Source organism: Sus scrofa, chromosome 5 (genome assembly GCF_000003025.6).
Source record: "Sus scrofa isolate TJ Tabasco breed Duroc chromosome 5, Sscrofa11.1, whole genome shotgun sequence".
In the NCBI taxonomy this organism is placed as follows: Eukaryota; Metazoa; Chordata; class Mammalia; order Artiodactyla; family Suidae; genus Sus; species Sus scrofa.
This window is the reverse complement of record NC_010447.5, coordinates 104,180,164-104,252,252: the sequence shown is the minus strand read 5'-3', so window position 1 is coordinate 104,252,252 and position 72,089 is coordinate 104,180,164. Positions and strand designations below refer to the sequence as shown.

Below are 72,089 nucleotides of genomic sequence, written 5' to 3'. Positions count from 1 at the left end.
CGCTTGACAGTTTGAGGCCAGTTTCTTCCAGCAGTTTGAGGATCCAGTCTCTCCATACATTGTGTTCAGTGTGTGAGAAGCAAACAGGTTTCATCGTTGCTGTTAAATGATCTGTATCATTTCCCTTCTTGCACATAATTCTCGTCTGTCCAGTAAGACCGCATTCATGGAACGAGTGTAGAACAATACGAACTCATTTGAAATCATGGTGGTGCTTTGGAATGTCTGGAAAGAGAGAAATGTTAGCTGGAATTATGGCTCTGGCTTGGAGGAAAAACTAAAATCACTTCATATTAAAAAAAATGTGCCCTTTATTGAGAATCAGCTATTGCGTCACATACATGATCTCATTTAGTCTTAAGGGCAACCTTTAAGGGGGGAACTGCTGTCTTCATTTTCCACACGGAGGCTCAGTTCAGGAATTGACCTGTCAGGGTTCCCGTGGGTAGGACCGTGAAAGCCCCGTTGATGGGTCAGATAACATTGTCCTTGGGGGTAAAAAGATCTTTTGGAGGAATTGCTGGCCAACCCTTTCCCTCCAGCTACGGGAACGTGCAGATGATTCTCCTTACTTTTAAGAACCAAGGGCTTTAAGAGGCAATGGCACTACTATTTAATTACAGCCAAAGCAGTGTCTACAGCAGTGCTTCTAAAATTTCATCACATTTCAGAAGCACCTGGGGAACTTAAAAAAAAATCCTAACATCCAGGTCACACTGCACACCAATTAAATCCTAAGCTCCTGGAATGGGTTTAGACACCAGTGTTTGTTTGTTTTGAAGCTTCTAAGGTTTAGGAACTTGGGATCAGTAACCAGGGACTTCATTTGTGAAATGAGATAAGGTTCTCTAAACACAGATTGATTTGAATGGATTTTGGATTCCTGAGTCTGTTGGTGAATTTCTTAACTTGCTTTTTTCGTGTGTTTGTTATTCTTCTAATGCCTGCATTCTTTGTACTGTCTCTATTCGTATCACTGAAACATGTCTAAATAAAAGTCTGTCTTTCTAGTCTTTGACTATGAAGGTGGTCATTTTATATTGACATCAAGACAAAAACTCAGAAGCAGGAAAACCTTTTAAAATGTAGTGTAAATAAAGGAAATCCAAACAAAGACACTAGCAGCCTTGTGTTCAGGGTAGAAAACTCAGAGCCTCAACAGGGCCCGGCAGGAAATCCAAATAAATAAAAGAGACAAGGGTTTTTAAAGAGTGAACGGCGGTGGGGGTGGGGGGGAAGGAGAGAGTATGAATGGGGGGGTGCTGGCTGCTGGCGGTGGGGGAGGGAGGGGAGCAGAGGACGACAGAGCACAGGGAGTTCCTAGTTGCCAGATCTCCCAAGTTTTTGAAAAGCTAGAAATTAAGCTTTTGGGGGGGAGGGTGGATCTTCGCAGCACATGCAAGTTCCCAGGCTAGGGGTCGAATCGGAGCTGTAGCCACCGGCCTCCACCACAGCTCGGCGCAGTGCCCGGTCCTTAACCTAAAGAGGGAGGTCAGGGATTGAACCCACAACCCCATGGTTCCAAGCTGGATTCGTTTCCACTGCGCCACGACTGGCACTCTGAAACTAGGCGTTTTTAAGTCTCAGTCTCTCCGTCTCTCTCGCTCTCTCTCTGCTACAGATAGAGGTATAGATACAGATATTATAACATTATCAGTGATTGCTCAAAGAAATTAAAAACACTGTGTGAGGGACAGGGTATCAGCAAGCAGTGGATGAGAACCCAGGAAAACCGAGTTTGTTTATATTTGAGGGGAAACTGGCGACAGTATTTACTTAGACGAGGCAGGATGAGAATGAAGGAATTGCAGAATTCTAGGTTTCTGCTTTTGTCTCTTGAGTCTAGTCATTATCTATGAAACTCAGAGGGGGCATTCCTTGTTCTTTGTGGCTTATTTGCAAAGCAAGTGTGGAGCCAACTCACTTTCTCTGACCTTCTCCTCCCCTCCCAGTTTTCCTTTCCTTCTGTGCGTTGCTTTTAATTACCTGTAATAACACAGACGGGTTGCAGCTGACGACTTCTGAAGTCTTGAGATGAGTCAATCCCATGAGATCAACAGTGGCTAGAAGCATCAGGAATTTCTCTTTTTTTAAATTCTCTTAGCCACGGAATTGGGAAAGTGCAGTTTCTCAGTAAACGTAACTGCTGTTTTCTGTTCAGCTCCACCTCTGCTCAGTTTCCTGACGTTTGTTAATGGCAAACTCTTGTTTCCCTGTAATTAAAGTTATAATCAAAAAGGACAGTTGACCTTAGCTCCTTGTGTCGTAAGCACAGCGGGGGCTGCCCGAGGGTGCAAAGGAAGAAGCGATGAGAACTCATTTTTAACATCCTAGGATTTGATAGCTGGTGGGGATAAAAATACGGCTGGATGTGCCCCCCTTTGTACGACGTGGTAAATCTAAAACGGTTTTGAACTGGGGAAGAGAGGAGTTGTCTATTTTGAAAAACATAAGTGTGGCTATTTTGAGGGAGACGTTTTATTTGAATAAAATATTTAAATATTATAAATCTGTTTCATGTATGGAATATAGCACTTTTTTGGAGTAGCTGTCTTCATTTTTTAATGTATAGTGTTTTTCATGGGTGTGTAGTTGACTGACAGTGTTGTGTTGGTTTCAGGTGTCCAGCCAAGTTTCTCAGTTACATATGCTTCAGATTCTGCTTGTTAGAGGTTATCTCGGGATGGCGAATGTAGTTTCCTGAACTGTGCAGCAGGCCCTTTCTGTTTATCCGTTTTACATACAGAAGTGTAGATCTGTTAATCCCCAACTCCTGATGTATTCCTCCCCCCCGCCCCTCAGCAATATAACACTTGTTGTAGATGGGGAGATTCCTGGAAACCGGAAGCTGGTTGCGTCAAGATTACCTGTTCGTTCCTTGTGGTTCCTTTCTGCTTCATTTCTAACGAAGTCCATGAAAGTGGCTTCTGTCCTCCTCCTCTTACGGATGGTGTTCCTCAGTGAAGGATCTTGAGATTCACCTCTGCTCACCGTCTTGGGCTTTTTCCAGATGCAATTCTAGAGCCTCGGACCAGAATGAAAACTGGAAGATAAATCTGTCTCCCTGTAAACATCCTTGTTGTTTTCAAGACATTTTCACATTTGGTCCTTTAAAAGCACCATGCAGGAGTTCCCGTTGTGGCTCAGCAGAAACGAATCTGTCGAGCATCCATGAGGACGCAGGTTCAATCCCTTGCCTTGCTCATTGGGTTAAGGATTCGGCATTGCCATGAGCTGTGGTGTAGGTCTCAGAAGCGGCACGGAACCCGAGTGCTATGGCTGTGGTGTAGACCAGCAGCTACAGGTTTGATTCGACCCCTAGCCTGGGAACCTCCATATGCCTCGGGGGTGGCCCTAAAAAAGCAAAAATAAATAAAAAGTAAAAGCACTGTGCAAGGGCAGGAGAGAAACTCTTATCCTGTTTAACAAACGATTAAGTAGAATCTTTGAAGACAGAAATACAAGGCTACATAACTTCGACCCGGAAACATAATGATTCCACAGCTCCATTGAGATTCTACAGATTCTCTAGCAGACTCTTAGCTAAAGGTTGAAGAGAGAGGAATTCCTGTCGTGGCTCAGTGGTTAATGAACCCAACTAGTATCCATGAGGTTGCGGTTCGATCCCTGGCCTTGCTTAGTGGGTTAAGGATCCGGTGTTGCTGTGGCTGTGGCACAGGCCGGCAGCTACAGCTCCAGTTAGACCCTTAGCCTGGGAACCTCCATATGCCTTGGGTGCTGCCCTAAAAAGACAAAAAATAAAAGATTGAAGAGAGAACTTGGCAAAGTTCCTGTCTGATTTTAAAATTCAGGATATTTTTATCATGTGTATCACAATTTACTCAAATAACTTGAACAGTTTTCTGTTTGTATTTTAGTGTTTACGAAATCATGCAGCTATTTTTAAACGATTTGGTATTTATTTTGGACTCCAGAGTTGATCACCACTGCACTTTTCCACTGGCCAGCTCTTTCTGTGTTCGCTGCTTATCGTGACTGAGACCAGGTGAGGGGAGACTTGAGGAAGATAACTCGGTAATTACTGGTGTTATTCAGCATTTGATAGACGCTTTTTCGGGAATACTTAAGGAGAGTGCTTAGGGCTGATGCACATGCCACTGAAATTACAGTCTTTCTTAACTCACAGGAAAACCATTCTTTTTTTTTTTTTTGATATAAAACAACTCTGAGCTGGAATGTATAATTGAAGACTCTGACTACGCCTTTTTCTTCTTCCAAAGCACTTTCACATATGTTATCACTACAGTCCTTGAGTGGGAGGATCATCTTATCTACAGTTCCTCCAGTTCTGAGACTAGGAAAAGGAGAGGCTGCAATTGCCCCGTGTCATGTAGATAATTAGTGGCAGACCAAGAACCCTAACTGCATTCCACTTTGCCTGCCAAGCTTGCTTGCTGCCTGCTGGCATGACCAGAGAGTGACGACGGTGGCCAGCCAGCTAGCATTTTAATATTTGAGCAAAATAAGCATCTGTATTCCTTACTTAGGTGTCGGCTCCCAGCTCCTTTCCATCTGTGTCCCTACAAAAATTCCTTGACTCTTAGATCTGAGAAGCTCCCTTTTTCTTTTATTTCCATATGAAAGTTCCCAGGCTATGGGTTGAATCGGAGCTACAGCTGCTGCCTGCACCACAGCCATAGCAACGTGGGATCCGAGCTCCGTCTGCATCCTACACCACAGCCCATGGGAATGCCCGATTCCCGACCCACTGATTGAGGTCGGGGATTGAATCTGCATCCTCATAGACTTGTTTACGCTGCACACAATGGGAACTCCTTAGGAGTTTCTTTTTGGTTGAAAACACTGTCTACTCTCACATCAGAGTCCTCATTATCTATAATACCTCTTGGTTTATATTTAAGTTAGCTCTCCAGTATGCCATTTCATCTGACTTTGTGTATTTAACTCTACTTTTGCCGATAGAACAAAATGTTTATAGTAGGCACTGTCGTATTTTCCTGTGTGCATTCTTGCATTCAACAGCATGTTTTATTTTGCGGCTATTGACCAAAGGCGCATCTTCACCCCGTGGCTTTCATCTCTTCCACTGCTACCACTTAGGCGGCTGCTGTGGCTCTTGCATTGTCTGTCCAGGCCCAGGTCTCAGCCCAGCCGCCGCTTCAGGCCCTGTGTCTCCCCAGGAAGGCCCCAAGATGGCTCTGCCTGCCTCTGCCAGCGGTGCCCAGGGCTCTGAGCCCTTGTGGGTGGGGGCTGCCACTGCTTGCAAGTAACTCCTCTTCTCATGCCTCTGTCCATTGTCCCGCCAGACTTTGTTACAGAGCACAAGTTTAAAAATAGTAAGAATTTGGAGTTCCTGTCACGGCTCATTGTTAACAAACCTGACCAGTACCCGTGAAGATGCAGCATTGCCATAAGCTGCAGCGTCGGTTGCAGACACAGTTCATATCCTGCATTGCTGTGGCTCTGTGTAGGCTGGCAGCTGAAGCTCTGATTCAACCCTTAGCCTGGGAACTTCCACATGCAGCAGGTATGGCCCTAAAAAGACCAAAACAAAGAAAAAAAAAATTGAAGACAGCAGAGCAGAGCGTGAAAGCAAGTGCAGAGCCCTGTGCAAATGCGCGGACGACTCGCCCTTGGGGCCACAGCCCTGACCATCAGGTCTTTCGGGGCAATTGCTCCACCCCTAAAATCAGATGGTAAGAACCCCTCGGTCTCCACTGCCTTCCTGGCTTTGTGACCCTGTCCAGCCTCAGTCGCACCCGCTCTTTTCTCCAGTCTGGTTATTGGCCTCGGTCTTGGATGTCACCTTTTCTAGCCTCCTGCTTATACTGCAGCTTTGAGGCTATTGGCCCGCCCCCCCCAGCAATTAGTCCTGTGTATTGACTTTCTTCTGTTGCCATTCCATGAACTCTTACTATTTCACTCTTCTTTGTCCCTCATGCCTGCTGCCTGGCATCATTTGGCAGGTAAAATACCTGCATACCTGACTTTGTTTCAGGCTCTGCTTTCAAGAGAAGCCAGATTCTAATAGTACAGTGCTTGGAGGTAAGATTTTTTGATGGGGCTGATTTTACTCAGACGATGGTTAACCAGAACTCTAACTGTGCTGGCAGCCCCGTTTTCAGGCACCGACATTCAATCATTCATTCATTCAACACTTTCACCGACTACTTACTCTGTGCCAGGCACGGAAAAGTAGGAAACAAAACACAAAAATGCCAGGCACGGAAAAGTAGGAAACAAAACACAAAAATGCCTTGGAGATACCCCTGTGGCTCAGTGGGTTAGGAATCCGATTGCAGTGGATTGGGGGGCTGCAGGGGTGCCAGTTCGATCTCTGGCCCCAGGCAGTGGGTTAAAAGATCTGGTGTTGCCACAGCTGTGGCTCAGACTCAGTCCCTGGCCTGGGAACTTCCATAAGTCTTGGGTACAGCCATTTCAAAACAAAACAAAACAAAAAACCTGCCGTTGTGGTGCTCTCATGAACAGTGTTACGGAAAGCAAGCAAGCAAGCAGAGGAGGACGTCGCGAAAGTGGGAGGAGATTTGTAATTTTAAGGAAGACATCAGGATCGGCCGCCCTGGAACAGGCTTCAAGGACTGGGGGAGCCTTGTTGAGACTTGAGAGAAGAGGATTCTAATTGAAGGCGAGGACCAATGCAAAAGCCCTGGAGTGGTAGACACCTGACTGGGGTTTGGAAGCAGCTGGAAGCCAGCACAGCTGGAGGACCGTGGTCTGGGACAGAATTACCTGAGACGAGGTAGAGAAGCAAGGCCAAATCTAGTAGGAACGTAGAAGGCATTGTTAGAACTTTGGTGTTTCCAAGGGAAACATGGACAGATTTTCTGCAAAAGAGGGACTTGATCAGCTCCATTTCCGGATGCGGCAGAGCCGGGCAGGTGGAAAGCTGTCCGACTGGGTACCACACACTGAACCAGTTTTCCTGATTTTTTTCTCCTGACTTTCAAATAATTGTAAGCAGACTTTCTAAATGTTTTTCATTTGGTGAGCTATTCAAACTTGACTCCTAACATGGGCCTGCCGCTCTTTGATTTCTTGATGAGAAATGCCTTTTGGAACATTTTCATTCAGCAGTAAATGTAAATTATATATGCCATTGTCTTTATTCAAAAGAGATTCTGTTGTTTACGGGTGGCAGTAGTTTACATCAGTCACAGCCCTCATTGTTTGAAGACTCGCTTACTTGTAGCATATACATAATTATTCTCGTTGTTTGGAAATGCATTGCTTCCACCCATTTGAATCTGCATTTTGATTTTTCTTTCTGTTTTGCAATCAGATAATGTTTTCTTGCTAGCCAAGTATGTAGGCAAAATCTAAACTGAACTGTTTCAGCTGAGAGGTGGGACATGAATATAACATGAGATTTTCTATGGAATGAGTTATTCTTTGCCCTAATGGAGTTAAGATGGCATAAAATTAGTTTCCTGGGTCTTGAGTCAATAGTGGTTTTGTTCGAAGTTGTGAAGATCATTTGAAATAAAGTCACTGAATCATTCAGAGAAGGCATCTTTCCCAGAACTCTGAATAAGTGCTGACAACAAGCAATGGACTAGTATTTACTTGCGACCAGAAGGTACAAACGACCTATATCAACCATTCACCCCCCACCCCGCTGCTCTTGCCCTTCTCTTCCTCTTTTTATGCTTCAGATCCTTTCTTCTTGCGTTAGACTTTGCTCTCTTCCTACAAACCACCCATGCTTACACGTCCCCCAGATTGGAGTCGGGCAGGGAATGGGGTCGCGGTTACAGGCTGGACACATTGTTCCAATGTGCCTTGTCCTTTCACCTTAAGCCCCGTCGCAATGCTAGTGACACATTCCCCAGTGCCCAGAGAACGTTTCCACGAGAGCCAAATGCTTTCCTTGCTAGGCTAGATTAATGACCTGTGAAATCTGCTGTGCAAAATCCTCTAAAAAGGGTATAAAATTAACTCATGCTCTTGAACAATTTTACATCAAGGTAGCAGTTGAAAATTTTTCCTGCTGTTAGGCTGACTACTGTCAGCTCCCTGAGGACAGGGATTGGTGATCTTTGGTGTTTGTGCTTATTTCCTTAGCAGCAAACAAAATACCTAGCCAGCACTTGGTATTTCTTAAATAATGAACAAAGAACAAACTTTAAACAGAGCAGTGGGGTGTTTTGTTGTTTTTTTTTTTCTTTTTACAACTGCACCTGCAGCATATGGAAGTTCCCAGGCTGGGGGTTGCTGGATCCTTAACCCACTAAGCAAGGCCAGGGATCAAACCTGCCTCCTCACGGACACCGTATTGGGTTCTTAACCCACTGAGCCACAACAGAAAATCCTGGGGGTGTTTTGTGTTTTTTGTTTTTTTTTCTTAGGGTGGCGTGAACCTGCAGCATATGGAAGTTCCCAGGCTGGGGCCATATCAAGAGCTGCAGCTGCCAACCTACACTGCAGCCACAGCAAGACCAGATTTAAGCCTCATCTGCAAACTACACCATAGCTTGAGGTATCACTGGATCTTAACCTACTGAGTGAGGCCGGGGATCAAACCTGGATTCTCAAGGATACTAGTCAGGTTTGTAACCCCCTGAGCCACAGCAGAAACTCCTCCTGGGGTATTTTTAACTCAAGATATTTGGTGTATTAAAGACCTCCCTGAAAGGAGCTCAGTGATTTAGGACTTCACGTTGAGAAGTTGTTGAATCGGTTGGCTAATACCTGTCAAAAAGGACAGGTCTATGGAGTTCTCGTCGTGGCTCAGTGGAAACGAATCGGACTAGCATCCATGAGGACGCAGGTTTGACCCTGGCTTCGGCTCAGTGGGTTAAGGATCCGGCGTTGCCATGAGTTGTGGTGTAGGTCACAGATGTGGCTTGGATCTGGCGTTGCTGGGGCTGTGGTGCAGGCCAGCGGCCACAGCTCCTATTTGACCCTCATCCTGGGAACCATTCATATGCCATGGATGCGACCCTAAAAAAAAAGACAAAAAAAAAAAAAAGAAAATATGGTAACACCATATTTACGCAAAACTGAACAGTCACCTCTGGCTGTAGCTTTGAGGTGCACTGGATAGTACAGAATCATTCCATGCAACAGATGAACTTTTGTTTGTTCTATGGAAGGATATTTGGCAGTTAACTCATCTTGGTGGGCTCGTAGGGTTGAAGTCGCATTTAAAATACAACCTGAAATCCTGGTGTATTTCTTTCTTTCTTTCTTTTTTTTTTTTTTTTTTTTGCCCCAGAGCAGCCATTCACCGATCTCCTCTGACTGTGCCTTGATGTTGGTGAATGTGCTACCCTTCATGCTGCCACTCCAGCAGAGATGCAGTGATTCCAGCTCAGCCAACCAGAGCATCGTGTTCCCTGGGCTGCAGGTACTGGGTTAGGGATGGGCTCCGGAGCCAGTCAGAACCAATGAAATGCAATCACGCTTCGACTGACACGCTGGGAATGGGATCCTTCCACCTGGGCTCCAGAATGTTGTTACAAGGGTCCTGGCTCTCGTGGTGCTGCCGTGAAGGGAGAGTCTGATAATAAGGAATCTAACATGGAGGAGAATGGAATTGAAAGTGAGAAATAGGGTTAAATTTGGGTCATGAAAGTGTAATTTAAACTCTGGGTGAATCTCTACCTAAAGCCATACCTAGCTGTGGATTTTATAATATGAGCCACTAAATTCAATATTTATTTAAGTCATTTTATGATGGGTTTTTGATCTTTTATAACTAAAAGGGTTAAAACTAATACATGTAATTATAAAAAAGTCTATCGAATCCCTTTTTTAAATTCCTAATATAACTGTGCTTTTTTTTTTTTTTTTTGGTCCCCTAATCAAACTTGTGAGGCATTTTTTGTTTTGTTAGCTTTTCAAAAATGACTGGTTTTTGGTTTGTATGTGTGTATGTGTGATTCTCTAGTAATCCTCTCTTTAAGTTTTATTGAAATACTTTAGTATTTCTTTGTTTCTTATTTTAACAAATTATTATTATTTCCTTTTGTGTACTTTTTTTGGCTTTCCTTTTGGCCAAAACTTCTTTTTTGTGCCTTTTTTTCCCCCATTTCCTATGTTAAAAGCATTTATTTTCAGTCATTTGTCTTTTCTAATCTGTGCCTTGACCAGTGTGGGCAACTTGCTAAGTACCACTTTAGCTGCATGTTATAGGTTTTCATATATAATATTTTCATGTTATTCCATCTTAAAATGTTTTCCAATTTCCATTTGACTTCTCGATTCACAGACATCTTACAATTACATTTTAAAATTGGTGGGTATTTTGGGAAGTTACCGTGTCGTTACTATATTCAGTTTTGAATGGCTTGTGAGTAGGCCATGTGGTATTACGCTGATTTAGGGGTTCGTATTGAGATTTTCTTTATGACTTAGTATAAGGTCAGATTTTCTAAGTATTTCATGTGTTTCTAAAACTGTGTTCAGGATTCATATACATATGAATATATATTTATATAATACATATACGACTATATATTTCCATTAGACCATGCTTCTTCCTTATTTTGAGAAATCCTTAATATTCTTACTACTTTGTGTTTGCTTTATCTATAAATTGCTGAGAGAGGGATGTGAAAATCATCCATTCTGATTATGAATTTATAATTTCTTATTATATTTTTGTCAATTTTTCAACATCTCTTCTAGCCCAGTTGTTAACTAACTGCAGGTTCAGGCTCGTTGTTTCTTTAGGTGAATTGTTTCTTTGTCATGACGTAATGCTTTTGTCTTAAGATCATATTTATATGATATTAATACTGCTACACTAGCTTTCTTCTGGTTAGTATATATTATATCCTTTCCTACCCATTTTCATTGAATTTTATGTCCTTTCTGTTTAAATATTTTCTTTGTTCAATACCATAGATTTTAATACAATTATAAATTGTATCTAATAGTAGGATAATCACTAAAGGAAAGATCAAAGAATACCTAACTAAAAAGCTAATACAGCAAAAAGTGGAGTAATAAAAACAATTCAAAGGAATAAAAGAAATGAATAAAGGAACGAGAAAACACATAGCATAAATGAAAATCAAAGACTGTGATAAGCCATATGAACCCAACAATATCAATAATTTCAATAAATTATAATTGACGTTCCAATTGAAAGATTAAGAGAGTGGATTTTAAAAAATCCAACTGTATTTTCTGGATTCTTTTTATCAAATGAGATCACCAGGGAGCTTCATTTGAACTGACTTACCCTAGTCTATAAAATGCTTTCTGCAGAGCTATAATACTATGCTGTCGGCTTGCAGTGTTCCTTCATATAAGAAATGGCCATATATGGAAGTTTTCTGTATTATCTGTCGACTCCCGATTAAAGACCTGACGTACTGTGCGGCTCAGTGGCTCATAGAAGGTTTCAGGCAATAAATCCCTCCTCGAGGTAGTGCTAGGAAAATGTTTGGTTTCCTGACAAACCAAAAACTTTCTCTTATTGGAATTACGTGAAACATGTTCCTTTGCTGTCCTGTGTGCAGTGAGCCCAGGGGTAAGTCTTGTGATTATTTTTGGTGATTATCCTTAGTGTCAGTTTTTGATAGAACTATTTGTTCCTCCCAGTTAACAAGCACATGTTGATTGAGCACTGAGCCTATTTGGAGAGTAAGGAATCAACTGATGCAAAGATTAAAAAACGGTAAAGACAGACTTACAAACAATCACATTCTACTGAGGTCAGGGCTGTGACCGAAGTTAAGAGAAAGGTGGAAATCATTTTTTTCTAGAGTGGGGTAGCTGGGAAGGCTTCACAGGGGGGGTGACATCTGAGGTAGGATTTTTTTTTTTTTGTCTTTTTAGGGCCGTACCTGCAGCATATGGCGGTTCCCAGGCAAGGGGTCACTTGAATCAGAGCTAGAGCTGCCTGCCTACACCACAGCCGCAGCCACGCAGGATCCGAGCCGTGTCTGTGACCTACACCACAGCTCATGGCAACGCTGCATCCTTAACCCACTGAGTGAGGCCAGGAGTCAAATCTGTGTCCTCATGATGCGAGTCGGATTTGTTAACCACTGAGGTAGGATTTTAAGCACAATTAAGTTTTATCAGAAGGGGAGAAACGGATTAATGCAGTGCTGTCTAATAGAAAACAGTTGGAGCCATGTGTGAAAACATAGCTGTTCGGGAAGCCACATTAAAAAAAGGTGAAAGGAAACAGATACAATTAATTTTAATACATTGTATCTAACCCTTGCTAGCCACTACATCGTTCTTACTACACTTTCCACAATTTTATCAACATGTAATTTTAATACAACATTGTTGAGATATTTGCCATTAACTTTGGGATGAAATCTTTGAACTTGAGTGAACCTCCTTTGACACTGACCGTTCACCTCCAGTGGAGGAGGCATATTGCAGGTGCTCTCGAGCCCCATGCGGCCAGTGGCCACCATGCTGGACGGTGCGGAGCAGAGCATTTTCAAAGACACACAGGAGGCAGGGTGTCCAGGAGACCGCAAGTAAACCCGTATGGTTAGAGCACAGAGTGTGTGTGTACGTATGTTTTGGAAGAAGGGGTGAACCAGAAAGATAAATTGGGACAGGATGAAATGTGGCTGATTTTATTATATTGGAAACACTGAAACTGTCCATCAGAAGGATTGCCTTCGTCACATCTATGTTTTAAAACTCTAGTTCTGGAGGCAGCATGAGAAATAGGTTTTAGGAGGGTTGGAGATTGGAGGCAGAGGCCAATTAAGGGACATAAACGACAGTTTATTCAAGAGATGGTAACTTGGCTTAGCAGTTTAGAGATGGATGAAGAAAGGATATGAGAGATACTTTCCAGATAGGTATTAGCAGGACTTGGCGACCCTTTGGTTGTGGGAAGTGAAAAAGAGTGAGTGCAAATGACATTGGGTTTAAGCATGTGCAGCAGTGCAAATATCACCAAGTGAGGGAGCATAAAAATCAAAACAGGTCTTGGAAAGGGAGGTGATGAGTGTGGCCTGAGGTGTGCAACTGGCGTTTGCAAATCCAAAGAACCGTGTTCAGCGGTAGGAAAATCTTCATCCTAAGTCTGATGCTCTCTACCCAGCTGACGTCCAAACGGAGCAGAGTTTTAATCATCAGTTCAGTGTGTTTTGAACTGGCCAGTTGAGGTATTTCATGTGGCAGAATGAACATGTTAAAGTTTCCGAGAAAATACTGAAAGATAGAACAGGGTTGAAGGGTAACGGTAGAAGTATATCTGAGCCAGATGGCAAATTAGGTACATGTTAACATACATTCAAACTGCTGGAATCAAACTGTATAAAACAGGCCCAAGAAAAGGTAGTGCCAAATAGAGAACCAACGAGGACCATACCTGTATATATTATATAATTCCTTTTTAAAAACAAGTTTTCCCCCAGAGTTCCCATTGTGGCTCAGTGGTTAACGAACCTGACTAGCATCCATGAGGATGCAGGTTTGATCCCTGCCCTTGCTCAGTGGATTAAGGATCTGGCGTTGTTGTGAGCTGTGGCGCAGGTGGCAGACATAGCTCGGATCTGGTGTGGCTGTGGCTGTGGTGTAGGCCAGCAGATAGAGCTCTGATTCGACCCTTAGCCTGGGAACCTCCATGTGCCGAGAGTGCAGCCTTAAAAAGCAAAAGATAAATAAATAAACAAATAAAATATGTCCCCCCCCCTTGCTTAGGGAGGCCTCCCTCAACCAGAAGTTCAAAACTTCCTAATAGTTAATAACATTTAGATCTTTAATCCATCTAGAATTTTCTTATTTTCTTTTTTTGGCCACCAGTGGCATAGGGAGCTCCCAGGGCAGGGATCACATCCAACTGCAGTTGTGACCTATGCCGCAGTTGTGGCAATGCTGGATCCTTTAACCCACTGCCCTGGGCCTTTCCCTGGTGATTAGAAACATCGGGAATCTTTTTACATGCCTACTGGCCTTCTGCATTTTCTCCTTGGAAAAATGTCTATTCAGGAGTTCCTGTCATGGCTCAGTGGTTAATGAATCTGACTAGGAACCATGAGGTTGCGGGTTGAATCCCTGGCCTTGCCCAGTGGGTTGAGGATCCAGCTTGGCCGTGAGCTGTGGTGTAGGTTGCAGACACGGCTCAGATCTAGTGTTGCTATCGCTGTGGTGTAGGCTGGCAGGTGTAACTCCAATTAGACCCCTAGCCTGGGAACCTCCATATGCTGCAGGTGCAGACCTAAAAGACAACAACAACAAAAATCTATTCAGACAGGGCTCAGATCTGGCATCGCTGTGGCTGTGGTGTAGGCCGACAGCTGCAGCTCTGGTTAGACCCCTAGCTTGGGAACCTCCATGTGCCGTGGGTGCCGCCCTATAAAGACAAAAGACAAAAAAAAAAAAAAAAAAAAAAAAGGCATACACATATTAAGCACCCAATAAATATTTACTGAATGAGTGAATCCCTCGCATCTTCCATTCTCCAGTGGAACATTAACTTTCCTCCGTGGGACTACTCCTCTCATTCCACTAGTGCTGAGTTTACCTGCTCAGCTTCAGCCCTAGAATGTTCCTGGAAGGCACCTCCTTCCATCGCCCACGCAGGTCACACAATTGGTTTGGGGTGGGCCCGTGACACAAGCCTATCTAATGACTCTCCAACCAAGACTATCTGGAAACCACTGCGAAAGATAAGCTCTCTTTTTAATGAGGTTTCTAGCCTTGTAGAACATTTTCTGTGAAAAATGTCCTTGGTGATTGGATAGGGATTGCATTGAATCTGTAGACTGCCTTGGGTAGTATAGTCATTTTGATAATATGACTCTTCCAATCCAAGAGCATGATATGTCTTTCCATCTGTTTGTGTCCTCTTTGATCTCTTTCATCGGCGTCATAGTCTAGTCCATTGATCCATGTGTCTGTTTTGGTGCCGTGACCATACTGTTTTGATTGTTGTAGCTTTGTAGCATTGTCTGAAGTCAGGGGACATGATTCCTCCAGCTGTGTTCTTTTACAAGGTTGTTTGGGTTATTTGGGGTCTTTTGTGTTTCCATACAAATTTTAAAATTATTCTAGTTCTGTGAAATATGCTATTGGCACTTTGATGGGGTGGGTTGAATCTGTGGATTGCCATGTGTTTGCCTCCATTTTCCAGAATTTCCCCTCATTTTTCATTTTCTGCTGGTAGCCCCTTTTCAATACGGTTTTTCCGCAGGCTTTTAGGGCACTAAGGCCCTGAGAGTTGCAGCCCAGGGGGAGGCTTCACTTGTGAAGAGATGTCCGTGTGCATTCCTGTCTCTTCTGGCAAGTGCTTTGCACTTGGGACAGCCATGGAGGGCCCTGCAGCTGCGGATGGGCTTGTGGCTTTAAGGAAAACAGCAAGGTTCCTATGATTTTGCTGGGAAGAGGAAAAAAGCTGTACCTGGGCTTTTGAGAGGTGATGGTAGGAAGTAGTGAGAATGGATAGAGCCATGCAGAAGAGAAATAAAGGGTGGTCCTAAGGCATTTTAGAAAAGTGTCATGTAATGCTGTCTTAATTATAATAATGTCTTAGTAATGTCGAACAAATTATTAAAGACTCTGAAAGCCACATGAATAAATAATTTGCATTTTAGACCGACTTTTTTCTCAGTGAAAGTTTTTGTTTTTTGGTCTTTTTGCCTTTTCTAGGGCCGCTCCCACGGCATATGGAGGTTCTCCAGCCAGGGGCCCAATTGGAGCTGTAGCCACTGGCCTACGCCAGGGCCACAGCAACGCGGGATCCTTCACCCACTGAGCAATGCCAGGGATCGAACCCACAACCTCACGGTTCCTAGTTGGATTTGTGAACCACTGAGCCGCCGAGGGAGCGCCGTTTTTCCGTAGTGAAAGCTTTATAGGAACATTACTCCATTCGGAGGAGAGAGGGCGAGAATGATTGCCTTTTCCTTGTAGGAAAAAAAGCCAGACTCTTCTTGACTTGGCCTTTCAGACTCTTCGCAATATCCTAACTTTGCTGAAGGCCAGTAGTTATCAAGCATGGGTGGTATTAAAAGTGAAAATTTATGCTCTTTCCTCAAAAACCCGTTATCAGAATTGAAGCAAAATGATTATGATATCCAAGATTTGCATAACAGTGGGAGCCGTAGAAACAGCCCCAGAGAGGGTGGGCTTAGGACAGACTCCTTGAGGTGGTGATGTGTGAGCGGGGTTTTAAAAGACGATGAGGGAGTTCCCATTGTGGCCCAGCGAAAAGAGTCCACCTAGTGTCCTATGAGGTTGGAGTTCGATCCCTGGCCTCACCCATTGGTTCAGGGATCCTGTGGTGCCTTGAGCTGTGGTGTAGGTCGCAGACACAGTTCAGATCCCGCGTTGCTGTGGCTGTGGTGTTAGGCCCCTAGCCTGGGAACTTCCGTGTGCTGCGGGTGCAGTCCTAAAAAGCAAAAAAAAAAAAAAAAAGAAAGTAAAATTAAAAAAGAATAAATAAAAAATGAGGATGAGGAGGCAGACAAGGGGCGAGGCCGGGAGAGCATTCTGGGCATAGGCGCGGGTGAGCAAGTGCAAGCCAGCAAGGCAGCAACTCAGCAGTGCTTCGGAGGGTAGAGTGGAAGGGAGGACGGGAAGGGGACGAGGTTGCTGCCTGTGTCCACAGGACTCTTCTCTCCCCTGCGAGTCCACGGACTGTCCCACGGGTCAAATGTTACCCCCTGTTTCTTTGTTTTCACTGCTGTGTACTGTATGTACCTTTGATGATTAGTAATTGCACATCATTCTAAAGATTTGGGTACCACTCTGGTGTTTTGCCGTTCACGCCTTGGAGGTCAACACGCCTGATAACCCTGGGCGGTGGGTAGATCTTCCAGAAACAGGTTTGTATGAGGGACCCAGAACCACTCTGGGAGAAAACGGAACTCGAGGGAAGAAAAGCCAAGAACACGTCCTCACACAGCCTCAGCTGTTAAAAGCAGGGCACTGGGACCCGATGCCTTCGTGCTGATTCTCAGCTCTCACCCTCGCCTCCGAATCTGTGTCCTCTACGCTTAGCAATGCTGGGTTGGGCTCCTGCCCTCTCTGCACTCACGGGAGATGGGGATGCAGGAGCGGGGAAGGGAGTCCTCCTCCCCCGTTTGCTCTGTTGTGTGTCTAACAGCACTTCCCGGGTACCACGTCTGATGACCGATCCCAAGGTGCCAGGGGCAGCCGGGGGGCAACCCCCACCTCACAGGTCAAGTCCCAGCTTTGAGGCTCTTCTCCTCCAAGCTCCTAGGCTGTGAGAATCCTGGCATTGCTCCTGCGTGCCCCAGGCTGGGGACGACGGCTGCTTTCCACAGTCACTGTGTTCCTTTGATGTCCCCTCTTGCTTTTTGGTCCTCGTACCCGTTGAACCAATTCCCTATTATCAGTTCTCTGTGGAATCACTAATGTGGCTGCTATATTTCAACCAGACCCTGAGCGATACACGCTTGCACTCGGTCTCTGTGGACAGATGGGTGCATGAACCAGGGGTGGGCTGAGGGGGATGGAAGGAAAAACTTGGAAGAGAGCTTTCAGCAGAAGCAGTGGTGGTGTGCAGCCCTGCCGAAAGCCTGGCTCACAAGCGAACACGTTCTCTCCACTCGACCACAGCATCTTCCCTGGCGGCTCCTGGCGACGCATCCTCCTGGGAAAATTCTGCGGATCATGGGCGTGATTAGAGCTGAGTATCGTGGTGACCAGTCGAGAAGGTCAGGGCTGGAGGAGAGGAAAAGTGGGCTGATGGCCAGGCAGGTAAAGTAAATGGATGACGTAGGTTAAGTAGGTGACATGAGAGAAGGGGGTCCCTGGTAAACCGGAGAGCAAATACCTTGTCAGGAAGGGCGAGGACTCCTGAGCTCCAGCCGGGCCCTGCCGCGTGCGAATGCAGTGCCAAGATCTTGCCCGTTTTCAAGGAAGCCCCCGTCCGTGATGCTGGAGAAATTAGCACCTGATTCAAGTGTTTCAAAAAGGTGACCCTGCAGGTCAGTACCGCGCATGTCCGACAGTATCCTTACGTCCCTATGGACTGTTGGTCGCTAGTTCTCAAATCCGCACAAGCCGACATTTAGTAATGAGACTTGTGGGGGCGTTAGGAGCACTTGGAGATTTGGGGAGATGGCTTCGCAAGGCACTTGGTTCTTAAAATCGTGCGTGTGGGTAAGAACCAGTGGCGCCCAGTTTCTACTTGTTCACGCGTTTCCTTGCGGATGAGACACCTTCCCGGGGGGCGAGGATCATGTGTAATTCATCCTTCTGCCTCAAACCTGTGGCATAATTCCTGGAGTATAGTAGGTGTTCAGTGAGTGTGTGTTTTTCGTCTTTTTGGGTCTCTTCAGGCCGCCCCCGCGGCCTATGGAGGTTCCCAGGCGCGGGGTCCAATCAGAGCTGTAGCCGCCGGCCTGCACCACAGCCACAGCAGCAGGGGATCTGAGTCCCGTCTGCTACCTGCACCACAGCTCAGGGCAACGCTGGGTCCTTAACCCGCTGAGCAAGGCCAGGGATCGAACCCACATCCTCATGGATCCTAGTCAGGTTCATTAACCACTAAGCCACAACAGGAACTCCTCAAGAAGTTTTAATGAGTAGATGAGAGGATGCTTGAGTTAGTTACTGAGACAGATGATGTCGGGGCGAAACACGGCTTGGAAATGAGACTTGAGTTCTCTGCCTGGGTTTGCCATTGGCTGCGTGACTCGGGGAAGCCTCTTATCTGAAATTAATTCTCATCATTAGGGTGGAGATACCAATACCTACCTTTCATGGTTTTCTTTTTCTTCTTTTTTTAAAAACCTCTCTTCCAAGGTTTTTTATTTTATTACGTATTCTCAATTTATTAAGATGAGAAATGTGGAAGTGCCTTGTGGAGAATTAGCTTTGTCCTTCTGTCGCTTGCTCTGTGTCTTTAGCACAACTAGGACGAAAAGCTTGAGACAGAGTGTCCTCGTCCGGGGCTATTTCACTCGTCTGTGCTGACAGTCAATGATGTGTTGAAAGAAAACCCTTTTACTAACATGGAATTGCGTTTCCCCCAGCATGACTCTCCTCTGTTAAGCTTCACCCACCGTTTAATGAGGAAAACCTCCCCTCTTTGCACTTGTGTGCAGCTCACATCTTTTCAAGTATTTTTAAAAGGGTGTATCTTTGATGAGTTTTCCTTTTCTGGAATAGCTGAGGTCACGATTTGAGAAAACAGCTTTCTCATGAAACGTCCTTTTTGCTTTCTTCCCAGAAGCCACTTACTTTTCCTGTCCTCATATTATTTGAAGTAATGAACCTGGGGCTTTCACGGAGCGCCAGGGTTTAATGAGCTTGAGGTGTTTATGTGATGAATTGGGCTCTGGGTGCCACCAGCGGGAAAGCTCCCTCATCCTCATTTCTTCACTGTGAGCTTTCTGTCGCCCCATCCCAGGTCTCCAGAGCACCTCCATTCAATGCCGGAGTCCTGAGGTCCCTCTGCCTTTTTTTTTTTTTTTTTCCTTCTCCCTTGTGCCAAAACTTGGCTGTGACTTTCAGCCGAATGTGAGTTTGGTCAGGTGGCAAAGGAGCCAAGGGCTAGTTTACATCGGTGTGGACAGATCCCAGGAGAACAAACTTCAGAGAGTTAGACTGATGGTAAATATGTAAGTGCGTCATCCAGTTAATTCGCTTTGACCTGACCTGATGTAACCATTAGGCTTTTAAAAGATAGTTTCTGTTTTACTTTCTACACTACAGATGTTGGCTTCTTCAAGTCCCCACATTTGTAGGAATCAATTCCATATAATAAATATATCTCTGTATATTATGTCGATATAGATGGAGATTATAGGTGTATAGATATATCTCCACAAACTGATATGTAGATATGTAGAGACAGGTACAAAATCAATAGGATCTCTGTGTATATAGATGGACACAGGATTATCAGGCCATGTCCTGTTGGTTCTATATATCTGTGGTTCTACACACGCATACACGTGCAGTGCACACACACACACACACACCCTATTGGTTCTGTTAGAATCCTTGCTAATATAAAACCATAAAAGGAAAATGTTCACATTCGATTTCCTCAACATTTAAACTTTCGCTCTTTGAAGGCTACCGTGAAGAAAATGACAGTCATGCTGCAGACTGGCAAAAAATTATTTTGCATACATGTACAGATGTATGTGTACATAGTAAAAGGACTTGTACTCAGAATATATGGAGAATCTTACAACTCCGTAATGGGAAGGCCATAGTAAATGGCCAAGATCTGAACAGGCACTCACAAAAGAAGGTATGTGAATGGCCAATAAGCACATCAAAAGATACGCAGTATCAAAGATACTTAGTATCAGAGAGAACCTATGCCAGACCCTCCTTCAAGTGGTAGGGACAGATTTTATCAGTGCTACTGTTGCAGCAAGGAAGAGTCCTGTGTGAACTGAGGTCAGTATTGATTTGTGCAGAGGTGTTCAGGGTCTTAAAAGGAGAGGGGGGAGGGAGTGGGGGCTTGAGCAAGTCATGGAGGTAGGAGTTGACAGAAGCAGGAAGGAGGGGGTTAGTTAACATGACCAGGCCACCGGGGTTGGTTAATTGGCACGTCTCTGGAGGAGACACCGACTTGTATCCCTACGACAGGAGATGGTCATGACGCCCAGGGAAGTGGCTCCAATCCTCCCACAGGGACTGGCAGCAAGAGGACAGACCTCTGAATGTTCGCCTTTCAAAGAACCGGCTCTTGGGTCCTTGAGAAGACAGGTCGAGGGGATGGATTTCTATCTCAAAGGGTGGAGGAAGGATTTGTGATGGCAAAGCTTCTAAACTGTCTAAGAGGAGATCCAGGCCCTATCTGCCCATCAGCATGTTAAGTCATCCTAGGACTGAGACGTCAGAAACCAGGCTAGTGTTGGTTCAAGTCTCTTAGCACAGAGGGTGGACGAAATCCTGTGTGCGGGGACTCTGCAGTTTTTACAGGCTGAGGGAGAGGCTTAGTCAAGAAAGGCTCAAGAAGCCTGACTAGAGTTGGGTGGAGGAGAGAGTCTTTGTCATTAGTCGCTAGGAAAAACGCAGATTAACCCATCAGTGAGATAACTTGATAATCTATTACTGCTTTAAAAAGTAACAATAGCAAGTGTAAAGGCTGTGGGACAGGGATGCTATGGGGAATATACGGTGGTACAAATACTTTGGAAAACAGTTGGACAGTCTCTTATAAAGTTAAGCATATAGTTACCATATTGCTGAGAAATTTTGCTTCTGTGTATTTACCCAAGAAAAATGCCCATCAAAAAAATTAAATGGGAATCCTACTCAGTAGTAAAGTGGAACAATTTACAAATCCCACCAGAGGCAGATGCATCTCAAAATGATGTTGCATGGAAGAAGCCAGTTGAAAAAGGTTGTGTGCCATGATTTTATTTATATAAAATTCTATGATCATAGAAAGATCTGTTGTCTGGGGAAAGGAATGGAGGGAGGGATGAGTTCTCAAGAAGCGTGAAGAAAATTTTGAAAGTATTGGAAATGTTTGATAGCTTGATTAGAATGATAGTTTCATCAGAAAACTCATAAAGCATATACTCTTTTTATTTTTTTAACTGAAGTATAATTGATTTATAATGTGTTAGTTTCTGCTGTATAGCAAAGTGATTCAGATATATATATATATGCATAACTGATATAGATTCATACACATGTAATCTGATATAGATTCATATATATATATTTTTTTTCATTCTTTCCCACTATGGTTTATCTCAGGATGTTGAATATAGTTCCCTGAGCTATACAGTAGGACCTTGCTGTTTATCCATTCTGTATGTGATAGTTCACATGTGCTCACCTCAAACTCGTAATCCTTCCCTCCACCCACCCTCCCCAACTGGCAACCACAAGTCTACTCTCCATGTCTGCGAGTCTATTTCATAGGTAGGTTCATTTGTGTCATGTTTTAGATTCCACTCATAAAGGTTACCATATGGTATTTGTCTTTCTCTTTCTGACTTAATTCATTTAGTATGAGAGTCTCTAGTTTCATCCACGTTGCTCCAAATAGCATTATTTTGTCCTTTTTTATGGTTAAGTATTTCATTGTATATATGTAACCACATCTTCTTTATCCATTCATCTGTCAATGGACATTTAAGTTGTGTTCATGTCTTGGCCATTGTGAATAGTGCTGCAATGAACATAGGGCTGCACGCATCTTTTTGAATTAGTTTTGTCTGCATATATACCCAGGAGTGGAATTTCTGGATTATCAGATAATTCTAATTTTAATTTTTTTTTGTATTTTTTGCCATTTCTTGGGCTGCTCCCGTGGCATATGGAGGTTCCCAGGCTAGGGGTCTAATCGGAGCTGTAGCTGCCGGCCTATACCACAGCCACAGCAACATGGGATCCGAGCCATGTCTGTGACCTACACCCCAGCTCATAGCAACACCAGATCCTTAACCTACGGAGCAAGGCCAGGGATCAAACCTCCAACCTCACGGTTCTTAGTCGGATTTGTTAACCACTGAGCTATGACGGGAACTCCTAATTTTAATTTTTTGAGGAACCTCCATACCATTCTTCATAATGGCTGTACCAATTTACATTCCCACCAAGAGTGTAGAAGGGTTCTCTTTTCTCCGCACCCTCTCCAGTATTTGTTACACGTAGACTTTTTAATAAGGGCCATTCTGATTAGTATGAGGTGGTACCTCATTGTAGTTTTGACTTGCGTTTCTCTAATAATGAGCAATGTTGAGCGTGTTTTCATGTGCCTGTTGGTCATCCGTATGTCTTCTTGGGAGAAATGTCTGTTTAGGTTTCCTGCCCATTTGTCAATTGGATTTTTTGTTGTTGTTGAGTTGTATGAGCTGTTTGTATATTTTGGAAAGGAAGCCCTGGTCAGTTACATCATCTGAAAATATTTTCTCCCAGTCTAGAGGTTGTCTTTTTGTTTTGTTTATGGTGTCCTTTGCTGTGCAAAAGCTTCTAAGTTTGATTAGGTTTCGTTTGTTTATTTTTGTTTTTCATACATCATATCCTTTAAATATGTGAAGTTTATTGTACATAAAGTATATGTCAATATGAAAAATTAAAATTTTGAATATCCATCAACGGAAATACATATTTAGTACCTTTGTTAAATTGAGAGATGAGAAACAACTTGTTATTGCGGTATCTAGATCACAAACAGCAAACTTTTTCTGCGAAGAACCAGGTGGTGTATGTTTTAGGCAGATCACACTCAGCTTCTCTAGCATATTTTTTCTTGCCATTTTTCCTTCCTTTCTACCTTTAAAAAATGTGAAAACCCTTTGGAGCTTTCAGGCCCTACAAAATAGGATGTGGGTAAGGTTTGTTTCGATCCAAAAGGGTCAACACAATTATCATTTATTCGTGATCCATAATTTAATTTTAACACTGATTTGTCAAAGTGGACTCATCTTGGCGGTTTCTTTTGATGAGCGACAATCCATCCGTCAGGCTCGTAGAGCTGATGGTTCTCTTCGTAGCCCTGGGTGAAGTTCGCTCCTGGGGAGCTTAAGTGGATTGCCACACAGTCGATCAACTGGCGCATTCCACTTGAGGAAAGACACAATAATTTGGGAAGGAAGTTGAGCAATATTGATACAGCACCTTCTTGTGAAAAGTGATGGTCATATTTACTGTGTTTCTAGTCCTCTGAAGGATCCTGAAATTTTGTTAGGAAGTGAATTACCAACATTTATGGAGACTTTATAATTTGACAAAAGCACGTGGACTGACTTTCTCATCATAGTGAACCTTGGAATATGCTCAAAATCTGCTTGTTATCCCAGAGTGTTACTGTTCATCCTTTAAATAACCTCAGGTTGCCGTCTCCTCTGTGAAACGCATTGTTGATCACTAAATGAATATAGAGCAAAGCAGACTTGATAGGTATTTCATATTAAATCCTGATGGTACCTGAACTCTAGGAAGCATGTCTGTAGCCCTCCTCACATTGTCTCCATCACCAGAAAACCAGTTTCAGTGTGAGACTCTGTGGTACATGAGTGGCGTGTGCAATGTACTTCATTAACGTGGTATGTAATGCGTGGTGCTTATCTTTTTTTGATAAAAGACATAAACCATCATGCAAAAAAAAATGCAAAAAATCTTTAAATTTCCCTATGAAAATTTAGATGCCATCTTTAAGATGTTTTAAAACAGTTTTTAAAAATGAGTAGGCAATGGAATCAGACTTGATCTTCTTTAATTAGAAAATTAGAGAAAACAAAAATATTTGAATAACGGGCTATTTTTCATCCTAGAAAATTGTATTCACAGATAATGAAGAGAATGTTTAGAAAGATGCACAACAAATTACCTTTTCTCAATAAAATAATAAATATACTTACTCATCTGAAAACACAATGTAATTTTTAAAAGATTTCTTATTTATCATCTCCCTTGGATTAAAATAGGAAAATCAGAATGACATTAGAAGAGTGAAATGACATTGCTTGCTGCTTTCTTGATGACTTCGGCATGTCTATAACACGGGAAAATTTATCTAGTTTGTACAGAATAGTAATTTCCCATGTAATTTTATCCAGTTTCTGTGAGAACTCATGTCGGGCTACCTGCAGTGGTTAATAAATCATTAGAGAGAATTCACTTTGTGATAGGCGTAATTAATAATCAAGACTTTCAGACTCATTCTTAATATCCTTTTATATTAATCAAATTACATTTCTAGAGGCAGCAGTAGACACCACATATATTTTTGCAGTAAACATGAGTTGTATCAAGAATAAATATCTTAGAAGTGTAATGTCATTGTTTCAGTGTCATTAAAAAAATGGTTTTGTGCTTCGCTCTGACGTGCAGGGTCATTTGCTGCAGCAGTTGAGTTACACTGTTGGGGATTTCACTGTGGTGATTTAATCCTGATGAGAACAAAATAGGAAAAGAAAATATTGAAAACATTCAAAAGAAGTTTCTGGGTTTCAGTCTTACTGGGAAAAGACGAAAGGAACGACGTATTGCAGGGTATTTACTGGGCTTTGAATAATCTTGGGTTTTATTTCACCCTTCCTTTCACACCATGCATGTTAGAGCTTCCTGAGAGAGCTGATCTTTCAAGCGCACCAACAGATCTGCCCTACTATGTGGCGAATTGGTATAGAGCGAGCAAGGCACACCTTTCTTGATAAGGATTGATTCATCTCTCTTGGTTAGTCCTAGGAAATTTTATAATGCAGAAATTCTAGTGATAGTTTTGATATTTCTTGTGTGTGAGGCTGCAGACAATATGTCTGCTAGTAAAATCACAGAAATCTACAAACCACATTGTATGAAAGTGCACATGTAGAAATGGGTAATTCTAGCATATAAAAAACCATTCAGAGTGTCTGTTCTCATCCTCCGTGCTCTGGACGGTCTGAGACCCACCTCTGGTTGCTTTGTCTGGTGCTGGTGGCAGCAGGCCAAGTCTCCAGGCTGCACAGCAAGGCTCGTTACGTGGATGGCTTGTGCTGTTGAATTTGCCTTTCAACGCAAAGCCACCAAGGGCATTCACTGGTGCGCAGGGGACTCTGAGTTCTTGTTCACAGGGTCTTAACGTGACCTGGGCCTCTGGGAAACAGGAGGTTTATCAGGCAGCCAGTATCCCTGGTAACTTTTTCAAGATACTCAGAAAATATCTTAGAGCACACATACTTACACACCCGTGTGCATGCACCTACATGCTTATTCATGCTTATGTGCAAATTAAAGAGAGACCTCTTCCTCTCCACCTCGCAATGATGAACTTTATGGATTATAAGCAAATACTTGATTGTGAAGGCAGACTTGATTCTTCACCATAGTTTTCATTAGAAGAAATAGGTGTTGATTCGGGTTTTGAAGCAAGCGTTACGTCTACAGGTTTAACAAGATAAAAACAAACATGAAACCTTGAACCAAGTATCCCCATGCTCAGGTGACAACTGAAGAAAATGGTGGCTAATTTTAGCAGGCGTGCTAATAATTCGAGATCGTAAGCAGGCACATACATGTCTACATCACGATGCTCTCACGCAAGAAGGACTCCTCCAGACAATTGACCCTAAGGGCCATTGTGGGAAGCTCTGAACCTTGGCATTCAAGATCGTCAGACTGGCTAGGAGGGAGAGCGCCACTAACAAGTTTGTCCTTTTGATTCAAATAACTTTTCTTTATTTGCAATTTAAAACATACTGTGGTATTTCACATCCATCCACACCAATCTCAGCGTTTCTGAATTGTGTTTTTTGTTGTGTTTTTTAAATGATGCTCCCAAGGGAAGAGTAATGATATGAAGCAAATGCTGAGGTGGCCTTGAGAAAGACTGGGAACCATGCCTCCCCTCCTCTACATACTTCCCAATGCCTGATTGGTGATTTTTTTTTTTTTTCCATTAACACAAGAAACAATACAGGCATTGACAGTTACAGCAAATGTCTTCCAAGTCTCCTGTGGGGTCAACATGCCGTCTTTTGGAGATGTCACCTTCAAAATCACTGCCCCCTAGGGTTACAGTGTGTGTATGTGGGAGGAGGGCCTATCTTGACTTTTTTTTTTTTTCTTAAAATCAGGACCATTTCCTTGTCTCTATCCATTCATCCAATTCAAAGTACAGCTGAGTGTTGCTGTAAACTCTGAGACATTGGAGTTCCCGTCGTGGCGCAGTGGTTAACGAATCCGACTAGGAACCATGAGGTTGCGGGTTCGGTCCCTGCCCTTGCTCAGTGGGTTAACGATCCGGCGTTGCCGTGAGCTGTGGTGTAGGTCACAGACGTGACTCGGATCCCGCGTTGCTGTGGCTCTGGCGTAGGCCGGTGGCTACAGCTCCGATTGGACCACTAGCCTGGGAACCTCCATATGCCGCAGGAGCGGCCCAAGAAAAGGCAAAAAAAAAAAAAAAAAAAAAAAAAGTCTAAGACATTTAATGCATACATCATATGCAGCTCAGTCCCATCAGACTGAGTACAAAATCTGGAATATTAAAAAGCAACAACAACAACAGCCCTCTAACCGCTTCCTCTTGTTTATTCCTCTTAGAATAAACTCAAAGAGAAAAACTGAGCAACTCGGGAGCAGGCTGACACGGTCCCCTGTGATCTGCCATGTCCCCTCAGCTTCTGGTCCCCTTCCATGTCCTGCAGCAACGCTGGTTTTCTTCCTTTCAACCTGACATGGGAAGCTTGTTCTCATCTCAGGGCTTTTGCTCTTGCTGTTGCCTCTGTCCCCTGATCTGTGACTGGCTGGTTGTCATCATTTAGTCCTCAGCTCAAAACTTCCTTCCCAGAGAGGGCTTCCTGGCCACCATGACTAAAGCAGCCAGGCCTCCACCAAAGCACCCGAATTCTCATCCTTCAGTGCATTTTCATTATCCAAAAGTAATAGATTTTTTAGACACGTTTTGATATCTGTCTCCAGTTCCCCTCCTGAACCGCATGAATTAAACCTCACCTGTCTTGTCATACTGACCCCAGCACCTGAGTCAGTGCCTGCTGCAGAGTGAAAGTACAGTAATCAAGTGGGTGGAGGCGAGGACAAATTTTAAAACATTAAATGGTTTCGAAGACACTTTCCTCCCCCTCCCCGTTTTGGCCACCCCTTGGCATGTGGAGTTCCTGGGCCAGGGATCAGATCTGACTCTCTGCTGTGACCTGTGCCACAGCTGCAGCAATACTGGGTCTCTCAACCCACCGTGCTGGGCCGGGGCTGAACCTGTATCATGGGTGCTGCAGAGGAGCCCTGATCCCACCGGCGCGCAGTGGGATCCCTTTTTTTGGGGGGGACACTTCCATTATTTATTTACCAATCTACATAGGCGTCCCTAATCCTAAGCAGTTTGCAATAGCCTGTATTAGTTAGGGTAAGAGTTAGCGTTACCCTGATGAGAGCAAGAGCTTAGTACAGTTCCATGTGCATTTCTGGTTGATGGACGTTTAGGTGCTCATCTGGGAACCTAAGCTTGTTCCATCTTGAGGCTCCGCCTCCCTCGAGGAACTGGCTGCTGTCTTCAGTCACCCAGCAGGTGGCAAGGAGACCGGAGGGGAGACAGACATGCATTGTAACCATTTCCTCCTCAAAGTGGTACCTGTCACCTCATGCCATTGGCCACATTCAACCACACAGGCCGCATGTAACTGCCAGAGAGCCTGGGGGAAGAGCTGGGGGCCAGGAGAAAAGGAAATAGGATTTGGTGAATGGTGTTAATTCAACAAGGAGTTCATCAGACTGAGCTCTAAAGTCTTGGTGGCTCCTAAAGTCACCTGAATCTAGGCCTGTAGATGCCCCAAGGTTATGAAATCAAAATGCTAAGGGCAACCAGTCACATCAGGACCAACCATCCAGGCTCTAACTGTGGCCAATCCAATCGCGTCCTTTCTTTGCTTCCACACGTTCTCCATGTGAGGCTTTCCTCTGCTGCTGGCTGCGGAGCTCTCCTGACCGCTCGTGGTTTGCCACTGAGACTCCAGTGTTTGTTCAGGAGTTCATGTCATGACTCGGCAGTACCAAACCCGACTAGTATCCATAAGGACACGGGTTCGATCCCTGGCCTCACTCAGTGGGTTAAGGATCCGGCGTTGCTGTGATGCAGGTCGCAGACTCTGCTTGGATCCCAAGTTGCCTTGGCTGTCACGCAGGCTGGCAGCTACAGCTCCGATTCGACCCCTAGCCTGGGAGGTGCATATGCCACAGGTGAGGCACTCCCCCCAAAAAACGGTTCAGCTAACTTCTAAAAATGTCTAACAGCCCTCGATTTACACTTCAACAACACACAGTGCAGCCCTTGAGGGAAGACTGCCCTCTTTCCCTCACCTCCAGCTCTGGCCTAAACTCTTAAAAAGAACCAGAAACTTCGCTTGGGGAGCACCTGTGGTTGGAGGTCCTGATGCGGTCAGCTGGTGTTCGGGAATGCTCCCCCTCCAGCCGCTAAATCCGCTTATTCCTCACTTCCTTTGGGTCAGGCGGTGTTCTTGACGTGCTCGCCAAAGGTTCGCTTCGTTGCCCCTGAGCTCGATGCGGATCCCCTTTGCCTTGGTCCACTTCCTCTTGGCCACGGGTGCCCCTTGCAGCTTGTGCCTTCCGCCGCCGTCTCCCACATCCCCAGCCTCTCGTGCCTGCCGTATCTGCCTTGGCTCCGTGCAGCCCTGGCGCCCCTCAAATCTGCACCAACCGTGGCATTCAGTTCTCTCTCTCCTCTTTGCAGTGTCTCTTTTGGGAAGCCCTTCCATACGCTTCTCCGTGTTAGCTGCATCAGCCTTCGCGCTAAGAAGTCTAGACGATACTTTAATGCTCCCTTTTGTATCATAGGATCATCTTTATGACAATCGATGGTCATATTGTGGGGAGTTTCCCGCAGCCATTTACCAAAGCCTGCTTTTATTAGAGCAGCATGGTAAAATTATGTAGGGGAAATAGTATATGCTTTGAGATTAAATAGATCTGGATTTAAATCCGTATTTCAATTTATTAACTGATCATCCTGTGGCGAGGATGGTATTACTACACAGACTTATTGTGAGGACTGATTAAAATAAGTACTCAGCATATAGTAGTTGCTCAGTAAATACAGGTGGGGAACCCACGACCCCCACTTATGACTCCTAGTCAGAGACGCAAACTGGGGTAGGGAACGTCATGTCTGGCAAAATGGAACAAGCGTGATAATGGCACATAGTCTCTGAATGGCAGTTTTGTTTGGCACGATGTGGAGTCAAGGCTCAGGCACTGGTTCACAAAGTCGGCCATCTAACAGAGGTTGCCTGGGGAAACCTAAGCCACTGAGTCTAGGACTGCAAAGCCGCGCCCTGCACAACTCAAGGGGGTACCGCTCTCACAGCTAATGATGTGAATGACACCTCTGGGAGCTGTTCAGTGAAGTGGTCCTGGGAAGATTGGTTGAATCTGGTTTAAATAATAGTAAGAGGAATAAGGTTTTCCAGCTAGGATAGGCTTTAAAGTACTCAAACTCCACTTATTTTTGCTCTAGTTTAAACAAATGTAAAACAGATGATAGTAGCAGAGAATCCAAAAGTTCACATTTCCATGCACCAGTAATCGGAAATGTTATTTAACTAAATTTCATTATCTTTTCAAACTTGGTAGAGTAGGCTGTCAAGTTAATAAACCTTGCTGATCAAATAGAAAAGAAAACGACGGTGTTTTTGTTCTCAATAATTCCTAGCTGATAGTCTCGGAAGACAAGATGTGGAATATGGCTGATTTGCATCATCTGTTCAAACAGCATTTATTTTTCTCCTCTTGCCTGTTCATTCTGACTTCCTCTAATCGAGGCGCCCCTGTAGCAGAGATGTGATTTCCCAGACCTGCCTACACAAACACCAGGAGGGAGTATGGTTCAGATTTACAGCTCTTAGTGTGAACACCATGGCAAAAGGCCGTTGGTTATTTGAAATGATAAGTTCTCACCGGAATAACTGGCATGGATTTCATGGTTACCGCCCCTGACACCATGTGGTTTACGAACGTTTTGCAAATTTTTGATGTAGTCCAAAGAGAGCCAGTTACAACGGTTCCCTTCTGTATTGTCAGTCAGGTGAGCAGATGCAACAGCTAGGTGGCACGATCCTGGGGGAGCCATTGCCTGTGTTACCAAAATGAAAAGCGGGCTGGATGTTGGAGGCTTCCTGCATAAGCCCCCTAATTAAGTTTTCCAAAGCGTAACTTTTTTGAAGAATAAGAAAACATCACTAGTGCTTTATTGGCGAAGGTTTGGAAGATATTATCTAATAGTCCATTAAAGGTGAAGACGAAACAATGAAATGGCAATTACTATGGTTCTTGTACTTCTTTAGCTGTCAAAGTTTTTTTATTGGGAGGGTGTTCCTGTTCTAATGTTCTCAGTCCAACGGAAATGAACTTGCCTCTGCTAAGGGTGGCTTTGCTCTTGGCTCAACCTTCTACATTTTTACAACCCCCAGGTATTTGACTCTCTCTTTCAGATTCGATTTAACTGGAGAAGAACTGAAATAACTCGAAGACGACCTTGTTAACATCTTAGGCTATCAAATTTAGAAAAGGTCTCATCCCCATCTGCAGCCTCCCACTCTCCATGTTTTCATTAGGAATGAAAATGTCTTCTTTCTGGCTTGGATTGTGTGTGTTCTGGCCTTGGCCAAGCTCTCTTCATTTTCTAAATAGAAATTTAATACGCATAAAATTAACGACAAATCTGATTATGGTGATGTGCATAAATTAGAAGACATCTTTATTCATTTCCAAGGGCTTATCCCTACCAAAGAAGATGCATAAATTTGGGTGCTAATTAAGCCAGGATTACCTTTGTTAAGGAATACAAGCTTACACTAAGCTCTCCGTTGAAGAGGAGGGTGTGTACTTTTGGGTGAAGACACCATGATACAGGTGCTGATGGAAATAGTGAAGTTGTGTCATGATCTTTCTCAATACAAAGGCATCTCATTTACACTAAGAATAGTTTCTTCTAGTTTTTTTTTTTACCAACAATAGCAATGGACAGGGATGTCTTTCCTTTGAAGAAAGAGGGATCAAAAGCAAAAGAATGTTTCCTGTTCCTGATGCAAAATGAACATGAGTAACTCATCCCAAGGCGAAGTCACTCTGCCGTCTTAATTTGCTCCTGATGACAACGTGTCCTTCAGCTGACGTGATTGTAGGCATACCTCCCTTTGTGTTGCTTTAGCCACCACAGTGGTTTCTCAGTATTGACAGGCCATCTGCATTGTATCGATGCCAAGGAGAGATGAAGAAAACTTGGGGCTGGTCCACAGCAAAGCCATTCAAGAAATTTAGAAGGTCTGAAAAGGACAGCAGGGATAGCCCTGAACAGGATTTTGAAGAAGGTAAAATTTGGCCTCTAGGATCTTTTTTATGTGCGTGTGTCTTTTTAGGGCTGCACCTGAAGCACATGGAGGTTCCCAGGCTAGGGCTCAAATCAGAGCTGTAGCCGCTGGCCTATGCCACAGCCACATCTGCAACCTATACCACAGCTCAAGGCAACGTCAGATCCTTAACCCACTGAGCGAGGCTAGGGATCGAACCTGCATCGTCACGAATGCTAGTCAGATCTGTTTCCACAGAGCTATAATGGGAACTCCTGCCTCTAGGACTGAATCTTCTCCCTCTGCAGTGCTTTTTCTTTTTTTCTTCTTTTGTTTTGTTTTGCCTGCATGCCTGTGTTTCATCTTCTTTCTACGTTTTTCTTTCGCCTTCTTCATAAGGGACCTCCAGTTTTTCCTCTCGAGACTCTCAGGGTAAGCCTGCTGTAACTAGGAGTAACTCTGGGCTCTGAATTTCTCCCCATCTCTTTCCATCCATCAAACCAACTTGTTCCTGTGGCCCAGGGTTAGCTCAGGACCTTGTCGGCTGACTGGTTGATCTGAAGAACAGAGTCAGAGCAAATACCGGCTTCAGTGAGGATGAGTGAGTTACTCCCTTGAATGCAGCAGCAACATGTCACGCGGTAACGCACAGAGGCTCAAGTCCCACGTTCCAGTTCCTCCTGTAATCCTTTCTAGATATTAAGAGGGGTCATTTAAACCTCCTAAGCTTCGGTCTCTGTATGCATACAAGGGGGTTCATTGAGAAATTCGGAGCCCGCATAAGAGCAGATGTTTGGGCCTTTGCTCCATTGGCTAATGCAGCCTCTCACTGACGCTCCAGACAGCAGAACTACGCCCACTGGGGAAACAAGGAAGGAGATGTACAGAGATGTTGACCAATAGAAGCCACCGTCTCTCTTGCGGGACTATTGTGATGTATTCCTGACTGTATTCCTCCTTTCTCTCTGGCCAGTCTCTTCTAAAATGAAACAGGCGGAATGATCCTGTGGAAACTTGAGTCATACCTTTGACCCTCTGCTCCAGGTGGCTTTCAGTCTCACCCAGAGTAAAAGCCAAAATCCTTTTGTTCTATAAGGTTCTCATGATTGGGTTACCTCTCTGGTTTTCCATTTTTCCCTCCATTTTTTTTTTTTTGATCTTTTTTTTAGGGCCCCACCCATGGCCTATGGAGGTTTCCAGGCTAGGGTTTGCAGTGGAGCTGTAACCACTGGCCTGCACCACAGCCACAGCAACGCCAGATCTGAGCTGTGTCTGTGACCTACACCACAGCTCACTGGAATGCTGGATCCTTAACCCACTGAGCGAGGCCAGGGATCGAACCTGTGTTCTCATGGATACTAGTCAGATTCGTTTCTGCTGCACCACAACGGGAATTCCTCCCCCCTTTCTCTTGCTTATTCCAGTCAGTTACACCTGCCTCCTTGCACCCTCCTATTCTCCCTACCTTTTTTGGCTTCCCTCATGGCATGTGGAAGTTCCTGGGCCAGGGATGGAACCTGCACTACAGCAGTGACAATGCCAGGTCCTTAACTACTAGGCCATCAGGGAACTCCCCCCCATGACCACCACCACTTTACAGCCATCATGCTGGCTACTTTCTTTTCCTGAATGTTCTTCTGCCAAATATCACTACCGCTCATTCCTTCGTGTTCTTTTCTCAAAAACCACTTTCTTGATAAGCCTTACCTGGTTACTCAGGCACTCATACCCTCAGCACTTCTAAGATCCTCTGTCAGCTTTATATTTTCCTTTTAGCACCTGTCACGGTGTAATATTCGTATAGTTACTTACTCGTTTATGCTGTCTCCCTCCCGAGCTCGAGTTCCAGGCGATAAGGAGAGCCTGCTGCCATTGCTCTCTCTCTAGCTGGCCGTCATAGCTCAGTGAATACTGGCTGAATGAACGAACGAACTCGCCCCAGGGTCACACAACCAGTAAGGGATAAGATCTGACCTCAGGCCATCTGATTCCAAAGATTTTAACCCTGAACCTTGCGTGCTTTCCACACTATAAAATTTAAATCTCACGTGTCATTTGGAGAGAGTGCTGGCCTGTGGGAAGAACACGTCCCACTTGCTACGCGGAGAGTCTGGGAGGATTTGGCTCCCTGTCTATTCTCAAAGCACCGATTGGGGGTGTAGGACGCACAAAAGGGTAACCTGAGCTTCCCACCAACCACTGCTTTGCTTTTGAATCTCTGCTATCCAGCCCCAGATGGAGTGGCTTAGGTAAAGTCTAGCCCGGGAGAAGACCAGACTTTGAGTCATATTTGCCATGACGAAGTCTCACGCAGTCGTAGCTGCCACTCCCCACTGCGGTTTTTTTTTTTTTTTTCATTGTTCTTTTTTCTGCCTTCTCCTTTTAACTTTCTAGCCAGTTTTCCCCGTTCTCTAACTGCGCCATCGCCTGAGGGTGGCGCTGCCGGGTCTTGCCTTGCTGTGTGGGTAGCATCCGAGAGAGGAGACTGTCGATCCAGTCTGGACCAGATATACCCTCCTCAAATCCCTGCCAGCTCTGAAATGACATGTCTGAAATCCAAAGTACTTCTACTTGAATACCTTGCTGTGTGTGTCCCAACCTCGGAGACTAAAACCAAGGGAGACAAAGAAAGCTGGAAGACCCCTCGACGGTCCAGAGGTGGAACAGGTGAAAGGCTGTACAGGCCAGGTGGTAGTTCTGCATCGCTGGGTGGTCTTCTTCCCACAAGGCTTATTTGGAACCCAGATGCCCTCGGCCAAGCAGCATGGTCTTATTCTTGGACGTTTCCTTCTGCAGAATTCCTGTTTTACTCACAAAAGATTTCCTCTCAGGCTGAAGTTACCTTGCGAGGGCCCCTTTTCCAGCCTTGTGTAGACGAAGCTGAGCTCCTGCCTTCAGCTGTTTACCATCCTGGGATTCGTGCTTGCTTAGTAGACATTTGTGGTTTAGCTATTCATCAGTTGATAAAGCATTAACTACAACTGTATTAAAAATTGAAGAATCAATTCCGAGGATTCCAACAAAGGGTTTACTTATCACCGATGCAATTTTAGAGAATTTTTAGAGGAAAAAAATTCTCTAGACATTTTTAGGGAACCATTTCAAGTGTAGCAGCAGACAAAAGAATTATGACATGTCCATGTGCTTTTAAAAATGTTGGGTTCACTCTGTGTTTTTAATATCAAGTAACAGAGCAAATGATCTGATTTTTATCTTTCTTAGAGTGTGGGAGGCCCCTTCCTTTGTGACCTTCTGGTTTTGCTTTTAGTCTCCATCCGTGAAAACTTCCGTTCCGGCCAGAGAAGACTGGCTGCTCTGATGTTCCAGAAGCCTGGCTCCACATGAGAGTGGTATTAACGTTATCCATCGGCCCTGGGGTGAAGTCCTTCCGCTCCTGGTCGTGGTCCAAGACCCTTCATGTTGCAGGCGGTTCTTCTGATGCTGCTTTTCGCCATTGTGTGCAGGCATCACTGTTGGCCTGTTTGGACCTCTTGGAAAGAAAGCTTCTTTAAGAACAGGAGAGGAACACGAGGACCAATGCCCACTTGCTCTTGAGCAGTGATTGGGACCAGGAAAGAGAAACTGAGTAGTCGTGATGGGCCTGAGAGGTAACCGTTGGGAAACCACGACCTGCCGGGCACTGGGCCCAGGACTTCACAGGCTTGTCCTCTCGGAGTCCTCACAGTTCCTCGTCTTATGGATGAGAAAACTGAGAGCCAGCGATGGTGTTTGTTTTCAAGTGCAGTTGATTTGCAGTGTTTCAGGGGTACAGCAGAGAGCTGTGTATGTCTCTAGTTCTTTTTCAGGTTCTTTTCCAGTACAGCTCATTGCAAGTCACTGAATGCAGTTCCCCGGGCCGTACAGGAGGATCTGTCATTTGTATACTTTGTAAGAAGCGGTGTTTTCCGCTTTGGTAACCATAGCTTTGTGGCTGTGTCTGTGAGTCTATTTCTGTTTTGTAAGTAAATTCCTTGCTGGCCTCTTTTGAGGCCGCATAGAAGTGATACCACGTGATGTTTTTCTTTCTTTGACTTCACTCCGTATCGTCATATCTCGGTCCATCCATGTTGCTGCAAATGACCCCTCCAGGGTCACCAGGTAGTTAGTAGTGCAGCTGCCTTGGGCCTAACAAAGGAACTGCGGGCTTTGTTTTTATTTCCTATACTGAGCAGCAAACCTTCTTTTTGACTTCTGATTGTGGAATTTCAGGGAAATTCCTGTCTAAGGAGTCTTTTTTCTCCCAGCCTTGTTTATATCTACCGCCTTCCTATTTTTTCTCCACTCCCCTTTTTTTCCCAGGCTGCATAGGGTAGTAGAAGGGAAAGGACTTTTGAGATGGATACAATCTATCCAGCTTTCACTATGCAACTTTCTGAAGATAAGAGCTGAAGAAAGTACCTTAGTCCTTTGAGCCCTAGTTCCTCATATTAAAAATAAAAGATAATAGCTCTTTCATAGAGTAGTTGCAATGATTACATATGATAGCACATGTGAAACTTAACTGGACCCATTAAGTTGCCAAAGTTTCTGCTTTTTATAGTGCTTCATTTAATAGAACACACATCCATTTCCAAAAGCCCTACAAAGCATTATAGAAATGTTTACAAAGGAAAGGAGTAATCCCATTATTCAGCATTCATCAAAACTTCCTAAAAATTTTCTTCTCTCCCAAGTTAGGGTTCACAGGGCAGCTTCCCCAACTCTGTCCAAAAATACTAATTTTTTCTCAATGTTCTCTCTCCTTAAGTCCCAACCCTACTGCCATGATACCCAGGCCTGCAGAGTGACTGTTCTGTTGCCTGAGCTTTGACTGAGGGGTTGCCTCAAATTATTTCTCCTTTATTTTTTTTTGTTTGTTTTTTGGTCGTTTTAGGGCCCCACCCATGGCATATGGAGGTTCCCAGGCTAAGGGTTGAATCAGAGCTGTGGCCACTAGCCTACACCACAGCCACAGCAATGCAGGATCCGAGCCACGTCTGTGACCTACACCGCAGCTCACGGCAATGCTACATCCTTAACCCACTGATCGAGGCCAGGGATCGAACCTGTGTTCTCATGGACACTAGTCAGATTTGTTTCTGCTAAGCCATGACAGGAACGCCTCAAATTATTTCTAAAGTAGGTTTGCTGGGAGAAATACATGCAAAAGCAAAAATCTTCCCTTTATTTCCTCTTCCTCCCCGTTTCCCCCCATTCATCTCTTCTTCCTCAATTATTTCCTATATGGAAATGATTTACATTCCTCAAAGCTAGTAGTGCCTTGGTGGAACTTGTCTAATAGCAATTTTTTCTTTTTGTCTTACATTTTGTGGTCACCTGTGTCTGACTTTCCAAAGAGACTATAAGTCCATTGATTTAGTTAAGAAGACTTTAGGCTGCAAGTAGCAGAAACGATGTCTCAGGGGCTTACACAGAGGTGGTTTTTCTTGTTTTAGGACCACACCTGTGGCATTTGGAAGTTCTCAGGCTTAAGGGGTTGAATTAGAGCTGCAGCTGCTAGCCTATGCCACACTTCCAGCAATGACACATCTGAGCCGCATCTGCCACCGACACTGCAGCTTGTGGCAATGCCAGATCCTTAACCCACTGAGCCAGGCCAGGGATAAAACCCGCATCCTCACGGACACTTTACTGGGTCCTTAACCCACTGAGCTACCATGGGAACTCCTGAGGTGGTTTTTCTTACATAAAAAAGGTCAAGATGGGAGAAGCCAGCTGCTTACATTGGTTCTGCTGCTGATCCCCTGCAGAGCTGAAGTCTCTGCTCTGGCTGACGCATTTCATCAGGAAAGCGGTACCAGGAATCTGAGCAGATACAGTCTTTTCTTTCTTTTTAACCAGCGTCATTCATTTTATTTTTCTCAAGTAAACCTATGCGGTGGCCCCAGCTGGAGCCTGGGTCCCTCGTGGAAACTCTGGCGTGGGCCTTCACAAGATGGTCAGTGAATTCCTGACAAGGAGACTTGGTGAACGCTGTCTCTTTCCAGAGATCAGGAGTGAGATAGCTGTACTGCTCCAAAACGGCATCCAAGGCGGCCCTGGTGGAGTTGCCCAGGGTGGCAGTGCAGCCTGTGGCCGTTGTCACGTCCCGCCATCATCAGTCGCTTCTTGGGCACAGGGGCTGAGACAATACTAGCGCCCCTGGGGGCAGGGATGAGGTGCACAAGCATGGGGTCACAGCGGCCAGTCACCTTGCAAGGCACAATGTGGGTCTTGCTGATCTTGTTCCCCCAGTAGCCTCACCCCATGGGCACCATGGAGAGTTTGGCCAGAATGATGGCCCCAAGGATGGCAGGGGCTACCTCCTTAGAGCACCCGAGGCCCAAACCGCCGTGTCTGTTGTAATCTCCTCTGGCGGCAAATACCTTGAACTTGGTCCACTCACCGGCTCGGATCTGCTTCTGCACAGGCCTGATCTTCAAAACCCCGCCCTTGAGGGACGCCCCGGGAAACGAGGGATGTCGGTGATCTCCGATTCCTTGATGGGCGGAGAAAAGAGACAGATCTCTTCTGGGACTCGATCTTCATGTCTTTGACCAGGCGGCCCAGCTTGGTGACAGGGAGCCACTCCTTGTCCTCAGCTTTGCCTCTGCGAGCTCCGCGTCCCTGGCCTCGGACGCCGCTGGCAGAGCCTCCGAGGAAGCGCCGGGGCCTCCTGGCGCTTGCAGAGCCTGGGTCGTCTGCGCTTTGGTGTTGCCACGAAGAAGCAGCAGGACAGATGCAGGCTTAGACCTCACTGAATTTTGTCAAACGGCAACACCAAGCTTCAGGAAGCCCGGGCGCTGAGGCGCTGCACAGGGTGCGGCATGTGAAAAACGGGACATAAGATGAGGCCGCTCATCTGCTCTGCTCTGTAAAGGCAGAACATGGGTCCCGCTCAAACCTTTCTCATTTCGCCTTATGCCATTTCTAGAACAGGGACAATGCTCAATAAATCCCTGTTGATAAATTTATGAGTAAATTAACTATCATAAAGTTAAGCCGCCAAAGTGCGTAAGGCTTTAAGAAGTCCTCTTTTTCACTTTCCTTATAACTTTGTTTATTTTTCTGTCGTTTTAGGGCCACAGCCACTGCATATGGTAGTTGCGAGGCTAGGAGTCGAATGGAAGTTTTAGCTGCCAGCCTACGCCACAGCCACATCACGACCAGATCCAAGCTACATCCGCACCCTACACCACAGCTGACAGCAGCACTGGATCCTTACCCACTGAGCGAGGCCAGAGATCAAACTTGCATCCTCATGGTTACCAGTCGGGCTTGTTACTGCTGAGCCACAATGGGAACTCAGGGAGTACTCTTTTCTTAAATTGAAGTATCCTTGACTGCGTTTTGTCAGTTCCTGGTGTATAGCACTGTGAGCCAGTTATATATATATTTTGTAATAAACTAGGCAATACATAAATACATTATAAACTATAATGGAAAAGAACATGAAAAAATGTTATGTATATTAAAGAATCTGGAAAATAATATATATATATATATTTATATGTATTATTTTTCAGATTCTTTTGCATTATGGTTTATTACAAGATATTAGATATAGTTCCTGTGCTATTGTTTATTGGTCCTGTTGTTTATTTTATATAGAGCAGTTTGTGTGCTAATCCCAAACTCTTAGTTTATCTACCTCTTTCCCCATTGGTAACCATAAATTTGTTTTTTTTGGTATCTGTGAGTCTATTTCTGCTTTGTAAATAGGTTAATTTGTATCATATTTTAGATTCCACATATAAGTGATAGCATTTGATATTTGTCTTTCTCTGTCTGATTTACTTCACTTGTTGTGATAATCTCTAGGTCTATCCATGTTGCTGCAAATGGCATAAAATCATTCTTTTTTATGGCCGAATAGTATTCCATTTGCGTATGTGAATCATGTCATCTTTATCCATTCATCTGTTGAAGAACATTTAGATTGATTCCATTGAACATTGAGATTCTGTTCATAATAGCCGTATTCTTGGCTCTTATGAATAATGCTACTTTGAACATTGGGGTACATTATCTTTTTGAATTAGAGTTTTTTCTGTATATATGCCCAGGAGTGAGATTGTTGGAACATATTGAATAAAGAAATTTTGAATTTCTTAAGAAACCGCTATACTGTTCCTCCATAGTGGCTGCACCAATTTACAGTCCCACAAGCTCGTAGGAGAGTTTGGGGAGTTTTCTTTATAAGACTGACTGGAGTTTGAATGTCGTGAGAAAATTTTTCCATGCTGAGATTAGGAAAAAATTGTGTAATCCACACTCTGATTTTTAGAAAGTCTTCAAAAGGCTTAGAAAGTCTTGACCTAAAACAAATACTCTGTGAGATATCTCTCCAGCAAGGCTAGGCTCGTTTGGAGTTAGCAGAGAATTATAATTCAGGGTCTGCCACTACGGAGAGCCAGGTGCAACTCTGCCCAAGATAAGGGAAGGAGTCACCTTTATAGAGAGGAAAGGGAAGTTGGAAGCACTGCGGTAAACAGTGGGTCCATGAATTTTCATTGGCTAAGTCCTTGCCAGGAAAGGAGTCGGTTTTCTTCCTGCTGGGCTCTGCCAGCATCACAGGACATGAGAGCTCCCCCTTCTGGTCTCTGAACTTTATAATTGAGGTTTCCGTTAACTGATTTTTTACAAAAGGCTCAATGGGTATATACCACAATCTTTGGTAATTGTATGATTGTTATACCAGCTGTAGGATAAGTGATGTATTTCTAAAGAAATCTGGGGGGGTGAATTTGCACTAGATAAAATTAGGGCTTTCTATTCTGTGCTTCATGTAAAGACTTGTCTTTTTTTTTTTTTTTTTTTTTGCCTTTTCTAGGGCCGATCCCGTGGCATGTGGAGGCTCCCAGGCTAGGGGTCTAATTGGAGCTGTAGCCGCCGCCCTACACCACAGCCACAGCAACTCGGGATCCGAGCCGCATCTGCAACCTACACCACAGCTCATGGCAACGCTGCATCCTTAATCCACTGAGCAAGGCCAGGGATTGAACCTGCAACCTCATGATTCGCTAACCACTGTGCCACGACGGGAACTCCAAGACTTGTGTTTTAACCTAAAATTGTTAAAGTCATAGAAGTGATGATAGGCTGGGAGCAAATGACTGTAAGAGGAAGCCTTGAGGAGCAATGTCCACACGAGTTCAGTTCCACTTGCCTTTATTCAGGGATGTCCTTGAATCTTAGAAAAGGCTCTTCACGCCTGGGCAGTACCCCTCTTCAAAAGCAGACAGACACACCTTTTGTGGGCTAGCCCCATTCTTGCCTGTTTCATGTCTTCATTGCTTTCTCTTTGTTTCTTTTTTACTCACCTGTTTTTTTGTATCTTTAGGAGCTACCTTGTATCCATCATGAATAAGGCTGGGTCTAAATAAACAACTAGTTTGTGATCCTGAATGGTACTATTTTCTATGCCCATTTCTGAAATGAAGAGCTGTATGATTTCTGTTTTTAAATAAGCATGTTCAGAAGTAATCACACAACTTGAGATAGAACTGACATTGAAGGCAGTTCAGAATGTTAAAGATTGCCCTCGAAAATGCATCTAGGCTCATCTGAGATGTGACACGTGAATTCAGTGGCGGTTTGCAGTGTGATGCCAAGCTGTCAGTTTGGGCACCTCATATGGTGTTCATATTTATGACGGGCAAATGTGCCGTTTTCACGATTGCCACACCACCCTCCCCCAACACGCACCCTCATACTCTTTGGACAATGAAAATTTTTGATGATTATTTCATTCTAATTTTTTCCTTCAGATAAATAGGAAAATATGAGATCTTTTGGTAGGATTGGTTGGAATCTGTGATATAAATGTGAAAGAAATCGTGTTTTTCATGACTGCTTGTTAGATAAGAAATGAATGTAGCCATGCCTTATTCTAAAAAGAGTTAGTCTTAGAAGAAATTCTGCATTTAGTATAAATTCTCAGTCTGCATTGTAGAGTGAGTAGTATTGAAAATTTAGCAGGTGGCTTAGCAATTGATGCACAAAAGGAAAAGAAGGAATTATTACTGCACCTTAACTGCGTGCAGATGTCCTGGGTATGAAAATAGATGCTGGTTTGTTTGAGAGGGCTGTCGTGGCTTTTTATGTGTAGTGATTTTTTTATCTTTGACAAGATTGTAAACAAATCCAACTGATTTTTTTTACTTAGGACAAGGAGAATTTCAACTAGAGGGAGGGATGTCTGTCAATATAAGGAAGAAAACGTGAAATGATAGAAATGGAATAAATTGGTTTTTATTCTTACTTTGTGAATCGAAGGGAATGTGATTGGATGGTGAGCACAGGGGAAATGCAATCGGAATTCCAGAATTCTCTCTTTCCTGGTAGAATTGCTCTGGAAATGATGTTTAAATCTGTTTTCAATTCTGGCATCAATCTTTTTTCGAGTTTTACGTTTTATGGAAGTGTGCTCGATTTACAAGGTCGTGATAATTTATCATGTACAAGAAAGTGACACACGTCTGTTCTTTTCCAGATTGTTTTCCTCCGTAGTTTTCACAGAATATTTGTAGAGTTCCTGGTTGCCGTGTACACAGCAGGTTGCCCTTGACCGTCCATTCCATACACAACAGTGTGCCTCGGTCCCTGAGCGGCACAATCCTGCTGTCAGATTAGCCTTACGCGTGCACTTCGAAACAATATAAGGCTTTATTTCAGGGCAGGTAGTGAAGCCGCTGAGGACTCTGCTTCCCCACACGGCCGACTCTAGCCCCAGAGTATTAGAAATTGTATGAATGGGGTTGCTGTTCACTGTGACTCAGTAGAAAATGAACCTAACTAGCATCCATGAGGATGCAGGTTTGATCCCTGGCCTCGCTCAGTGGGTTAAGGAGCCGGTGTTGATGTGACTCTGGTGTAGGTCGCAGACACAGCTCAGATCTGGCGTTGCTGTGGCTGTGGTGTAGGCCAGTGGCTACAGCTCCAATTCAACCCCCTAGCTGTGGGGTTGCCCTAAAAAGACAGAAAAAAAAAAGTTTGTATGATAATATGAGGTTTTTATTCCCCACCCCCACCTTCCAATCACAGAGGAATATGAATTCTTTTTGTGGAATTTGCTATAAACCTTTAAAATACAAACAAAGAAACAAACAAACCTCATTAAATAATGAATCCAGGCAGTCACCCTGCGTGATTGGTGACATCGCAGAGGAGCGATAAACAATTATGTGACTCCTATTGGGAGTTTACAGTATCACCCAAAAGCTATTTTTGGTCCAAAAAAAAATCAAAGTTTAATCAGGTAAAACTTTATGTCTAACCACTAATTTATAGTGAGTAGAGGGGAAAGAGGAATATATAAAATGAGGCTACAGGAATTTGTTCGTCAAAATCCAGAATGTGAGAAACTCTATAGGACCAACAATCTGGTTTCTTTGACAAATGAATTGCCAGGAAGAAAGGAGGGGGAAGCTGTAGATGAAAAGAGACAACGTGAATATCAAACAAAAGCAATGTATGAACCTCCTTGTTTGGAATCTGACTTGAACCTACCAATTGTATTTTTTTAATGGATATAATTGAGGGAATCTGAATGCTGACTTGTTATTTAATGATGTTGAAAAAACAGTGACTTTAATGTGCGTTGATCATATTGCGATTATATTTTATAAGTCCTTTGTAAGATGTCTGGAATTTGCTTCAAACTAGTTTGAGCAGGGGAAAAGGGTGGTTTAGGTGAAATAAGATTGGCTGTCAGTTGATATTACAGCTTAGGGGTGGATTTGGTGTTGGGGATTCATTGTACTATTTTTCTACGTTTATGTTGGAAACTTCCAAAATCAAAGGTAAACAGCCAAAAGTTTAAAATCTCCACAACATAAACACACAGACACAGATACACATGTCTCTGTAAGAGCTGGGATTCCATGTGGACACTTTCAAGACTTGACCTGGAGAGCGTTTTTCCCCAGTGTTTGGTCCATGTCTTCCCCAAAGCCTACTGCTTGATCTGGTCTTCATTTGTACCCAGGTAGTGCTCTGTGCTTATTCCTACTGGTTTTGACATCAAGTTGTAAGTGCTTCGTCCCCCGTGGAGTAGAATAATATTTTTGAGTAAGGTCTTTGTTTCCTATCTTTTTTCTTACCCCTTGGCCTTTACCTCATTCAGCCAGCTAAGCGTTTTGTGTTCATTGCCTCAGGGAAAGGTGATAGATAGACACAAAAAAAGTTGAAGCTTGACCCTGAGCTTCAAAGCCTCGGCATCATGGAAATACGAATATGGAGAACTCACTCATTTAGTGATGACGGATTTGATAGAAGATGCGATGATTTAGAGAAGAACAAACCTGTGGTCAGGGCTCCCGGAGCGTGGTGGGCAGGGCCGACATGGAGGGAACACAGCCTAGTGGAGGGCGGAGGTTGATGGGGTCCAGGGTGATGCACCAGGTCTGGAGCGGGTCTCCAGAAGAGAGTGTGCCCACATCTGAACACCTTTTAGAGGGAGTGCGTTTGGCACCAGTCCCAGGGAACCGTATGAGAAGGTCCAATCTCATTCCGAGGTGGACGTGTGTCCTCTTAGCCCTCCTTCTCATTAGTGCTGGGTCCCTTCATATGGGGGAGGGTGGAGACGGAGGGGTCCTCTGGTGAGAGGCGGAGACAGGTGGGGTCTGGGATAATGGGCTGTGCCTGAGCCCTGAGCAAATTCTGAAGTAAACCCCAAAGTGGCAAACAAGAAAAAAGATATCACCTTATTATTGATAAATACTGGGTTGAAGATGTAGAATATGGATTATGGAACTCCGGATAAGATAGAGATCCATTTCTCCTCACTTGCGGTGTCAGATGAAGGGCAGGCTCTTCCTCTGGGAGATGATGGGGTGGCCCAGGAAGTTATTGGCAGCTCCAACTACTCATCTTGGTAAGCAGGTTTGCTCCTGAGAGCAGATGATATGAGCATGCCGGGTTTGTTCTTCCCAACTTTATCAGATAGGAAAATGCCTAGACTCACCTCTCGTGCAAAATTGGGCCAGAGAGCCAGCAGTGCTTCTCTTGAAATTAAAAGAAGCACCAGGCATGAAGAAGAGCCTGTTGCTTCTAACAGGCAGTAATCAGCACATCACTTAGTGCTTGTCTGTCAGGATGCTATCCATCTGCCCAAAACTTGGCTCAATACCCAATCAACTAATTCAAGTGGGCCAACCCCCACCTCAAAATCCTGGGACCTTTGGAAGTGCTGCAGTGGAGATGGTGAATGTTAGCTCCCAAAAGCATAGTGGTGGCTATAGCTAAACAGTTGAACTCTCATTTACCCATGAAAATGGTGGAACTCATTTCTGTCTTTGTGTATGTCTTCACCACAAGTGTATAGTTTTTTTGATGGCAAGGATTAGGCTTTATTCAAAGTTCTAGAGGTATCTGCCATAAAGTAGGGGCTCAAGTATTTAACTGAATTGAATTATAGTAACATTTTATTAAAGATATTTTTAGCAGTTAAACAGATATTTTGGCAGCTGAGATCAAATCTATTTGTCTTATGGATTAACCCCATGATCATAACTGCACACATACTCAATTGTAGACTTTCATCTGTTGCTAATTTTGTAAGTAAATCTTCGAAACAGTTACTGTCTCGCAAAGTCAAGAATGACTTCATTCTCCTTAGTAGTTGAAGTAGTTAATGGAGACTATACATTTATCAGTATTTCTTCCCTTTCATGGTCAAGAGTTATGAAAATTAAGTGGGTTAAGTGTTCTAACCATGTTTCTAATTCAACACAGTATCATTCAGTAAATCAATCCCTTACTATTCGTGTTGCTCCTTGAATTGATATGTATACAATTGTATCGACTTAGAAAAATATTGTGCTCAACTGTTTAATTTTATAGGAGGTCACTGCTTTCTAAAATGTAGTTTCCTTTTCAAGTTGTGCAGGAGCTCATGTATTACTTCATCTTGTAGTGACATTCATCAGTTGTTGATCGTTCAGCACCAATACCTCTTGCTACCTACACTCTGATTGTATTTGGGGAAATTCTCTCCATTGTGTCTTGCTGTGGAGGGAAACCTAGGGATTCGCTCTTCCGTTATGGACTGTAAGGTGATTTCTAGAGGCTGCTTCTACTGGATCCTTTCTCTTATCACTCAAGAACCACCTAGACTTGGGCATGAAATATCAGAGTCTCATGCAGCTTTAAGCCTTGAGTGGAATCATGCCAGGTTGGAAAAAATTGTTGGCGCTCCTCAGTGCCAGTGGTGCAGTCTGGGCCTGGTTGACAGGAGTTTCAACTGCAGGGACCTCTGCAGTCACTTGGTTTCGCCTAGTTTAAGACTGATTTTTAAAAATCTCTTCCAACTGTGGTTCTTCCATATCCTATTAGTTAATCATTCCCTTGTGCTGACGTGTGCCAAGGTAGCTTTTGCTGCTTTCTACCGTGGAACCTTAACTGATTCGGACAGCTTGGATGGAAGCATCATGAGGTAGAAGAATCCCTGAGGAGAGTCCTGGGACGTGAACTTTAATTGTGGCTTTGCAACTAACTTGCTTTGAGACCCAGGAAGAAAAATCCCTTGACCTCTTTGGACTTCAGTTTCCTCATCTGAGAAGATAACGGACCAGATAACATGGAAGTTTGTTTGTTTTAAACTGTAAGTCCATGAATCACGTTGTTCCTGGTTAGCGGTTAGGGACCATCTCAGGAAATGACGCTGTTCTCATGGAAGCAAGAAGTTTTATAGAAGTTTCACTTGATGTTTCAACACACAAGGTGCTGTGGAATATCCCAGATACATTAATCCTTGACTGAGCATTTGCTCTCTAGGCCATTGCTTGGGTGGGGTGACCAGATTTTGGAACAGATTCCTATAGCAGAGAGAGTGAAGGGGCATGTAACTGCTAGTTCTTGGAAAATACTACCTCAGCTCACTGGGGTGTTTACGACAGAGCTAGACTAGCCTCAGAGATGACTGATGGGATTGGCTTTACATCCAGAGCAGGAAACGCTGACACATTGCATTGAAATAAAACCCATTCAGCAGATAGTTGCTGGGACAAAGGAACACTGCCTTTCAGAGAGCTTGAGGCTCATGTAGATTTGAGGTGTGTAGACACAATCTTCGGTTTGGGAGAAGCTGAAACTGAATTTTTCCTGACATTTCTAGGCTTTTCCTTATTTCTGTTTCTGGTTTCGTCAACTATGGACGATTCCCGTGTGGATTAGTACTTTGAGTGACCCATGACTGGTACAAACACCAACTTCCAATTGCTTCAGATTTGAACTAAACTTGTGCTTATCACATTTGACCTGTATTTCATAGTTCCATAACTTGGTAAATGATACTGTAGCAACACAGCATCTAAAGGAAGTTTAACAGTTATCCAGATACTTGAAATACTTTGTACAATCATTTGGAGACTATTAAAATGCCTGAAGAATCTCCTTTGAGATCGTAATGAATTACCTGTGTATAGTTTGCTTGACGGCTAAGATCAAAGCATACCCTTGTATGGCTGTTCATCTCTTAGAACTAATGGACAGCTTGGCTCAGCATCTTATCTAAGGCATTTCCTTCAACCAAGCTGACGATTTTTCACTTCTCAGATTCCTGCAATGGCTTTCCATCACATTTGGATGAAAAATCTAAAGAGGTAGAGGAGCCTGTAAGACCCTCTGGTCGGTCCTGTTGCCTCTCCCGATCCACCTCCTTCTGTCTTCCCTCGTTCCCTCCACTCCAGCCACACTGGCCGTCTTGCTGTTCTTGGAATAAGCTGCACTCAAGACTGTCTCAGCACCTTGCCTTGCCTGAGGAAAGGGGCCTCTAGCGCCCTCAAAGCTGTGGGAAGCTCTTCACTCCCCTAGAGTCTACCACCCAGCCCCCACCGACAGACCCTGCATCCTGCAGATGCGGGAAACAGGGCCTGGAGGGTGGCCAGAGTTGTGGTTGCTGGAGCTCTAGATGTGCCAGAGTGGACGATTGCTCACCCCAGTCAGGTCTGTACGACTTTGCTGCGCTGAGGCTGGGACACCCCTGGTACTGGTATCATCCCTACAGAGCAGAGTGCAGCACCATAGTCCACAGATGGTCGTAACCAGTCCTTGCTGAACACTTACTATGTGCTAAGAACGTCACTCACTTAGTACTCACAACAGCTCTGTGAGGCGGGCAGCGTTATTACCCACATTTTATAGACGGCCATCCCAGGATCTTTGAAAGGGCTAACCATTTCCTAGAGGGAGGGAGTATAGAGGCTGAATATTGTTACTTGTTTAAAATATAAATCTGCATGAGATGTTTGTATATTTTGGAGATTAATCCTCTGTCAGTTGCTTCATTTGCAAAGATTTTCTCCCATTCTGTGGGTGGTTTTTTCTTTTCTTTCTATCTTTTTTTTGATGGGTCACCTTTGCTGTGCAAAACCTTTTAAGTTTAATTAGGTTTGATTTGGCTGTTAGGATTTGTTTGCTTGTTTGTTGAGAGCTGCACCCTGGTCATAGGCAATTATCTGGGCCAGAGATCGAATCTGGGCCCCAGCAGTGATCCAAGCTGCTGCAGTGACAATGCCAGATCCTTAACCCACTGTGCCACAAGAGAACCTCCAGGAGGAGGTTTTTGAATTTTCATTACTCTAAAAAGTGGATCAAAAAAAATATTGCTGTAACTTAAAGAGTGTTCTGCCTCAATTTTTAGGATTTTTATAGTATCAGACCTTACGTTTAGGTCTTTAATCCATTTTGAGTTTATTTTTGTGCGTGATATTAAAGAGCGTTCTAATTTCATTGTCTTCCGTGGAGGTGTCTAGTTTTCCCAGCACCAGCACCACTTGCGGAAGACACTGCCTTCTCTCCATCGCAAGTCCTCGGGGCTGGATTTTAACCAAGGCATTATGTCTCCAGAGGTCATGAACTTAATGCCTCTAGAATCGACCCATAATGTTGGGTTCAAGCGGGAAACAGCCCCTCCTCCGGCAGTTCCGTCACTTTAAGCACAATATAATCATGTTGTTTTCATTTTTAAAAAATATAACTGTAATTTCTTCAGTTTTACTCACTGAATCAGGGGCACACTGTCAGGCTCTGGGCTAAAAGCAGAATCCGAACTAACTAGGCACCACCACTGGGATTAGATGGGATGTCACCTGCAGCGAAATGCAGGACGGCGTGCCTCTCTGCGGGGGCTAAATTGGTGCTGAGGATTCAGTAAGAGACGTAGATGAAGCACGAAATCAGCTGTTTGGGCCCTCCCCTCTTCACTCCCATTTGAAGCGGAAAGCAGCTCCACTTTTGTCATCTTGTTTGTTTTACATTTTGGACGCCCTGGCGTGCTTCCTTTTGAAGCAAGGGTTCTGGTGCTTTTTTAAAAAAGGATGAAAACCCCCAATCTGGAGCACCGTGACCGACATTCCTTCCTCTTCCCTTGTTTGCTTGGGTGTGTGTGTGTTTAGGGCCCGGGGAGGACGGACTTCAGGTTGTGCTTGGGGATTCTGTCAGCAGGATCGTGTATTTTGACAAGGACCAACACAGGGGCCCTGCGCCCTCAGCCTTCTGGACAGAGGTTGACTTCCTGGCAAGGATGTCTTTGAACTGTTTTTTCAGGTCCCTTTTGAAGCACCAAGGTGTACACAAGACCTCTTTTAAATTCTTTCCATTGTCATTGTTTCTGTTTTCTCTGTGGATGAACATAAAAAACGTTGTCAACTCCCCGGCTCTTTTTTTTTTTTTAACTTTTTTTTTTTTCTTTTTCCCACTGTACAGCAAGGGGATCAAGTTATCCTTACATGTATACATTACAATTACATTTTTTCCCCCACCCTTTCTTCTGTTGCAACATGAGTATCTAGACATAGTTCTCAATGCTATTCAGCAGGATCTCCTTGTAAATCTATTCTAAGTTGTGTCTGATAAGCCCAAGCTCCCCATCCCTCCCACTCCCTCCCCCTCCCATCAGGCAACCACAAGTCTCTTCTCCAAGTCCATGATTTTCTTTTCTGAGGAGATGTTCATTTGTGCTGGATATTAGATTCCAGTTACAAGTGATATCATATGGTATTTGTCTTTGTCTTTCTGGCTCATTTCACTCAGTATGAGATTCTCTAGTTCCATCCATGTTGCTGCAAATGGCATTATGTCATTCTTTTTTATGGCTGAGTAGTATTCCATTGTGTATATAGACCACCTCTTCCGAATCCAATCCTCTGTCGATGGACATTTGGGTTGTTTCCATGTCTTGGCTATTGTGAATAGTGCTGCAATGAACATGCGGGTGCATGTGTCTCTTTTAAGTAGAGTTTTGTCCGGATAGATGCCCAAGAGTGGGATTGTGGGGTCATATGGAAGTTCTATGTATAGATTTCTAAGGTATCTCCAAACTGTTCTCCATAGTTGCTGTACCAGTTGACATTTCCACCAACAGTGCAGGAGGGTTCCCTTTTCTTCACAGCCCCTCCAGCACTTGTTATTTGTGGATTTATTAATGATGGCCATTCTGACTGGTGTGAGGTGGTATCTCATGGTAGTTTTGATTTGCATTTCTCTTATAATCAGCGATGTTGAGCATTTTTTCCTGTGTTTGCTGGCCATCTGTAAAACATGGGACCTAATCAAACTGAAAAGCTTTTGCACAGCAAAGGAAACCACAAAGAAACCAAAAAGACAACTTTCAGAATGGGAGAAAATAGTTTCAAATGATGCAACCGACAAGCGCTTAATCTCTAGAAAATATAAGCAACTTATACAACCCAACAGCAAAAAAGCCAATCGATCAATGGAAAAATGGGCAAAAGACCTGAATAGACATTTCCCCGGCTCTTTCTGATACTGGTTGGTTAAAAGCTCAGGTCCTGCTACGCAGAGCTGTGGTGTGGTTTGCTGGAGCCACATGAAATTCGGAGTCACCAAAGGGCTGGTGGCTCAGTCTGAAGTCCTTCCAGGCCTTGTGGATTTTGATGGGGGTGGTCTAAGGGGCAAGGAATTCGGTTCCAGCAGCTGCTGTGCTTTCAGCACTCCGAGAGCAGCGTGACCATAGGGTTCCCACAAGCCTTCTCCCCCACCCCCATTTAGCAGGACAGCTGTAGAGAGGAAGACAGGATCTACGGACATAAAACCCCTAAAACCGAAATTACTTTACCACCTGGCTAAGTACTTTTCCACCCGAGCATTTTGCGATTCAGAGTGAAATGCAGAGTGTGAATGTGTAAACACTTATTTACATTCTTGAATAACGGGCTCAAGAGGTGCCCTGTGAGTGTTGCATGAAATGCTAACATTGGAAAAAGGAACTCTGAGTGCATTTCAGAACATAGACCGCTGGCAAAGCTGACTTACCTTGTATCGATTAGAATAGTAACAGAAAATTTATTTCGTAATAATGTATTCCAGGAGTTTCCGTTGTGGCTCAGCCCGTTAAGAACCCAACTAGTACCCGTAAGGATGTGGTTCGATCCTTGGCCTCTCTGTGGGTTAAGGATCCGGTGTCACCTCAAGCTGTGGCATAGTTTGCAGATGGGGCTTCGATCCCGTGTTGCAGTGCCTTGGTGTAGGTCAGTAGCTGCAGCTCTGATTCGAACCTTAGTCTAGGAACTTCCATAGGTTGCAGGTGCAGCCCTAAAAAAGAAAAAGAAAAAACGTGATAATGTATTCCTTTCCCACGGCTGGGTCATTTTACACAGGAAGTAGTTACTGAAATGTTTTGTTTTTTTCTCTTTTTTGACCACCTTGGCCACCCTGTGGCGAATGGAGATTTCAGACCAGGGATAAGATCCAAGCCGTGGTTGTGACCGACCTAAGTCGCAGCTGCAGCAATGCGAGATCCTTAACCTACTGTGCCAGGCTGGGGATCAAACCTGCGCTTCAGAGACACCACAGGTCCTGTTGCACCACAGCGGGAACTCCCTGAAACGATCTTTTTATGCTTCTAAGTTGATATCCAGTAATTATTAGGCCAACAGTTGATTTTTTTACACTATCTTTCTATTCTGCAGCCTACCTTTTCCTTCAAAGAGATAGAAAATGAATTTTTCAGTGCCTGGCCCTGTAATGACTCATAGTAAATTCTAGAAATGTTTGCTGAATAAAGAATTGAATGTAGGCATTTCATGGTGCTCTGAAAGCCTTTATTTGAAGTCCTTTCCTTCAGAACTTTTGAAATAGAATTCTATTTTTTGAGTTTAATGACATTTCAAAACTCTGCACAGATACAGAAATTCTCACACTTTATTTCCATCGATTCTGTTAAATTTATGGAAGAAACAACAGGTTATTTTGGTGTGAACCATAAACCTCTTGATGTTTCAACTAAGAGATAAAACTAGAATAGGTCAATACACACATGCAATGTCTAACTTGCTAAATTGGTTCTCACATTTGTCCAGTTTGAAGTGTGTATTTTTTATTTAGCTTAACTCTTTAGGGCTCCCATCCAAGGTAGAATCCTTTCCCCTACCTTCTGTAAAAATGACTGCTTTGAAATAGGAGCCGAGCTGAAGAATTTAATCCCTCCAGATGTCTGTTGCTGGAACACAGCTCTTAAAGAGCTCACGTCTCTAGAATGGAACAAGACTGCTGATGTTATATCTGACTTCAAAATACGTAAATGATAAAAATAGGGGCCGCATAATGAGCTGAGGTTTGTAGAGCAGGCACACTTTCATATAGAGTGATCCATCCTCCAAGCCAGTGTTAAATAGAGGTTATGATGTATTGACTTACCACACTGTTAAGAGATAACTTACGTTGTCGGAGTTAGAACACGAACTTCAGAAGGGATTTTAGTAAACCAGCTGATGCGGGAATCCTTGGAATCTATGTGCAATGGCTCCCTACATTAGGGCACTCTGTAACTTGATCCCCTTATGAGAGGCCAAATCTAAATTTAGATAGCTCTAAAAATTGAACCGTTCTTTCTTACAAGGAGTTGAAAGGCCTTTATTTTGGGCTGGGTACTGCTTTGCTTAGACACTCTTTGTAGGAATCAAAGGGACTGGTGGGTGGAATTTACAGAGACTGATTTTTATTACCATCAAGACTTTTCCACTGCTCAAAATGGTCTTGAGAGATCTCCTGCGGTGCAGCAGGTTAAGGATCCAGCATGGTTACTGCAGCAGACGTGGGCCACTGCTGTGGAGTGGGTTCGATTCCTGGCCCAGGAACTTCCACATGCCGTGGGGGCAGCCAAAAAAAAAAAAAATGTTCTTGGTGTTGAGTGGGCTGCTTCATGGTCACAGGGGTCATGCATTCATGATGCACGGCTGGAAAGGTTAGAGTTAGGCTGTATAATCAGTGGGCAGGAATATTCTAGAGAATGTTTAGCATCTGATAGGTGTTTGGGACAGATAACACTCAAAGGATCTGTCAAATCCTGAGAGTATGATTCACTTATGAAACATGTCTTTAGATGTCTCTCTTGGACTTCACACAGTGTATGTCAAACTGCCTACTTGAAAATCTTCCCTCGGGTATCTAAACACATCTAACATCAAACCCTGGGTTTCTTCTTCTGGCCCTGCTCATCTGAGGATCTTCTTTATGTCAGGAAATGGCCCCTGTACAGAGCAGTCAGAGTAATTCTTTGAAAACTCCCCCACAGCTTTGCATCTTACCTGTTCACCTTGCCTAGAATGTCCCTCCCTGACTCCATATACGGGCAGGACTCATTCCTCATTTCCTTGGCCTCTGCTCCAATATCACGGCCTGCCTGGACCACAGTATGTGATGCCGTGCTCCCTGTCACCCCTACTTGCTACTCTCTATCCCCCTTGCCTACTCTATTTCTCCATGAGAAAATGATCCCACATATTTACTTACTCATTTAATTGATTATTGTTTGTGTGTCTCTCCACCTAGAATCTAAGCTGCTTCAGGAAAGAGAATTGGTTATGTTGACGGCTATTTCCTCAATGCTTGGAACCGTTTCTAGCCTATGGTCGGTTTTTAATAATTTGTAATGAAATGATGTAAATTTATAATAATAGAGGTTTAATTTAAAAGGAAACTAAAGTTTTATGTAGCATAAACCATGTGTATATAGGACGAAGGAAGAGGGGTAGTGCTTATGAACATTTTATAGTAAAAGAAAATAAATGTAGGGCTTTGATGGCTGTTGGCAAATTTATTCTTCCAAAGTAGCGATCTTCCTATGAACCTGATATGGTCAACTAGTGCATGTGGCCTTTAAAAGGAACCTCACCAGCACTGACTGTGCTCCGTTTCCACAGAGACTGTGGATCCCCAGATATCGGATGCACAGATATCAGAGCCGGGAGACATGCATAGGTGTCCAGGAATGCAGAGCAAATCATTGATTTTACCTCTAAGTTAGTCGTATACGTGGAAGGCAGGTCTTTCATATCTACTGGCCAGATACGGTTTTCTTAGTTATTTTTCCCGCAAATGAGATCTCTGTCACTTCAAACGCTCTGAGACTAAGGTTTCTAACATGTATGAATTACTGAGTTTCAAGGTCTTTGTGTAAGCACAGCCACCCTCCAACTTGGATGGGATGACAGGATCACTTTCAGTTTTGTCACTAAAAATGGTAATTTCTTCCCTACTCTTTGCTTTAATAAAATTGCTCTTCCCCTGAATAATAATAACCAATGATTTTCACATTTTGCTAAAATTAACATGACTATATTTTACACTCATTTTCCTCTGCTCTAATAACAGAAAAATGGATATTCTTGGAATGAATACCTCTCACATCTTTCCTAAGTAACAAGTTTTAAGTGCTAATGGGGAAAGCAATCACTTTTTATTTTTCCTGAAACCTAAATATATCATCTTAAAACTATCACAGAATTAAATCTTGTTGACAACAAATTTGTGGAAATTCTTCATTTTCTTCTTAGAGATTTTTCACAATTTAGTGAGAAATGCTTCAGAGAAAATAAAGAAAAATATCCCTAGATTCCTTCGGGAATAAAGCTGATTTTATTTTTTTAAAGTCACATTTAGGATTTTGCATTGCATAGAAGGAAGGATGCTGTAAATCCATGGTCCATTCTGGAATGCAGTTAGCAACGCATAAAAATCAGATTTTTTCATGCAGTAATCCTACTTCTAGGCATTTGCCCTAAGGAGATACAATACTGAAAAGATGTAGACACACAAATGTTTCTTATAAATCTGTTTTTAATGTACAAAAATTGGAAACACCCTAGACATCTATCAGTAAGGACTGATTAAGTAAATTATGGCACATAAATGCAATAAAATTGTCAAGTCATTAAACTTGATGTAGCTCAATATTTACTGACACCAAGAGATGTTTATAATATGGTGTTGGATGGAAAAAAGTGAACAATGCTCTAAGCATAATCCCATTTATGTAAACTTATCTTTAGAAAGATAGTCACTGAAATGTTATTTGTGGTTATTTATGGATAATGGGATTTTGGCGGTTATTTTTATGGGCATTTTTTTGTTTTGTTTTTAAGTTTCTACTGTGTGCTTGCACAAGTTTAATAAAAGCCATACAAATTCATAGATGAATTTCTTATGTAGTAAAATCTAATAGAAAATACACTATTGAGACCTATCTAACTGTATTTAATTTGACATCAGTTTGTTTAATATAAGAAGAAGAAAATAGAAGATATATAATTTCTTGATGAAAACAAACTCTCAATAAGCATTCAATAAACAATATGACATATTATGTCATTTAAACCCAATCTGGAAAAAGATAATATTTTTCAAAAATAGTATTCCTAGAATTCAAAAAATCTTTTCACTTTCAGTACCTTCTCATGAAAATAATCCTTCATGTGGATGTTTTAGAGCCAGCTCATTTGATACCTAGCAATAAACTGGGGACACCCTGGAAGCACGTTCTGGTATTGCAGTTGAAGAAACCCTCCAGCACCCAACACTTTCTCTTGGTTACAGTGTTAGGCTGAATGATGAACTTGCTCGTCCAATTGCCACTGACTGCTACACATGTGCATTATATTACCTATTTGGATGCTCTTAAATGGTACAGTTTTGAGTGCAAAGAAATGTATAATCATTTCCCTGATTTCTATAGGTAAAGATTGAAAGAGTTGCTACTACACTTTCAGTACAAGCTTCCAGAAACATCCTTATTAACTAAGAAGTTTGAGAAACATTAGTTGAGAAACACTATCTAACTATTAGGAGGAAGACAATGCAAGAGGATCCCATCGTATATTCAGAACTATATTCTTGGGAGTTTGCCTCGTGGCTCAGCAGTTAACAAACCTGACTAGGATCCATGAGGATGTGAGTTCAGTCCCTGGTCTCACTCAGTGGGTTAAGGATCCAGTGTTGCTCTGAGCTGTGGGGTAGATTGCAGATGTGGCTTGGATCTTGTGTTGCCGTGGCTGTGACTGGCAGCTCCAGCTCCGATTCAACCCCTAGCCTGGGAATGCTGCAGGTTCAACTCCAAAAAGAAAAAGAAAAACAACAACAACAAAAACTATATTCTTAGAGCATTTAGAAATCAAAAAATGCTGAAAATCTAAAAATCCTAGAAGAAAACATGGGTGGCAAGCTCTTTGGTGATGATTTTTTTTCAATCTGACACCAAAAGCAACAAAAGCAAATAAGTGGGACTAAATTAAAAAGCTTCTGCACATCAGAGGAAGCAGTCAACACAATGAAAAGGCAACCTACTGAGTGGAATAAAATATTTGCAAATCATTTATCTGATACAAGGCTAAAATCCAAAATATACAAAGAACTCACAGTATTCAATAGCAAAAACAGAGTCCTTTTAAAAAATGGGCAGAAGATCCGAATAGATGTTTTTTCAAAGAAGACATACAGATGGCCAACAGGCACATACAAAGATGCTCAACATCATTTATTATCAGGGGAACACAAATCAAAACCATAATAAGATATCACCTCACCTCTGTTGGAATGACTATCATCAAAAAGACAAGAAATAGCAAGTGTTGGCAAGGATGTGGAGAAAGGGAACTCTGTGCACTGTTGGTGGAAGTGTAAATTGGTGCAGCCATTGTGGAAGCCACATGATGGTCCTCAAAACATCAAAAATAGAACTACCACACTCTCCAGCAAGTCCCCTTCTGGGTATTTATCCAAAGAAATCAAAGCCACTAATTAGCCAAGCGCTATGCACCACCGAGTTGACGGCAGCATTATGTGCGATAGCCAAGATATGGAAGCAACCTAAATGTCCATCAATAGATGGATAAAGAAGATGTGTATATACATATATGTCTGTATATATGTATACACACAATAGAATATTATTCAGTTGTAAAAATGAATGAATCTTGCTATTTGCAACAAAATGAACCAATCTTGAGTACGTTATGCTAAGGCAATTAACTCAGAGAAAGACAAAGACCAAATCAGCTGTCTTATATACAGATTCTTAAACAAAAATCCAAGCTCACAGATCTGCAGGCCAGATTGGTCGTAGCCAGAGATGGAGAATGAGGGCTGAGAGAAATAGGTAAAGGGAGTCAAAAGAGATAATTATAAAACAGAGCTGCTTATTTACTTCCCACAGAGAGCAAAGTATGTTTCTGTACTTTATAGTTCATTAATTATCTTTCTGGTATTTGATTTTAAGTAGATATCTTACAAGATTCTACATTTTTGTGGTTTAAAAAATCAAAACGCATTCAGTGATTGCTTGATTGATTCACTTGTTTACTCGTGTATTTTTCTGGCGAGGCTCCGGCAGGCACAGTGTGGTTCTGGAACAGATAGTTGCAGCAGCCCTTCCTGAGAAGCTGCAGTAGCAGTTTTGATTCATCAGCTTCCTGACTGGGGCTGAGAGAGAAGCCTGGTCCTTTCCCTCTGGGTCCTTCCTACTGGGAACCATTCCCAGAAGCCCAACCTGTGGCTGCTTCTCTGGGTCTTCCAATGGTAACACCTAAATCCCTGCTGTTAAATACTTTTCTGGATGAAACACCTGTAACTCAATCTATGTGGGTTTTTTTTGGGGGGAGGGGTGTGGTAATTACGTAGGAAACATTTGCTCAAATTGTTTCCCATGCGTCTTGATAGTGGGCACAGGTACCCTTGGACTCCTTTGACCTCTTCTGTATATCCCTCTCCCAGCTTTAATGTGCTTTGGCTTTCAACGTCCTGAGCTGCCACTCTTCCTTGAAGGGCTGTCCCCACACAGTGACAAAGGCAACTGGAAGGGCCTGGGAGGTTATGATCCTCCAGGGTGATGCTCAGCTAGTGAAGGATCACAGTGGGAGATTGATCCAGGCCCTAACCTTACAGTACAACAGCTCTGAGGCTATAACTTACAGCCCAAAAACACCCCGTGGAATCACTTGATTCTTCACTACTCTCCCAGGAATTTGCTGAAATCAAAGCCTCTGATGTTCTGTTCTTTTTGTTCTGCTTCTCTCTCTTCCTTGCATTTTCTTCTGAGAGCACTTCCTTGCACACAAATCCTCATCTCAGGGCCTGCTTCTGGGGAATCCAAATAAGCCAATAGGTCAAACACTGCTTTCCAAAAACTCTTAATGGTTTTTCAGATTTGATTTCAACAACATAACATCCGTACCTTCTGCATTAGACTAAAAGCCCTTTGCTCTTTGAAGGCAAGCAGGAGTCACAGCTCATTCTGATACTTTATTTTTTATTGAACGTGGAAATAAGGTTTATACCAAGTGAGCTAAATTGGTGAATAAATGGAGGACGCAGAGTTAGTAGGTGGTAATTTTATCTGGGATTTCATCTAGGCATTAATTGCGGGAAAATTCTGCCTCTCTCATTGTAATTCCCGTAGATAAAATTAGTCTGATATTTCCAGACAAAAGGTGCTTTACTTGCGTAAACCATTATTAAGGGCTAGATAACAAAGATGCCTTCCACCTTGAACTTTTTTTTTTTTTAAATTACTAGGATAGTATAGCCTCGTCACTCGATTATGATAAACTGCTTTATCTTTTTCATACTGTGGCAGCAAGGGGAGTGGCTGTTCCTTTGGTTGCTTTTCAATTTGTCCCCATTTGCATAGCTTGTGAAATGAGAGGACACGTGTGTTGTACCAGTCAAGCTTATAAGCTTGTAATCAGTGTAATGCAATGATATGCCATCTAATCGAGGCCTATTTAGCCTTTTCTACATAATGGAGGCATAGAAAGGAATACGGAATATTAGGTTAACTGGTGATATTTTACCATTCAAGCCTAGCATGAAATCAATTTCCCATTGATTTGATTTGGTTCTGTGCATCAGGAAGTAGGTAACTAAGGAAAAGAATTAGAGTATTAATTAAATCTACTTTCTTTCCTTAGTCATTCATCCTTATAAGCCAATAAATATTTATTATGGCCTCTGTTGAAAAATGAAATCCTCTTATCAGATTAAAACATTTCATTTCCATAAGTCATTTTCATACTCCCCCAGTACATATTTGCCGTTCAAGGAGTAAGACCTATCCATAGTCAGAACTATGGATCACAGTTTGTCTAATGATTTTACTGGAAATGAAAATACAGTTTAGATTTTCATTTTGTTTGCTTCCCTTTTTTCCTTTCACATTTGCTTTTCACAAATTGTTGTCAAGGAACAGGCTTCGCACTGCAAGAGCTCTTTTCCTTTTCTAGTGTCGGTGAGTTAACGTGCAGATGAAAGCTTTTGAAACGTGCTCTCCCCTGTAAGAGGGACTGAAGCCCATCCCGTCTAAAGGTGGATCCCTGAGGCTTGAGTTCCTCCAGGTGACTGGACGGGGTCATCCAAGTTCTCCAAAAGCCTGGTGCCTACCAAACGTTTTGTTTTTTCCCGAGCGCTCTTGGGTTGCCTGTTCTTTGGGAGGTGTCCTAGTTTTGGAAACACCACAATTGCACTCATTAGATGAAATGATTTAACAAATACAAAGTGCTTAAAATAGCTCCTAGAACATTTTAATTCCTCAGTAAATACCAATTATGTTATAGGCCAGTAATTCCTTTTCTAAAATCTTTGGTATCAGATGTATTCTGTAACGCAGAATTTTTTAGTTTTTAAAATAGAAATAAGGTGGATATTCTGTATCTTGCACAATTTCTCCAGGGCCCCAAAATTAAATACAGTAGTATTTCTGTAGTGAAACACATGAATATTTACACAAATACATCATAAACCTGCTTATGTTAATTTAGATCGATTGTGCCATAGAAACACTCTCAGTTTTCAGAGATTTTTGATTTTGTAATTGTGATAAGGGCTTATGAGGGGTTATGAGTCTGTGTCATCATCATCACTAATTAAAAAATAAATTCCTTTTTTTTTTTTTGGTCTTTCAGGGCTACACCACGGCATATGGAAGTTTCCAGGCTAGGGGTCAAATTGGAGCTGCAGCTGCTGGCCTAGGCCACAGCCCCAGCAACTCAGGATCTGAACCCTGTCTGTGTCCTACACCGCAGGTCATGGCAACTGAGAACCTCCACCTACTGAGCAAGGTCACCTTCACAGACACTGACTGGGTTCGTTACTATGGAGCCACGACGGAACTCCTAGATGTCATTTTTTAGAGACGTTTTAGAGTTACAACAAAATTGGGTGGGAAGTACAAAGATTTACCATAAACCTTCTGTCCGCAACATGCACAGCCTCCCCACTGTAAATATCCCTCACCAGAGCAGGACAGTTATTAAAATTGATGAACCTACACGGACAAGTCTTTATCACCCAAAGCCATCGTTTACTTTATGACTGATTCTTGGAATACAGTCTACGGGATTGGACAAGTACATACACATCTTCCTTGACGTCCAGTGGGGTTTTGTCATTGCACGTTAGAAGGAACGTAAGTCGGAAATGCCTTGAACACACCTACCGTCCTGGACACCACGCAGTAGCCTGCCTTAAATGTGCTCCCCACGCTGACCGTCTGCAGATGGGCTCTGTCATCTCCCACCAGCCCTGGTTTACAGTAAATGCGCCGAATACCTTGTGCTATTGACTGAATACTGTGCTGAAGGTGAAAAACGGGGTGGTTGTACGGTTCAGAGTCACTGTGAGTCTGTCGGTTGTTTTTCCTCCTGGTCACAGGGCTGAGTGCGAGCTGCGGCTCACGGCTGCTGTCCAGCACCAGGAGGGGGCATGTATTGCTCGTCTAGGACACGATCAAAATTCAGAATCTGAAGTACGGTTTCTCCTGTGTGTTGCTTTCACACCAGCGTAAAGTTGAAAAGTGGTTAAGTTGAACTGTGCTAAGTCAGGGACCATCTGTAACGACGCGTATCTACCATCAGACAGTGTTGTCACTGCCCTGGAAAATCTTCTGTGTTCCACTGTTCGTCTCACCCCCTCCTCCAGCACCTGGCAACCCCTGACTTTTGACCATTTCTGTATCTTTGCCTTTTCCGAATGTTGTATAGTTAGAGCCATACAGTAAGTAGCCGTTTCGAGTTGGATTTTTCACTTAGGGCATTTAAGATTCCTCTGTTTCTTTTAATGACTTCCTAGCTCAGTTACCTTACTGTTGAGTCACATCCCATTGTCTAGATGTAGCACCGTTTGTTTACCCATCCGTCTACTGAAGGAACTCTTGCTTCCAAGTTTTGGCAGTTATACATAAAGCTGCCTTAAGCACCCCTCTGTGGGTTTTTGTGTGAACATAAGTTTGCAACTCCAAGATTGCTTGGTCATATGGTAAGAGTCGGTTTATTTTGTAAGGAGCCGCTAGGCTGCCTTCCAAAGTGACTCTACGTTTACATTCTCATTAGCAATATGTGAGGGTTCTTGCTGCTTACAGCCTCACTAGCATTTGGTTTTTCATTTTCATTTAGGTCAAAATACTTTAAAATTTCTCTAAAGTCTTCTTTGACCTATATATTCTTTAGAAGAATATTGTTTACTTCCAAGTATTTGGGGATTTTTCAGCTATCTTTCTGTTACTGATTTATGGTTTAATTCTGCGGTGGTTTGAGAGCAGACATCATATATTTCTATTATTTAAATCTGTTAAGGTGTGTTTTATGGCCCAGAATGTGGTTTATCTTGGTGAGTGTTCTCTGTGTGAGCTTGAGAATAATGTGTATTTTCCTATTGTTTGGATGAAGTAGTCAATAGATGTCCTTTTCATTCAGCTGATGAATGTCGCGTTCAGCTGTATCCTTACTTATTTTCTGCCTGCTAGATCTGCTCATTTGTGATAATGGTGAGTGTTGGGGTCCCCAGCTATAACAGCAGATGAAGCTATGTCTCCTGGCAGTTCTGTTAGTTTTTACTTCAAGTTACCGGGTGGTGCAGGTCCAGTCCCTGACCCAGAAACTTCCACATGTTGCAGGCACGGCCATATTAAAAAAAAAAAAAGAAGAAGAAAGAAATTTCTTGCAAGACATGTCTACTGATGATAAATTTCCTTGTTTTATTTGTCTGAGAAAGTATTGCCTCTTTAGTTTTGAAAGGATAATTTTGTAGATATTGAACTCTAGGATGGCATTTGTTTTTTCTCTTAACACTAAATATTTGCATTGCCCTCTTTTCTTGCTTGAATGGTTTTGGAGGAGAGGTCATGTGTAATTCTTATCTTTGCTCTACTATAGGTAAGATAGTTTGTCTCTCTGGCGTCTTTCCGGATTTTTCCTTTATCAATGATATTGTGCAGTTTGAATATGGTTTTGCCTAGGAGTTGAGGGTTTTTTGTTTGTTTTTGCATCTATCCTGCCTCTTCTTCTCTGAGCTTCCTGGATCTGGGCTTGGTGTGTTACATTAACTGGGGGAATTCTCAGTCATGACTGTTTGAAACACTTCTCTTGTTCCTTTCTCTTTCTTCTCCTTGTGGTGTCCCCGTTACACATTTGTTACACCTTTCGTAGCTGTCCCACCCATCTTGTATATTCTTGGCTTTTTTTTTTTTCTTTCTATTTGCTTTTTGGTTTTGGTGGTTTCTACTGAGAGATCTCAAGATCAGAGAGTCTTTCCTCTATTTCTAATCTAATAAGTCCATCCAAGGGATTTGTCATTTCTGTTAGGTATTTTTTTTTTATTATTTCTAACATTTCTTTTGGTTTTTTTATGGGAATTTTCATCTCTTTGCTTACATTGCCCATCTGTTCCTGCAGCTGGTCTATGTTATCCATTAGAACCCTTAGCATATTAATCATAGCTTTTTAAAATTCCCAGTCTGATCATTCCAACATCCCTGTCAAACCTAAGTCTGCTTATGATGCTTGCTGTCTCCTCCAACTGTGGTTTTTTTTTTTTTTTTTTTTTTTTGCCTTTTAACATGCCTTGTAAATTTTTTTTGACAACTGACTGGACTTTTTATACCTGGTAAAAGGAACTCCTATAAGCAGGTTTTCAGTAGTGTGGTGACGAGGCGTGGGGGGAGCAGAGGTGTTCTGTAGTCCTACGATTAGATCTCAGTCTCTCAGTGAAGCTAAGCCCCTGGACCGTGAGCTCCACAAGTGCGTCTTTGCTGTTCCCCTGGACGTGGGACAGGATAGTTAGGGTTGGAGTGTTCCCCTTTCACATGTGAAAAGCTAGAGGGAGTTGGAATTGTGCATTTCCCTTCTCCCAGGGCAGTTAGGTTCTGATAAAACTCTAAGTCCAGGCTTTGAGTTTTGGGTGGGTTTTGTTGTTGTTTTTTGTTTGTTTGTTTGTTTGTTTGGCCATGCCCTTGGCATGCGGAAGTTCCCAGGCCAGGGATCAAACCTGCACCACAGTGGTGACCCCAGCTACTGCAGTGACAATGTCAGATCCTTAACACCTGTGCCTAGGAACTCCTGGGCTTTGTTATAGTTTCTACTGAGGACAGAACCTGTTAAGGATGGAATGTCATGGTGTATTTAAAAAGGGTTGCTGGAGTTCCTATTCTGGCGCGGTGGAAACAAATGGACTACTACCCATGAGGGTTAGGGTTTGATCCTTGGCCTCATTCAGTAGGTCAGGGATCTGGTGTTGAGGTGAGCTGTGGTGTAGGTTGCAGACACAGCCTGGATCCTGATTTCCTATGGCCGTGGCATAGGCAGGCAGCTGTAGCTCCAATGTGACCCCCAGCCCAGGAACTTCCCTATGCTGTAGGTGTGGCCCTAAAAAGAAAATAAATAAATAAAAATGGTTCCTTTTCCCCTCCCTGCCAGAAGTTTGAGAAGCTTTTTCCTCTAGTATTTACTGTGGTAGGTTTCCGGGAGGTAAAACTCAAGTAAGTGTGAGAGACTTCTGATGACTTGGTTCCCCCACCAAGTTTTTATCTGTCAGATAAAAGACACACTGAACCTTCAGGAATTCATCAATTACACTTCATATTTCCCTGCCCAGCACAGAGATAGAGAATGAGTATAAGCAAATCAAAACTTGAGCAATTCATAGGACTGAGGAGTTTGTACCTTGAATGATTTCATCTTCAAGTAATGGAAAACTCTTATTCAAACTGGCTAAAACAATGGCAAATGCATTATATAATGAGACATCCAGAAGCAGAGTGGTTTCCAGGGGCGTTACACTAGTGCTATAGCTCTTCCTCTGCTTCTCTAGAATCTCCAGGCTCTGCCTGATTCTGTCAGCTTCATCTTCAGGATTTCACAGCTTGACAAATACCTGGAAGGAGAGGCGGAATCTTCTCATCCAATTCTGTTTTTAAGGAATAGGTAAATCTTTACCAGAACTCCTCCCTGCCATCCCCAAATGCCAATATTTACACACCTCTTGTTGGACAGATAAAGTTAGGGGCCTGTTCCCAAACCAACAGAAGATGAATTGTCTGGCAGGCAGATACTGGTCACAGGAGGCAACTGGTGTAATGCTGTGAGGTGACAAAGAGGAATAGGGATCTGGAAAGACGTGGAGGACAGCTCTCCGCTGGGGGCCCTCTCCCTGGGCAGTTCTTGGTTGCCATAGAGTTAGTGACCATGCTATCCCATGGTACTCATAATTCCGACAGGAAGACAGTGGCTCTTGATTAAACTGATATTTATGTATTGAATTAGACTCAATCAACTTGAAGGCTTTGCCCCTCACTTTATTTTAAATTGGTCACAGCAAAGTTTCACAAAAATGGGTTGTGTGGTAAGGAAGAGAAAGTTATGTCTTGGCCTCAAGATTGGAAAGCTCACCAGCTGTTGCTTAGGTGGCATAATCTCGTGAGCATTTTACCCTAAATAATAATGGGCAAATTGTAAAAGTATTAAGAATGACTGGATTCTGTGTAAGAATCTAGCCACACCCAAGGAAAACTCTGTTACTAATGTGGAAAAAATCAGGCGGCTTTCAACAAAGCTACAGTCATTAAAACCGTATGGTACTGGCACAAAGACAGCAATATAGATCAGTGGAACAGGATAGAAAGCCCAGAATTAAACCCACACACTTACAGTCAACTCATCTATGACAAAGGAGGCAAAAATATATAATGGAGAAAAGACAGTTCCTTCAGTAGGTCATGCTGGGGAAACTGGACAGCTACATGTAAAAGAATGAAATGAGAACACTTCCTAATAGTATACACAAAAATCAACTCAAAATGGATTAAAGACCTAAATATAAGACTGGATGCTATAAAACTCTTAGAGGAAAACACAGGCCAAACACTCTCCGACATAAACCACAGCAACATCTTCTCAGATCCACCTCCTAGAGTGTTGACAATAAAAACAAAAATAAACAAACAGGACTCCATTAAACTTAAAAGTTTCTGCACAGCAAAGGAAACCATAACAAAATGAAAATACAACCCACAGAATGGGAGAAAATATTTGCAAATGAAGCAACTGACAAGGGATTAATCTTCTAAATTTATAAACACTTCCCACAGCTTAATACCAAAAACAGATGACCCCATCAGAAAATGGGCAGAAGATCTAAACAGACAATTCTCCAAAGAAGACCTACAGATGGCCAAAAAAAAAAAAAAAACATGAAAAGATGTTCAACATCACTAATTATTAGAGAAATGCAAGTCAAATTTATAATGAGGTACCACCTTATACTGGCCAGAATGGCCATCATCACAAAGTCTACAAACAATAAATGCTGGAGGGGTGCGGAGAAAAGGGAACCCTATTACACTGTTGGTGAGAATGTAAATTGGTGTAACCACTATGGATAACAGTAAGGAGATTCCTTGGAAAACTAAAAACAGAATTACCATTTGATCCAGCAATCCCACTCCTGGGCATCTATCCAGAAAAAACCATGACTCAAAAAGATACATGTACTCTGATGTTCACTGCAGCACTATCTGCAATAGCCAAGACATGGAAAGAACCTAAATGCCCATCGACAGAGGAGTGGATCAAGAAGATGTGGTACATACACATAATGGAATATTACTCAGCCATTAAAGTGAACGAAATACCGGCATTTTTAGCAACATGGATGGACCTAGAAATTACATGCTACGTGAAGTCAGTCAGACAATGAGACACCAGCATCAAGTTCTATCACTGACATGTTTGGAATCTGAAAAAAGGACACAATGAACTTCTTTGCAGAACAGATGCTGACTCACAGACTTTGAAAAACTTATGGTTTCCAAAGGAGACAGTTTGGGGGGTAGGAGGATGCACTGGGGGTGTGGTATGGAAATCCCATAAAATTGGATTGTGATGATCGTTGTACAATTATAAATGTAATAAATTCACTGAGTAATAAAAAAATTATAAGTGGAAAAAATGATGTGGTACATATACACAATGGAATATTACTCAGCCATTAAAAGGAAAGGAATAATGGCATTTGGAGCAACATGGATGGACCTAGAAATTATTGTGCTAAGTGAAGTCAGACAGTGAGACACCAACATCATATGCTATCAGGTACATGTGGACTCTAAAAAAAAGGACACAATGAACCACTTTGCAGAATAGATACTAACTCACAGACTTTGAAAAACTTACGGTTTCTAAATGAGACAGGTTGGGGGTGGGGGAATGCATGGGGGGTTTGGGGTGGAAATGCTATAAAATTGGGTTGTGATGACTGTTGTACAACTATAAATGTAATAAAATTCATTGAGTAATTAAAAAATATATAAAAAATGAAAGTCTGAAAAAACCCTCAAATGTGGGGGAAAAAAAATCATGCCGCTTTCAGAACTAGCAAAATAATTTTTGGTTGACATTTGATCTCAAAGCTCTTTTTTAATAAATTCAAGTGCTTCTGGCTAAAAGAACTAACATACTTCAACTTTAATGTAAAGAGGTTTTTTTTTTCATGCTGAAACTCTAACCAAACAGGTTAGTAATGTCTTTACTCTTGTTTATAGCAGTTTATTCGTCTAAGGGTCCCACAGAAGAATAATTACAGGGAAGACACCAAGAAGAAGAGTATCTGTCATCCACATATACTATCGGAGGTCTTGCCTTGTCCTTTTTCCCCATGGTTTGAGGCAATTGGTAGCCAGTGATAAATGAGTTGTCTCATGCACTTTGATGTTTCCAAAATCTCAAAAACACAGTAGCATGAATGTCAAGCTTTGAGGGACATTAATTATTTTTGAATGGTGATGTTTATCCATAAATCTTAATATGAAGCTGTTATAAAACAGCGTTGAGCTGACTCTCTAAGTTGATAAATGTCAGGTAAACCCTTAGTTGGAAACACAAGGGTAGAATTAATATAAGGGCAACACCTTCCAGGAATCAGCTGGATCAGAGCTGAAGAATTTTTTTTTAAAGATGAGCTATAAACTAAAAAGGTTAAGTGAACCAAAAAATATAAAACATGCTTTGACTCTCAGGTACTGTCTAAGGGTTTGGTTAGGTGAAGCTTAGCGTTGGGTGGGAAATACACCTAATACATTGAATACTTATGTGAGGCATTGCTCTCAACCTTTTTTGTGTAGTAGTTTGTTTAAGGCTTAAGAGAACCCTATGAAGTAGGTGCAACTATCTCCGTTTTGTAGACTGAAGAACTGAGATACAGCAAGCTTAAGCGAAGAAGCTCATAGCTGAAAATGGGGGTGGCCAGGTTTTGTACCCAGGCAGTTTGATATTTGTGATCAAATGCTGTATAATTTGGCCCTGGGCGTTTGGGGATAGCTGTCTGAGAGAACAGTCTCTGCTATGCTCAGACTCTTCGGTCATGCGGTGTTCGATGCAAGACTCCTTAGAGTTCAAGGGCAGGAATTAGGGAGCCAGACCCCTGCCACTTAGCAGCCAGGTAACTGTGAGTAGGTTACTTAACTGCCTTCTCTCCTGCTGGGCTGTGAAACGGGGCTAATCATTACAGCTAGCTGCAACCCAGGTTTAGCGGTCAGAAGATCTCTAGAAGGTTGTAATTCAGCAGACCTGGGACAGGGCCCAGGAGTCTGCATTTGAAACAAGCACCTCAATTACTTCTGATACAATCCAGTGTCCTTTGGGAAACACAGAATTCTGCCTCACAGGAGAGGTGAGGAGGCCAGGCCCGTGACACACAGGGCACAGGCTTTGCACGTGATTGGTAGACAGCAAGGGCCACCTGTGTCTGTTTCCCTGTTGCAGAGATGCAACTGGGTCAGGACAGAGTGGGGGCGTCTCAGGGCTCAGATGATGTGGCCGATGCAGGGACCTCGTGTGCTAGGATGATAGGAAGACAAGGACCCATATTCTGGAACCCTCTCTTTGGGGAGAAGTATCATGAGGAGGAGGAGGAGAGAGAGGAGCTTCCAGGGCCTCTTATTTCATCCCCAGGTCTCCTGCAGGTTTAACAAAAGAAACATACTCTCTTTAAAAAGTCCCTCTGCTCATTCCCTCGCCATCTTTCCTTAGGTACTTGTACATGACAATTTTACTGCGAACAATCTTTCACTCGACAATTTCATGGGAAAAACAGAATTCTGAAGTCTAGATGAGGTAATGTTTAGTTGGAACGTATTTCAGCAAAGTGTCACGAGTCAGCTGTTGAACAAATGCAGACGCCCATTTAATAAACCTGACCTTGTTTTGCTTGAGTGAAGCAGTGAAGAAGAGAGGAGCTCTTGGCACACCTGAAACAAAGGCAGGAGACCCCTGGGAATGGATGAGGCGCAGAGAGTCCTGAAGGCTGCACAGCGGCCACACTGGGTCTGGCTCTGATGACTGCGTTCTTTCTGTTGGGCTGGTGCCCTTGGCAGCCCCACAGAGGCTCTCTCAAGAACTCCGCTGCCTGTTGCTGAAAGTGGTGTGCAGTGTTGCATTATTGCAGTAAAACGTATTCACTTGATTACTGTTCTGTGAATGAAATCTTAGGGAAACTAGATCCGGGTTCAATATCTCACCTGGATCAAGAAGGTGCGTAACAGAGAACATGGATATGGAAGTGAGGCTCCCAAGGTCAAGTTCACTCTAGGAATGTAAGTCCACATGGAGTTCATGGGAATTTGGTGGTGGGCTCGATGCCTGTACAGGTTGTACTATTTCCGGTTGGGGCTTAAACCCCTGGGTATTGGAGTTGGAAGGCTCTGTATGACGTTTGGATTGCATGTTTTTAATCCAGTGATTGTCAAGCAAATTAGCCAAATTGAAGGCTCCTAGTAATGTACTTTTATTACTAAGACATCAAAAGGCTTTTAAACATACTTTATTTTTCCTCTTCTACAAAGGAGGAACTCTAAAGATGAAATGGTGAGTTGATTCTTATCATCCTACGAAAGTACAGAAATGGTACAGAATGCCCCTTATGTTGGATACTACCCTTGAGGTCGCTCAACCTCCATCTCATCTTTTTGGAGAGGTTGAAAAAGTACGACGGCATTTTTCGGACTTCTTTGAAGCTAGGGTTCTGAATGTGAATTTGATTCTGCTACTGAACGCACCCAAGAGAGACGTGAAAGCTGGGAGTGAGGTAGAAGCCATCTTCCTGTGGTTCCTGGCCATTCCTGCTGGCACGTGCGTTTGTAGACGTGTGCCCTTTGGCACAGCAGTGTTCCGGGACCCGTTCTCCAGCTCGCTGGGTGTTTAGGGATGGATGCAACTTGAGAGAAGTTCTTCCTCTCCGTGAGATGGCGTCCTCCTTCCTCCTCAGGGGAAAGGGTCCCTGAGGCCACTCCTGACTCTGCCCCCTCTGGCCACAGATGACCGGAAGACCAGGGCATATGTTTAGTTAGACCAAGCGGTCTCCCCCGCCTGTGATTCAGAATTAGGACACAGATTCTAGTTCTGTGGTCCTCCAATTGCAGCTGCGCAAGGCCACAAAGAGCTTGTGTAAAAGGAAGAATCCAGTTCTCCCCTTCCGGTGGGTCCCAGGTGTCCGTTTGCAACACGCCACCTCTATGAGAGTCTCACGCAGATCACACCTTGAAATGTGGCTCTAGTTGTCACTGGGCAGATCAGCCAAGAGGTCACGTGGAGCCGGAGCTATAGCGACTACTGTCTGTCTGCAGAAGCAGAGACAAGTGCGTCTGTTACTCTGTGTTATGCTGGCATGCGGGACAAGAAGGGACAGAGAGCAAAGAGAGAGGCAGAGGGAGGGATGGGAGGGCAGGGAGGGAGGAGGAGGAAGGGAGGAGAGAGGATGCCGTGGCCCTTGGCGGCCCTGGTTCTCAGGCCCCTCTGAGCGCTGGCTCCGCCCCCTGACTTTGGGTATTGTGTTCTTTTGTAGTTTGTAAATATCCCCTTTTAGTTGAAACTAGCCGAACTGTCTTCTTTCTTTTTCTTACCTTTCTCAGAGATAAAGTGGTGACTCAATTCTTAGGAATCTTAAGAATTCGTATGATTGTGTTGAAGACAATTTGATTATACTGCATATTGTGTGTACGAAGAGTTATTTGTAAAGGTCAGCTTCATATGCGTCTCAACTGCGAAGTCACTCATGCCCCCAGACCCTCCAGAACATGGAGAGTGAGCACGGGAGTCACCCCAAAAGTTTATATTTCCGCATCGACGATAATGTGTGTGCAGGGTGGACTGCTACCGCCTTCTGATTTCTGCTTCATAGGTGAGGCCGGTTGGGCTCAGAGAGGGGAATAACTTACCCAAGATCACACAGCTGGGAGATACGGGTTCCAACATGGAAACCCGTATCTCCCCATATTCTTACTTCATACATGCAGACATCAGAGATACGTAGGTGAACAAAGCGAAGTAAGATTCCTGAACTCACAGAGCGTGTAGTGAGGGGAGATGGCAATACATGAACCTAAGTTCCAGGAGAAAAAGTCAAGTTGAAGAGGCGACAAAGAGATTGAGCCTAGGGGTGTGTGTGTGTGTGTGTTTTAAGTGAAGTGGCGGGAAACGTCTTCTTTGAGAAAGTATCACCTGAGCAGAGACTGAGGGAAACGAGGGAACAGTGCGAATCCGGGACAAGAGCGAGGGAAGGACACGGTTCAGCGTGTGATTCTTCTGAGACCTGATAGAAGTAAGACTCTTCTGCTTTTGCTAAGAAACAAAATTTGAGCACTATGAGAGCGTGCAGTTTTAAAGATTAAACTACAGTTGATTTACATTGTACCAATTTCTGCTGTAGAGCAAAGTGACTCAGCCATGTATATATATATATATGGAAAAAAACATTATTTTCCGTCGTGGTCTATCCCAGGAGACTAGACACAGTTCCCTGGGCTCCGCAGCAGGACCCCATTACTTATCTATTGTAAACATGATTGGTGGCGTCCCCTAACCCCAAACTTCCATGCATCCCCCTCCCTCCCTCCACCCCCTTGGTAACCGCAAGTCTGCTGTCTATGGCTGTGAGGCAGCCTCTGCCCTGTAGATAAGTTTATGTAGAACATATACTTTCTTAGTTATCTTATTTCACCCCTTTCATTTTAGAATCCTTTTCCCCTTCCTTTCTTCAATCTACTCCAACCCAGTCCTAGCTTCCATAGTTGAAAAAACATTATATGTCCTCTTTATGTGTATTTAAACTTTTCTTTGCATCAGTGACTTGCCATTGCATTAGCTACCGGGTCATTCTTCCAATGGAAACAGAAAAGCAGTCAAAGGATTTTACAGCCTAAACCTGTGTATTAGTTTCCTAGGGTTGCCGTAACAAATGGCTGTCAACCAGGTAGCTTTAAAACAACAGAAATTTATTCCCTCATTTTTTCAGAGGCCAAAAGCCTGAAGTCCAGATGTCAGCAGGGCCGTTCTCCCTCTGAAGGGTCTAGGAGGGAACTTCTCCTTGCCTCTTCCCAGCTGCAGGTGCCTGAGCCAGTATTTGGCACTTCTTAGCTGTGATAGCATCACTCTAATCTATGCCTCTGTTGGCACATAGCCTTTGATGTGTGTCTCCAAACCTCCCCCTCCTTACAAGGACCCCAGTTATTGAATTTAGGGCCCACTCTAATCCAGGATGACCTCTTCTTAATTTGATTATGTTTGCAAAGACCCCGTTTCCAACTAAGGTCACATTCACAGGTCTTGGATAGACATGAATTTTAGGGGGATATTATTAAATCCTAAGTAAAAACTGCCTGTCAATCATAGGCCTGCCAATCATAATCTCTCCCAACCCCTCCCCACTCTCACAGATACAAATTGATTCACATAAACCGTTCATCTGTAGTAGGAGTCAGCAAACTTCATCTGTAAAGGACCAGCCAGATACGTCTTTGTGGGCCAGCAAATCTGCTGTCATAGTATGAAAGCAGCCACCAACAATACAGAAACAAATGCTTGTGACTATGTT

The 72,089-nt window shown here is 43.3% G+C and overlaps 1 pseudogene; it reads right to left on the bottom strand.

Annotated features, from left to right (window-relative positions):
* Positions 37,434–61,838, bottom strand: LOC100154051 (annotated as a pseudogene).